General features: G+C 43.5%; 4 protein-coding genes and 1 pseudogene across 5 annotated transcripts; 2 read left to right on the top strand and 3 right to left on the bottom strand.

The window, feature by feature from the left end:
• Nucleotides 1-17301: 17301 nt before the first annotated feature.
• LOC4327265 (uncharacterized) lies at nt 17302-24981 on the bottom strand. 2 transcript variants are annotated; one of them, XM_066309163.1, is made up of 6 exons: nt 24649-24981; nt 23918-24562; nt 21014-21324; nt 20841-20903; nt 19031-19521; nt 17302-18220 (listed from the first exon to the last, which is right to left on the bottom strand). In XM_066309163.1, the coding sequence occupies exons 2-6, from the start codon at nt 24454-24456 to the stop codon at nt 17552-17554; spliced, it is 2073 nt and encodes a 690-aa protein (XP_066165260.1). In that variant the 5' UTR covers nt 24457-24562; nt 24649-24981; the 3' UTR covers nt 17302-17551. The 2 variants fall into 2 exon arrangements, with proteins under 2 accessions (XP_066165260.1, XP_015615608.1); XM_015760122.3 differs by having other exon boundaries at nt 24671-24981.
• Nucleotides 24982-26672: 1691 nt separating this feature from the next.
• On the bottom strand, nt 26673-28384 carry LOC4327264 (protein DELETION OF SUV3 SUPPRESSOR 1(I)). Its single transcript, XM_015760132.3, has 3 exons — nt 28311-28384; nt 28080-28228; nt 26673-27098 (listed from the first exon to the last, which is right to left on the bottom strand). The coding sequence occupies exons 2-3, from the start codon at nt 28174-28176 to the stop codon at nt 26968-26970; spliced, it is 228 nt and encodes a 75-aa protein (XP_015615618.1). The 5' UTR covers nt 28177-28228; nt 28311-28384; the 3' UTR covers nt 26673-26967.
• A 6064-nt stretch (nt 28385-34448) lies between these two features.
• LOC4327263 (serine/arginine-rich-splicing factor SR34-like) lies at nt 34449-40283 on the bottom strand (annotated as a pseudogene).
• A 3403-nt stretch (nt 40284-43686) lies between these two features.
• On the top strand, nt 43687-45772 carry LOC4327262 (uncharacterized). Its single transcript, XM_015768837.3, has 2 exons — nt 43687-44356; nt 45386-45772. The coding sequence occupies exons 1-2, from the start codon at nt 43732-43734 to the stop codon at nt 45499-45501; spliced, it is 741 nt and encodes a 246-aa protein (XP_015624323.2). The 5' UTR covers nt 43687-43731; the 3' UTR covers nt 45502-45772.
• A 7592-nt stretch (nt 45773-53364) lies between these two features.
• Nucleotides 53365-54936, top strand: LOC4327296 (probable sarcosine oxidase). Its single transcript, XM_015789273.3, has one exon. The coding sequence runs from the start codon at nt 53416-53418 to the stop codon at nt 54718-54720; it is 1305 nt and encodes a 434-aa protein (XP_015644759.3). The 5' UTR covers nt 53365-53415; the 3' UTR covers nt 54721-54936.
• Nucleotides 54937-72089: the final 17153 nt, after the last annotated feature.

Genomic DNA, 72089 nt, shown 5'->3' with positions numbered 1-72089 from the left:
ATATATATATATATATATATATATATATATAAACCATGCAGCAACAGGGGCATGCAAAAAAAAAAGGTCAGCTCGATCTTTAGTCCCGGTTGGTGTTACCAACCGGGACTAAAGATCGATCTTTACTCCCGGTTATTTCACCCGGGACTAAAGATAGCGATCTTTAGTCCCGGATTGGTACTCCCGGTTTGGAAACCGGGACTAAAGGGGGGTTACGAACCGGGACTACAAAGGGTTTCTCCACCAGTGAGGTAACACTACTACAACCATATATAGTTGACTATAAGGAGCATAGAATGCTACTCTCTCTATCCCCTAATATAAGGGATCTTGGGTGGATGTTCTATCTAGATTTATTGTATTAGGATGTGTCACCTCCACTCAAGATCCTCACATCACATCCACTCAAGATCCTCACATCCACCCAAGATCCCTTATATTATGGGACAGACGAAGTATGACGATGGTGCTTAGATAGACAATATCATAACTCGGTGGAAATCCTACTAATTCATTGGGTGATAGGAACTGTCGAGGGGAGACCCTCTCTAGCGGGTGATCGTGAGACCCCCTTTTGTGAGTTCGGCCGAGGGAGCGAGTGAGATTCGAGGTCCCTCGAGACAAAAGAGACACAAGGGATTTATATAGGTTCGGGCCGCTATGAAGCGTAATACCCTACTCCTATGTGTATGATGATTCTTCTATGCTTGCAAAGCCTCTGAATCTCACATGTACAAGTTAGGGTTAGAGAAGCTTTAGTTTGGGGATCCAGAGTCCGATCCCCTTTCTCGCTAGGCATGGTCCTCCTTTTATACTCTAAGGGGATCCCACATATGCTGCGAGTGCTACCTAGGGAGAAGGGAAAATATTGTCTATCTTAATTACATGTCTTGTGCCTTAGCCCAGAAGATATCTACGTGTCGACTGCCGCGTGGGGCCCATCAGATCATGCGGGGCGCCCTTGTCATTTGCCGTTTAATGGTTGAGGACTTCCGGGTTCCCGTTCACACCAGGAAACAGGTACCCGGGTCAGTTCAGAGTGGTTGGACCAGCTCTAACCGTGATAAGAGGCTGTGAAGCCCCTCATCATTATGATGGGACGGGATGGAGCACGCCGCACGCCGCACGCCGCCTGACACACTGACAAGGCGAGGGTACACAGTCGCCGTCCCATCGGTCATTCGACCGGTCACAGACCGGTCAGATGCGCAGCACGCCGCATTAAATGCAGCATGGCGCGGCTGCATAGACCGCTTTAAATGTGGTTAGGTGGGCGTTAGGCGTGCCCACCTAACCCTGTACACATGGGCTGATACGTGGAGGGGGTCGGGGTAGCTCGACCCCAAGCTGGGAGGGGGCAGCCGCCGCTTCACCTTGGGCTATACCCCCTTGGGGGGAGCCACGTGGGTTTGTGGGTGGCCTCCTCCCTCTAGCTGGGAGGGGGTAGCCGCCGCTCCACCCCGGGCTCGACCCCCCCCCCCTCGAGGGGAGCCACGTGGGTTTGAGGGCGGCCTCCTCCCTCTAGCTGGGAGGGGGCAGCCGCCGCTCCACCCCGGGCTCGACCCCCCGGGGGGAGCCACGTGGGTTTGTGGGCGGCCTCCTCCCTCTAGCTGGGAGGGGGTAGTCGCCACTCCACCCCGGGCTCGACCCCCCCCCCCCTCGGGGGGAGCCACGTGGGTTTGAGGGCGGCCTCCTCCCTCTAGCTGGGAGGGGGCAGCCGCCGCTCTATCCCGGGCTCGATCTCCCTCGGGGAGAGCCACATGGGTTTGAGGGCGGCCTCCTCCCTCTAGACGTGATACCCCCGGGCCCATATCACCGACAGGAACAAACGAAGCGAAAGGAAAGCACCGCAACCAGGGATATCGCTGTTATCAACATTTCGATCCATTTTAAATGACTAACAAGAGACAATGTGAGTTTCATATCCATATAGTAGGAAAAAAAACGGATTTCAACCTTAAAAAGTTGTAATCAGTAAAACAAGATTACACCACCAATGCCTACTAGTGTCATAGGCTGTGTTCGGGAGGAGGGGTCCCCGGCACACAAAATGAAGCTCGTATTATTGCATGATTAATTAAGTATTAACTATTTTTTCAAAAATGGATTAATATGATTTTTAAGGCAACTTTCATATAGAAAGTTTTTGCATAAATCACACCATTTAGCAGTTTGAAAATCGTGCGCGTGGAAAACGAGAGAGGTGGGTTGGTAAAATGGGGAGGAAGAACACAGCCTAAGCGTGACCTATTGTCGCCAGACCTAAAGGGGGTTGCAAACTTGCAACACCCCACCGAACACCAACTACACATAGAAGATCATTGACAAGCTCCCGATCATCCTCACATAGATGGGTTGAGGAGGGAGAGGGTGAGAGAGTGAACATCTACTCATCTCTCGTGCCAACCTGATGGTGAAAACCAAGAAATCACTGAAGACTAAGTTGAGGGCATGCGACAAAGGCGAGGAATGAACACCTCTATGATAACGTCTCCAGGGAAGTCAAGACGCCTATGACACCATAATCGTCCATCCAAGTGGACTAGGATTTCATCCCGAGAGTCATGTCAGGAAGGGGGAGGGAGGCAGCTGAGCAATGCACAGAGGGATCACGACACCCGAAGACATCATCGTTGTTGGCTTAGGTAACCCCGAGCTAGGCTTTCACCTGTAGCACCCTCTCCTGCACTCATCGTCACCACCCAAAGCTTCGCCACCCAATCAAGCTCTACTAAGCTACAGCTCTGCTTCACTAGCGCCACATTGCTGATCAACCCAGACCCACAACCACAACCTCCCTCGACCCATCAAGATGCCATCTCCCATGAAGCCGCTTAGCTAGATCGCCCTCTTCCCCAGCCACCACCACCATCGTCTCACCAAAAGAGAACCGGAAGGAGTCAGCCATAGGAGGGGAGGAGCTCCATCGAGAGGAAATAGGGGTGCGATTGGTTAGCATGGACAAACCTGCCATGCTTGCCTAGGCGAAGCCAACGGCATCATCTCAGCCGCCGCCGTCATCCGCGTCCGCTACCGGTGCACCTAACCACCACAAGGAGCCATACCTGCCATCGTCCACACCAAACGCCAACCTGTACCATGTGCATCAGTTGTCTACTATCGTAGCTGCGCCGACCTCACCCACTGCCATTCGCCGCATCGGCCTCTCCCGACACCCTCGGCCGCTTTGGCCTCTCTCGTAGCCCTCGGTTGTGCGTGCCTCTCTTGGCGACTAGGCCACACCAGCCTCTCCTGCAACCCTCAGCTACGTCGGCCTCTACCATCGCCATCGGTCGCGCCGGCCGCTTGCTACCATCACCCACGGCAACCCCAACCTCCCCAGTCGCTCGCTCCCACATCCGCTCGACCACGGCCTAGCCTGACGTGGAGGTGTTGGATCCGGTCGTGGCGGTGATGGATCCCTAGTCTCCTGCGCCAAGTACGCCGCAAGGCCCGCAACTGCCTCTGGTGCACCTAGAAGTATTGCTTGGACAGGAACGCGTTGTTCAATATTTATGACGATTGCAATACTTTTATATATTTATTCCATATTGTATTCCCTATAATCATATAAAATTTATTTGCTGCACTTCAAAACAAATAACTAAATGTGGATGTGTTCTCAATGAAGTTCTATTGTTCAAATACAATTCTACTACCTTCATTTCATATTATAAGATGTTTGGCATCTCTATCCCTTATCTAGATACACTAATTATATACATTTGAATTTGTATATATACATACATACATGAAGCACGTACATAAATCTATGAATGAATCTATTTAAGACCTAAAATATCTTATAATATGAAATAGAGGAAGTACATCTTTAGAATCTACTTATTAAGTATTTATTAAGACAAACACTCATGAGTATGAAAGTATGGTCTATATATGAGTGTTGAAGGTTGTGTATGTGCACACATTAGTTTTTTATATATTATGAGAAGTTCTAAATAGCACGAGTAGAGACCGAACACATTTAATCAATATCAAGTTTTTGCCTTTTCTACTCCAATATGCCAACCACTGAGCCTCAACGGTCACCATAAATCCCATTTTTAGCACTAGCCACAAATTCACCTCAGCATAACAAATTCACAAATAAATGTGGTGATAGAGATAAGCAACCGGCAACCACATTAGCAGTAAACCACAGCCTTGTCCGCGCGATAAGATAGTGTACTTAATTAACCCCATACAGTTAATTTACCTTGTTAGCAGTAAACCAATCATTTTAAACCCCAGACAGTGCAAAGTTTCATATTGATATGGTAGAAAAAAAAATACAAGATTACAAACTGGGATATCGTAACCAGGAAAAAAACAAAAACAACCAGCACCTTCGCATGTTGGCCACACCTCACACAACCTAGGAGAAAACACAAGCGTCAAGCCGACCGCCGCTAGAGCTAAGGGGAGTCAAACGCCCCCCACACACCAACTTCATATGGAAGATCGTCAACAAGTTCTCTGACAGAGCAGGGGACTAGGGTTCGCCCCCCGTGCCACCTGCACAGAGAGACGACATGGGGTCTGTCCGGACTAGGAATAGCTTTGCCGATCTAGCTAGGTGTAAACTAGTAGACTCCTTTATTTTTTGCAAGTATTAAGGGCTTTCTACATTTTCAAATTTTCGACCTAGTTCAAAATTTCAAAATGTTTTAGTACAGGCCAAAGTGAAAGAATGAACTCTAAAGAATATAGTCGAACAGTTCCAGAACTACAAGTCAGATCTATACAAGAAATACATCCTGAAGGGCCTGACACCTGACTTCAACAAATTCACCAAGCTAAGGAATCATTGGGATGTGTTTGTCGCATACAAGACAGAAGAGCACGGGCAAGTGCAAATAGAAAAAGAATAAAGCCAATGCCGCTAGGAAGCAGTACCATCACCAGCTAGGGTCAAGCGGCTATAACAAGGCAGTTGCCAAGTGGGAGAGAATGGAAACTGGATTGCTAGAAAGAGGTATTGTTCCAGCCACAGCTAACTGGCCTGAACGATCAAAGCATTGGTACTATGCTCACAGTGGAACGCTCAATCCCAGTGATGGGTCCTTGCTATTAAGTGATGAGATTCGCGAAGCAGCAAGCTGACTTATGGATGCAGTAGAGGCCTCTGCTCAGGGAACATTCTAGCCCGACAAAGAGAAGGACGAGCATACGCTCGCACTACAAAATCCCGAGCATCTAGAATAAACGCGAGGAAAAGACGTGGTTGTTTGGAAATATGGATTTCAAGAGGACATCCACACGTACAAAAGTCGCATGAGGAGCAAGAGAGATACCGAGACGAAATTAGTAGATCTTGAGTATAGGCTTGCGACCCATGAGCTAAGGATGCAAGAGGAGGTGTCACGACATGTGGACCAACGCCTGGCCGAACAGTAGATCCAACAGACTCAGCCGTCTGTTCCTCCCGTCATGGTGAGCCCCTCAGGCAATCGCAACAACTGCGCTTCTACAGGGCAAGTAGGAGAACAGGGTGCAGAAGCTGCAGCAGGGCCCTCTCACGACAAACCACCCTACCCGGTTGATGAAATCACGCGGAGGACACCGTGTGACATGCATATTCCCTTTAGGAACTTATCAATCAAGGTATGCGCGTAGTTTTATGATATATGACATGTACATTGCGAAAGTTGGTGTATATGTCAATTACTAATTAACCTCGATTCTCATGAAGGTGGCGTCGGGCATGGCCATACCAGTGGACCAAAATGGGACATTTCATTGCAGGTCGACTCCACCTTGGTACTCAAAGGTCGAAGTTGAACTGGTGGAAGAAGGCTTCGAGGATCTCGAGCTAGACATCCCAGAAGGAGACAGGGAGACGAAACTAGGAGACACAGCCCCACACCATTATACTATAGTGCAAGTACTACATCATGTTTCCCGGGCGAAAAGCAGCGTCCTTTCCTCCGCCTGCACCGTCTCCTCCACGAGCACCAACTCCTCCACGAGCACTGACTCCTCCGAGGTCTCCTCCGTGAGCACGGACTCATCCGATGTCTCCGCTGCGGGTATCGTCTCATCCATCTTCAAGTACCCGAAAGTCGTGCCCACTTCGTCCCATGCCGTCAAAGTCCACAAAACAAACGAAGAAGCCAACACTTAACAAGCCAAAACTCCCCGCTCTCAAGAAAATGGCGTACGACTGCACTCCCGAGGAGACTGACAAGATCATAAGAACAGAAGTGAAGGCGCACTTCAAGCCAGGGAGTCTAAAAAAGAAGACTCCTATAGACCCGTCAGCTAAGAAGTTCTTTCAGAAGATGAGCGCACCAATCACACATACCTTACTATCGGACTATGACCGATCAATAACGAAGTCTTTTAAGAAGACAAGAGGAAAGTCCAAAGATGTCCCTCAGCTCGGAAAGCAACCAAAACAAGCAGTTGAGCCATTGTTACCACCTGATGAAAAGGAGATAAGACTATTTATGGCAGAGATGGGTCTAAAGAGGGAGCAATAGGTGGGAGACACACAAATAAAAAAAGCGACAGAAGTGTAAAATATATATTTATACATATACATGTATAATATATAAACAAGCAGCAAGTAGAACAAGCAAATTAAGAAAAATGGAAAAAGATCTGGACTAAAGGTGGTTCCAAACCAGAACTAAAGATAGGTTCCTAGCAGTGGCAATTGCAATTACACATTAATTGAGTGGTCAAAATTAGGAGTTCGATCGTCACTAGGACAACGATGATAATTGTATTGTATCATATACATGTTTATCCAAAAATATTGCTACATCAGCAAAAATTGCTCACGTAGGACTTACGAGCAGTAGGGTGCATATGTCTGCTAGTCCCCTTCCTACCGTATGTTGGTCCCCATTCCCTTCCTTCCGTATAATGGTCCTGATTCCTGAGAGAATCACGAAAGCAAGTGACTGCACATCATCATCACATTCTGGGAAAGGTGGCTACGTCCCAACCACTAACCATTATATGCCTTCAACCACCCAAAAGTGTTGCCCAAAATCGGATGTGATTTGTAATGACAATTATACATGGATTTTTTCCTCATGTATTTGCAAGTTCCAAGGCGTTTAAAACTGTACAGATACCATATAGAATGTGTCAAGGGGAATGCTCAAGATTGAATCCCAAGTTAATTGTATAAACAAGCCATCTTTCAACCTCTGGATGACTTCTAGTTTTATCCTCATACTACTGTAAAAAAAAAAGGTTTTATCCTCAAACTACCGTGGAAAAAGAGTAGAAAATATAGTTTAAGTTCAGCTGAAAGATGGAGAAGTCATTTTGCCCCTTAAGAAAATGCCCCCTTATTTCTTGTATTTTATCTAAACGGTTATGAAAAATTTTCAAACAAAGTAACTAGGTTCATGCCCGATATATCACTCCACACACATGCTCTGGACGTTGTTGACCAAAAATTTGTGCTCGGCCGATGGTGCCGGATCTGTGTTGGCGCGAACTAAATTGACGAACACAACGGCCTGGGAGATCTGCTTAGCTCTAGTGCAGGTTCAAACCTTGGTGAGATGTGGGCGTGCCAGTCAATTTGATCCTGCAACTGACAAGATATATAAATTAAAGATCACCAGAGAGCCGATCGGCTGACAAGCTGATGGAGTAATTCTAGCCGATACCGATACTAGCTGATGCCGATAGGGTTTTGAGCAATCAGCTATATGTCCAATGTAGATGATTATATAAAGACAATCGGCTGATGAGAATAAAACAACAATATAATCCAATAGAAACCAATCGGTGAACAATGATATGATAGAATAAGTGATCCGATGGTTAAAGCATATATCGGTTAGAGGTCCGATATCATTAAATCAAAAGATTAGATAATAAATGAAACTTTTGTTGCGATCAGTTAAAACCAACTTGTATACGATCCTTGTAAGCCGATGCAACGTCCAAATAACTTATCGGCTAAAACCCCGATGAAACCCTTATTATAATAAAAACATGTTAGCCTTTATAACTCTAAGCACGACTAGAAATGATGCATCGCAAAGTATGCGAAGAAGTCATAAACATAATGTGCATAAGAGCATACATACTGATCCATTGCAAACCAAATTCTAAATTCGTATGGTTGACGGAAAGAACCGATCAAAACAGAAGGGACAACCTTGCTAATAATCGATGGTACTATTAACATAACGATCAATCACATAAACATAAAAAAAAGAATATAAAATGCAGTGATGAATTTTTTTCTAATACCTGCAAAGCATATAATTGGAATAGTACTCATGATCAGATATTACACACTAATACAAGTTTTTGAATTTTCTTTTATATTAATGAAGACTTGCGTGCATAAACACCACTGTGCAAGTACACATCCATAACTGCGTAATCTTAACACTTGCTCAAAAACATGGAGATCAGCGGCACTGAAATTTAGTTAAAAGGGCACACACACGTGTGCAGTATGGAAAAATGGGAATAAAAACTTAGAAGTTAGAACTCTACTAGACTGTGTTTAGTTTCTAAAATTAGAGAGAAGTTTAGGAAAAGTTAGGAGTTTGGAAAAAAAGTTAGGAGTTTATATGAGTAAGAAAGTTTTAGATGTGATGTGATGTGATGGAAAGTTGGGAGTTTGGTGTGAACTAAACAGGTCCTAGATAAAATCATACACTTATTACTCCAACACATTTCTAATGTTGAATGTTCAAATACTCACGTGCCTGACCAAGCCATTAAATGGACCATCACATTTATGAGTGATATATGGCTGCTATGAACTCTGAAGTATCGACATTACTGTATTTTAGAAGGCAAATTAACAAGATAAATAACTTTTTAATGGTAAAGAACAGAATCCCGTCCATCATTATCCATGTGGTATCCTCGCTTGCTTCTCGCACACACACCACACGTCGGCGTGTGACGATGCTCTCAGGTGATCTACGCATGTGTGTATGGAGTATGGACACTCACACATGCGGGCTTTAGGGACTTGGCTTGTGATACATGTGGGTCGTGCTAAGCCACACTGTGTCCCTTTTCTACTTTTTTTATTTTATCTATTTTTAAGTTAAACTCAATTACATACAAATCTAAAGTTTCCAATCAAACATTTAAAGGTTACATGAATTGATAGTAGCATGCTATATTAGAATGGTACCCACATGTACCAACACCTGGGTACATCAAACTTGGTATCAACATATACCATGTCTGGCACTAAGTATTATGATACCTATAGGTATAAGTAATGATACGTGTAAGTATTTTATCGCGAGCGCTAAACGAGCCAAGGAAAGCAGTGGGCTAGCAACCCAACACCATCTCTAACACTAAGAACTCTAACCGTGCGTGTGTGTGTTATACTCATCCGTGGCATGCAGCCTTCTCTCGATTCTCAATTTAACTCATCCCCTTCATCTACTCGTCACCTCATGCCGCTCCACTCAGTCAATAATCTCAACATTTAGAATGCTCTAGCTATGTGTTTGGTTGATTGTATGGAAGCATGGAACCAATTTGCAGTTACAATGTGATAAACACATAATGGAACTAGTGATACATTTACTTTTATGTACGCAGGTTTGATACTCAGATTGTATGCAAACATTTTCAAACTTGAACTAATATTGCTTTGAATGTGTTGGGCTGTTAGCTCACAAGTTTAACAAGCCAACAAATGGGTCAAGCCAAGTTAGGCTTCCAGCTTGTTAGGATAATGAGCCGAGCTAGGTTGGCTCGATATACGAACATATCTCTAGTGATGAATGTAAATATGTGTGCCAAGTACCAGTAATGATATGTATAAGTACCAACAATGATACTTAATAGGTATCGATGATGATAACTAGCAGTGATGATACTTGATCATATATATTAGGATACCAGGATGATATGGAGGTTTGTCGAGATGTGGGCAAGCAATATGCGCAGCTAGCTAGCCCACATCATGCTCACGCTTTTGTACTCACACAAGCATTTTCTTCATTTGTTCATACCGACGCTGGCCACAACTACCTAGCTAGCCGCGGAGTACATAGGTAGGCTCATGTACCGTGGCGTATGCGTGTTGGGCAACTCGTCGAGCATATGCAAAGAGCCAAAGATACCTCGTGACTATGTGAGAACTATTCCATAATAGCATCTCCAAAAATCTGACTCCCTAAATAAACATTTAGCCAGCCTACCAACCAAATAGATTTTTCACTCCAACAAACTTTCTATTTACACTCTCCAATTTAACTATGGGTCCCACCCGTCATTCTGTGTATACTTCTTCCTCCTCCCTCCAGTCTTCCTCCACGAGTAGTACTAGTACAACATCGTTTTTTCCCCGTCCCTGCCTCCTCTGCCCAAGCCGCCGGCGCAGCCATCTGTCCTGCTTCGAGATGTAGCTGGTGACGGAGATTGGCTGATGTTTTAGCTGAATATTTTAGCTACGTCACTAGCCCAATTACCGAATCATTGGTTATAATCATTCTTGCCAATCTCGTTGAACATCAGCTACAGCTCCGGGAATGGAGACAGTGGCGCCGGATGTGGCTGGTGACGGAGGCGGTGGACGATGCAGCAGCGTCGGACTTGGTCGGGGACGGAGGCGGCGCTGCCGGTTGTGGCTGGGGACGGATGCGACGGTGGATGCAGTAGCGCTGGACTTGGTCAGGGACGGAGGCGACGACGCCAGTTGGTGTTGGGGACGGAGGAGGTGGTGGATGCGGCGGCGCCGGATGTGGACGGGGACGGAGGCGGTGGCAACGGTTGTAGCTGGGGACGAAGGCGGTAGTGGACGCTGCAACGCCAGACTTGGTTAGGGACGGAGGTGGCCGCGCCGGCTGTGGTTGGGCACCGAGGCGGTGGTGGACGCGGCGGCACCGGATGTGGCCGGTGGTGGACACGGCGGTGCTGGATGTGGACACGGACGAAGGCGGCAGCGACGGGCTGTGCGGGAGTCGAGAGCGAAGGAAGAGCCGAAGAGGGGAGCGAGACGTGTGGGAGAGGGATAGTGCGTGGGGCCCGCAGTTGGCTAGCGGGTGTGGCTGGCTAGATTTGGCCAGTTCCGTGGGATGTTTAGCCAGCCAGATGGCTTGGCCAATCAGTTAGTTAGAGAGTCTGTTGCAGAGCTTTTTTTTTTTCTCCTATATTAGCTATAATTTGGCTCAGAGAGCTATTTGGCCATTCTGTGTTGGATATGCTCTAAGAGAAAAATAAATATCTTTCTATGGTATGTGACGTACCTATCGACAACAATACATCTATGTGTTGTCTTCAATTTCAAAATATGTCGGTCTAATATCTCAGATATGCTTACAGAGGTATGGTGTGTTTATTTTTATATGGTAAATATATACGTGTGTATATGAGAGTCCGTGTTTGCAGTTGTACTGTGTTTTGGGGAAAAATATACGTAAATTATTAGAATTTTTTAGAGTATACCTTACACTTTCTCTATTTTTATTATTAGAATTTTTTAGAGTATACCTTACTGTTTCTCTATTTTTTTAGTGTGTTTACACTAGTACTGAATCTTCCATCCGTGACGGCCTCCAATATGCATGAAATTAGTGGGCCGTCACAAGGAAGTCATCTCAATCGAGCCGAAAAAGCACCCGATTGAGATATAGTCGCACAAACATGTTAGATGGGCATAAAACTCAGGCCCGTCATGGATGACACCTATCCGTGACGGGCCGTAGTTTAGGCCTGATTGAGATACCATTCTATATCTCAATCAGGCCTCAAGTTGGCGCCCGTCACGGATGAGGGTCATCCTTGACGGGCACCATCTTGGGACCCGATTGAGATATGAAATACTATCTCAGTTGGGTCTAAAATATGGCCCGTCACTGATAGGTGTCATTCGTGACGGGCCTGAGTTTTATGCCCATCTAATATGTCTGTGCGACCATATATCAATCGGTAACAACTAGGCCCGTCACAGATGACTCATTCGTGATGGGCTCTATATTGATGCCCGATTGAGATAACTTAGTATTTTTTTTTTCATTTTTCATATGAAATATTTATATTTGTGAGTTGACCAATAGCAAAATAATTAACTGCAGTATAACAATTCAATTTATTAGTCAAAATAATTTTTTGGGTAGTAAATGATTTCAAATGGAAAAATCGTCAACAACAAAGTTGTATAACTTATCAATATTTACAACTTTTATTTTGGTCATTTTTCTATATAACTTTTTTGAACAGTTTGAATTTGAATTTGAAAATATGACAACTTCAAATAATATTTTCAAATACTAAATGATTTCAAATGGAAAAATTATCAACAACAAAGTTGTATAACTTATCAAGATTTACAACTTTTATTTTGGTTATTTTTTATATAACTTTTTTTTGAACAGTTTGAATTTCAATTTGAAAATATGACAAGTTCAAACAATATTTTCAAATACTAAATGATTTTAACTAAAAAAGTCATGAACAGCAAAGTTGTATAACTCATCAAGATCTATAACTTTTATTTTTATCATTTCTTCATCCGATAAAGTGTTAGTAACATTGTTAACAAAATTCACATATCTGAATAATGTTACTATCACTTTATCGGATAAAGAAATGACCAAAATAAAAGTTATAGAACTTGATGAGTATACAACTTTGTTGTTGATAACTTTTTCAGTTGAAATCATTTAGTATTTGAAAATATTGTTTGAAGTTGTCATATTTTCAAATTCAAATTCAAACTGTTCAAAAAAATGTTATATAGAAAAATGACCAAAATAAAAGTTATAGATGTTGATGAGTTATACAACTTTGTTCTTGATGATACTTTCAGTTGAAATCATTTAGTATTTGAAAATGTTGTTTGAATTTGTCATATTTTCAAATTCAAATTCAAATTGTTCAAAAAATGTTATATAGAAAAAATATCCAAAATAAAAGTTATAGATCTTGATAAGTTATACAACTTTGTTGTTGATGACTTTTTTAGTTGAAATCATCTATTATTTGAAAATATTGTTTGAAGTTGTCATATTTTCAAAATTCAAATTCAAACTATTCAAAAAATATTATATAGAAAAATGACAAAAATAAAAGTTATAGATCTTGATGAGTTATACAACTTTGTTGTTGACAATTTTTCCATTTGAAATCATTTACTACCCGAAAAATTATTTGAATTTCTTATATTTTAAAATTCAAATTTTATATAGTTCGATCAAACATGGATGGAAAAATGACCAAAATAAAATTGGTAGATCTCAATGAGTTCTAGAAGATTGTTTTTGACAGTTTTTTCATATGAGTTCATTTAGTATCATAAAATTTAATTCGAAATCTATTTTTGCCTAGAAATCTGATTTGCTTCCTCTTCTTGTTAATACTTGCTAAATATATATTTGATCCATTTAACTCGGTTTTGCGGTGAAATATGTAAAATATGTGATCAAAATGGATGTTATGTGAATGTGGTTGTGTTAAATATATTAATGGTTGTGTATGTGAATGAATGTATATGAATGGGGGATGTTGGGGTGTGATATCCTAGCCCAGGGCTTAATAGGATTAATAGAATACTAATACCAACAACTTACAATTTCTTTTCCGGAAGCCGATCTCCATAGAATTTTAAGGTTTAGCGTACTTGGCTTGGAGCAATTTCGGGATGGGTGACCGACCGGGGAGTGGACACGAGTAAGGACAAAGTGTGCAAAGGTCTGAGTCTAGCCAAAAAGCAAAAAAAAAAATTATTATACTCTCTGTGATGGGCTATAATTTGGCATGCCCTAAAATTTAGGTCCGATTGAGCTGAGAGTCATCCGTGACGGGTTTTTGTGTTGGCCCGGTTGAGATGTGTGTCATCCGAGACGGGCGGATGTCCGATTAAGATATTTTCTCATATCAGTGACCTTTGCTTAGTGACGGGGCTCTACCCGAAAGAGATAAGGCTTTAAGCCCATCAGAGATAACCGATCCCGTTTTAGTGTTAGACGAGTGTATTTCACACAAGATGCACTTTGTCCTTCTCTGTGTTGATGTTATAAATGTGTTTCACCCTTTTGTCCAATTTCATTTCTCTCCTCTCCTATCAGAAGAAAACCACACAGTTGAGTCACGTATTCCCTTCGTCTAAAATAAAAATAAATCTGGATAATCACTTCTACAGATTCATATGTAAGATTAAATTCTTTTTCTTTTGTACAGAGATAGCAGGCCGTTATGCGTCTTATCAACGGCAATGGAAGGCCGTTATGCGTCTTATCAACGGCAATGGACCAGTAGAATGCTTGTTTTTCCTTCCATCGAGCAACACTCTTAACTGCAGCGATGCCACCATGTTTGGCTAAGTGTTAGTGTACACCCACCGTATTTGACCATTTATACACACAGCACACACCCACAGGACTAAGTTTTAGCCACTTTCACTAAACAGTAGTATCTCTGGTTTCGTATTTTCACAACCTGTCAGCTATAACTGAGATGATAGCGGCACGTAAAACGGGTGACCCATTAACACATACTCTCTTCATATTTATAAAGAAAGTCATTTAGGATAATATTTAAGTCAAACCTTGAAAATATAAATTATAAATAATTCTTAAGTTATTGAGTTTGAAAAGGTAAAAATTATATGAATATTGAAAAATACTTTCATAATAGTATACATATATCATTTTTAAATAAATATTTTTATAGAAACAAGAAGTCAAAGTTGTATTTTGGAGACCGTGTCGCTGTCCTAAACGACTTCTTTTACGAGTACGGAGGGAGTAATTAATTAAGTATTAGCTATAAAAATTTTAAAAATAAATTTATTTAACTTTTTAAAGAAACTTATATATTGGAATTTTTTTTAAAAAAAATAGACAATTTAATAACTTGAGAAACGTGTAAACAGAAAATGACTCTTCGGATAGTCCTGCTCGAACTATCTCCGGCAAAGGTTTAGTGTAAAACGCATGAATTTATCAGAGAATATCATACGAGATCTTTATAGGAATTTATCAGAGAATTCCCATGTTCCAAACCATGCCCAATGTTCAGTCTGTGTGCGAGATTGAGATGACCATGCAACGTGCTGCCTGCAGTCCTCTCCTGCAATTGCATTCAAGTGTTCTCCTCCGCTAAAATGCAAGAACTAGTTGTTTCTCTCGGTACTAGCTACCACATGGTTTCAGAAGCCATTCTCGCTCAGCTGTTCTATGTACAAGAATTGAATGGAGACATGTAGGCAATTAATGGGATTATGTATCATTAGCACGGCCTAGATGACCTCAATCTTTGCATGGTCCACGCCTACGATAGCAACAGTAATAGTATCTGGCATCGCCCTTCTTTTCAGCCAACTTAGCCCAGGAATGTACATCATGAGTTATCTTTACCATTAAGTTCAGCGCGTATTCATTTCTTGCTTGCAACTGCAGCCCCGTATCCGTGTGGGGCATAACTGCAAGCGCTGTTCTCAAATGCCCATGGCCCAGATAAATGCTTGGCAAGCTCAGAATTCACATGCATCCAACTATTCAAAGTTCCTGTATGGGTTCAATGGACGCAAATGCTCATGAAGAGAAGGTTACTTGGTGGTAGTACGGACTGTGTTACATCAAATTTAGTTACGAGAAATTCTACTATATTTTACCAACACAATCTCTTTCGTGCCATTCCGGAAAGCATATCTTGCCCACTAAAATGCATCTTCAAATACTAGAATCACAACGATAGATGTCTTAAGGACAATGTGTACACTATGGTGGAGCTTGTGCAGGGATCGTGCTGTTCGGGAGTGACCAATACTCAAAAATAAGCTAGAGTCACCCCACCTAAGGCAGCCGCGATCTAGATTGGTCGCTAATTAAATTGCATAGTTCAGCAGCTGCTGGAGATTGGAGTAGGGGTTCTGCCACCTGAGTCATCCACCCCTTGAGCAAGGCCACAATATGAGAGTTGAGGGATGGTATTTGGGCACGTGTAAAAAAAATATCCACGCCAAACATTGGATAGCAAACAATAAGTTAACATGGATGACATGAGGAAGAAAATGACCTATACAATGACACATTCTAGAAATTGGAATTGAGTAGAATTCTCTTGAATATTTTAACTTGACTCCTAATCAGAGTTTACAAAACCATTTGAAGGTTGGATTGTGAAACACAGTGGACTAACGAAATTCACATATTGATATTTGGATCTTGATGATCCGTTTCGAGTGAATCGATAACGAATTTTGATCGTTTGTAACGAAAATGATCGATTTGAAGCAAAAATTGTACATATTTTTTGGGGAACGGAAAAAAGCCATACATAATATTTTTGTTAAACTGTTTGGTTGACAACCAAAAGGTTCTATGGAAAAATGAAAATTAAAAAAATAAAAGTAAACAAATTTGAAAAAATGACGGAGAAGAGAGAAACATTTGGCATGGCATTATAATTTTGGCATACCAGATTATAGACAATAAAGTTGACATTGATGTGATTATGCACGTATACAATTAGAAACATTAGAAGAGCAATTAGAAAGTTTAATATCCATGCCATGATCAACACTATTATAATGTCAATCACACAACGTTATATGAAAACAAAATATTATAATGTCCATGACATAAATAGCATAATAGTAACGGGTGTTCACAGTTAAAAGCATAGCTATGATTGAAAAGTTAATTTAAGTCCGTGAGCTCATCAATACTTAAAACATTTAAAGTCCATGACATCATCAGCACTGTTATAATGTCAATGAAATAACATAATATTATAATATCCATGACATCAACTATATAATAGTGGAATGTACATAGTTAAAAGCATTATAACTAGAAACAATATTACAATAATCCAATACATAATTAGAAACATTATAACAGTAATCCAAAATTTTAAAGTGCCAGCACCAACATTATTACTATGTCATCAAACAACATAATATGACTGAAGAATATTATAGTATCCATGAGACCATGACATCAATAACATAATAGTTTGAATTTCAACAAAATATAACAAAGTGTTGTTCCTTAATTATTGTTGAAGTATCAAAATTCACATTTTTAACAGATTTTGATGTCATGTAGCATTACCATGATTGTTTTTTTTTCAAATCTTCTCCATATTTTTCAGCTTGAATTTGAATTTTTGCGAATTCTACCGAGTTCCCTTCTTTTTCAGGATTCAAACCAGCTCACATCGATCAAAAACTGCAAAAAGAAATGTGGTGTTCGTTGAATTTGCGAGCCCTGCGGCCAACTCTGATCCAAATAGCTAGCAGCCAGCCAGGGGGTCATACCTAAATGCTGTCACTAAAAAGACCAGATATCGAAATAGTGCCATCTTGGCTGCAGCCATCTTTGCAGTACAAGCACAACATGAACAGTATCAAACACGACATTTCCTTTAGACAGCACAAGATAACTGTACTATTTAGTCTGGCAGCCCAAAAGAAAAAGGTATGGCTAAACCATTACGAACCCTCTTTATCTAGACAAGCTGATATATACACTAACTTACATGGCGAGCACATAATAACGTATAGAAATAAATTTCAGCAGCACGGAAAACATAAAAAGACGCGTCTGTGATACATACACAATCCTGAAATTGGAGAGACTGCTTTGTTTCAGTAAATTTTCGGCTTCCGGACCCTCTGACTTCTCCGGCTATTCACCGCCACCAAGACTGCCTTTTCAATCCTCGGTTTGGAGGGGGTGCTTTCGCTTATATCCTTCCTTGCAGCACAGGATGAATTCTCAGCTTCCTGATTCTTGGTAGATGAGCATGACTTTCCAGCTTTTCGCTTCTTTCCAGTTGAGTGAGTCTTCACAGCTTTCTTCCCTTCATCTGGGGCTGTGGTCTCCTCAATTTTCAGCTTTTTTGCAGCTGGGGATGTGCTCTCAGTTTTCTTCTTTGTAGCAGGTGTTTTAGAGGCCTCTTTACTCTGGGTCAATCCAGATACAGGACCACTACCCTCCTTCATTTTAAGTTTTCGCCTCCTCTTTCCAGAGTAGACATGCTTCAAAGCTGGTGGTTTTTCAAAAACCGGTTCTTGCTTCACCACTTGACCAGGCGTACTCCTGGCTTCCAGGGAAACAGAAGCGTTCTCAACTCTGAATGGAGCTGAAGTGCTTGTGACTTCAACAGGGGAAGAGTTACTTCCAACTCTCAAATTAGCAGTTTCACAGACCTTCTCTGTTAGTTCTAATGATTTATCCATCGGCTGCTTGGCGTTCTCAAATGGCTGGTATCCTTCATTGGCTGCTTGATTGTCTATGAGGACGTCATCATTGTCCTGTGAAGAGTAAGCTAACATTGAAAAACTTGACAGCCCAACCAAATAATTCTTGATCACAAACAGTTGTAGGATGAAGAAATAAAGAATATGAGATAATCAAAACTATCTGGGCACTGGAATTCCATTGTTCCAAAGAAATACAACATACTAGAACTGCATAGCGTAACCAAAGAGTGAATTCCTTTAGCACATCGAACTGATTTCCTTCAATTCTGCAAGAATCCTACTCCCTCCATTCCAAAATATAGCAACCTAGTACACGATTAGACACCACCTAATACTACGAATCTGGACAGATTGCTAGATTTTGGGACGGAGGGAGTAACAAATACTGCACTAGTCCAAGGCAACTCATGTCATGCATTACCATGCTGCACATCTGACATGGGTCCCAATCCCATGTTTTTAGACTTACAATCAGCGACTCCACTAGGTTGGGTGAGGGGAACAACAAAGTCAATAACCCTACTTTACCACTAACGTAAGAACCATATGCAGAACGTAGAACCAATAATCAACTATAATTGTATCCGTGAGTGGCCCACATGCACACCTAACTCCAATTCTTGTTCCACTGGAGAATAACACTTTTTGACACGCATTATTTATTGGAATTCGATCCAAGAAATCCACACTATTTTAATAAATGCAAAAAAAGAAGTGCTATTCTCTCTACTGTTAATGGGAAAATTGAGGATTGTCATCCCCAATATTGTCAATTGAACATTCGTTCAGTCTAGTCAAAACATTTGTATGGAAGTTAAGTAATCAAATAAAAACATCATAAGGAAAGGATCAAGGACTTACTTTGCACAAATCTCCCATATGACCATTTGGAAGGAGTAAATCCACAGTGATGGCTTTCTTATGTGACTGGCACCTCTCTCCACTTTTTTCTTCGCTACTGTACATTGTAACTTCTGTTTGGCAATCTGGTGCCCTCTTAGACAAAGTAGATATTACTGCATGAGCTGGTTTATCCTCTTCCTTCGATAAAATGTTTAGATTCTTCTTTTTCTTTGATTTACTATATCTATCTTTCTTATATGAGAATGACCGTTTTTGAGTCCTTAGCCTCTTCTCAGACACCTTGATATGGGCATGGTCCACCAAGGAAACCATGTTTTCTTGTTTTGAACGAACCTTACTGAGACGATCTTGTAGCCGAAGAACTTGGGACCGAATACCATCAATTGTCAAAAGAAATTTCTGCAGTGTGAGTTGCTCCGCAACCATATCATATTCCTTGGGCTCAAGCAACCCAACAGTATGGATCCCACCTTTAACATCATTGCCAACTGTAGGAATCGATCGTATAAAGAGTTAGCGTTGGCAATGAGAAATCATGTAAAATTCAGACATTAGGTAATGAAGATAGATTTCATTTTGCAATGCCAACATAACCAATGTCTGAATAGCTCAAGTATGCTGCCCTTCATTAGTTCAATCCAAAATTATAATGGATAACACTAAAAATAAAAGTACGAAGATACCAAAATGTTTACATCGCGGTAAGGAAAGATGTGGGTAACACACTGACAATGAGATGTATACTACTTTTAATCATTAACAAGACACATACATTTTACCAAGGATACCAGCAAGGTGTCATTTATAGCCAAGCTTTTCTCCGTGACTGTGAACTTACCATTGGGGCTTGTGGGCGTTCCAGCCCCACCTAAATTGGAACTCCCCAGGTACCCAGTCCATAGACACTAGCAAGCTAATTCAAATAACTGGCAAGGGGCAGCAAGTACGCTTGGTCTTAGACATGGCTGGCAGCTGGGACTGGGAAGAATAAGATGCCACACTGGGCTGCCTTGGTCTTAGATTAACTGGTCAGGCTTAGAAGTTGGGTGGGTCATCAAACTTCTACCTTATGTTTACCACCTAATTTGGGCTAGAGTTGCATTGTTCTGTTGATTACCTGGGTAATGGATAGTCAGGAAATGGGAGTGATCTCAATTGGGACCTGGGAAAGACTTAAAGCATAGCATGCGGACAGGCAATGAATGATTGGGCGATAGGGCGTGGGTTGCCCGCACGGTTTCTAGGCAAGGACGTCAACACGCATTGGTGGACACCAGGCTGGGTCCTGGTCAACTGTGCTGGCAATCGTGGCGAGGACACACATGCCATTCTGATTACTATAGGCTGCGCAGATGAATCATTCAACACCTAGTTATTAGTGCATTGTACCTGATCATCAGTACAGTGTTGCTATGGTCTATTTCAATGTTGTGTTTTTAAGTATTTAGAAATTAAAAATGCAGCAAAATGTTTTACATTTTTCATCTCCATTTGGTTGATAAGTTCTTACACATTCAAGGCCATACCATCCATTAATACAACAAAGAGGAGATGAAAACAAGCAGCTCAATCGGGAGAGGAACCTGTGAAGTGTAGGGGAGAACTTGCGACACGCAAGCACTTAGCTAATGATAGATTTAACAGTCCTTAAGCTCCTAAAGACTCTATTATCAATTAACCACTAGAAATGTGACACACATAATTAGGTAAATTGCAGATTGGTTTAATGCAAATTTTTGCTAACTACAATGCTTCCTGTGTAAACTCCAGCACAACTATACAAGTGGACACACTACCATATACATACCTGGGCCACTGCTATCGTCATCAATTAAGATGCCATCTGTTTCAGCACCCTTATTCTGTTTATCTGTTAAAGAATGCAAGAACTTCATTACCAACAAATAGGAACCTGGTGCAAGATTAGACAATGCAAGAAACTGTTATCCTATTCCTAGAAAAATGAAATGAATGCCCTACCAAAGAAGTATGACAATATCTCGTGCTTCTTGATGTACAATGAGGTATTCACAGTTTCTTCAAGTCTTCTCCTCTTTCGCCTCTCCATACAACTATTTTCACGGCTTTTGGAAGACTGTGCTGATTCTGACCTAGAACCATTTGTCATGTTTACTGCCTGCTGCAATTCTTTTCCTTTGTTGATTAGAGCAAGCTCTCGGTCATACTTCGACACTTGAGATAAAAGGTCCTTCATGCGCAACTCTAACCACTGACATCTCCACATCATTGGGCGGACAGCACTCCTCCACTCAGCAGTTACCTTTTTCTTTCTGAAAGATAGTTTGTACATGTTAAACACTGACACAATATGAAAGCATATTAAAATTAATAGAATTTTTTTCATATGAAGTTACAGTGGGACTCAACTCTGGTATACTGATATGTATGTTACATTCACGACTTGGAAGTATAATGTTCTTTTTTAAAAAAAATGAAAACGTGTGTATTTATAGCAAAGCTAACACATATAATGCATTTAGATTGTGGGAGTAACTTATGTTACATACACAAATTTAAAGCAAAATGTATGAATTTTGATTGTGTTACATACACAAATTTGAAGAAAAATGTATGAATATATGACAAAGATCAACATGGCATGATATGTCTTCAGGTTGCACGAGGAACTTATGTTACATGCGCAAAACAGAAGCATGGCATATGAATATGTGACAAATGCTAGCAAGAAGGTATGCATATGAATGTGACAAAGCAAGAAGGATGGCTATGATCTTTGAGATCGAGCCATCAAGGTACGCAATGAACAAACTGGCTGCTGGTTCATGTTCCTGGCCATGCTAGCTCTATGCATCCATGAGTTGTCAGTTCGGAGGATATCTGTAGACATCAAGTAGCTGCCCAGGCTCAGCGCCGACCCTGTTCTGATTAGACCTGCCAATGGGGAGGGTATATGAGTATTACCCGGCCATACCCATCCCCAATTCCGCATACCCATAAAACAGAATCCCCAATCTTACCCTCCCCAATTTCCCCATTAATCAAATTACCCATATACAGTGGGTATTTGGGTAATTGGGTAGAACGATCTAACCAGGAAGCAAAGCAAAGAACTAGCAACAATGGAGCCAAGATCTTGGAAAATGCAGAGATGATGAATTTGGCCATGGTTTTGTCAGGCCGTTCTCCAAGAAGCCAACGTATCTGGCCATTCACCACCGTGCCGCCAAGGCACCACCCAAACCTGAGGAGGATCCAGGAGGAGCCACACAGCTGGCAGCAGCAGAAGAACGGAATGGGAATGTACACGACATCACTCTGCGGCGTGCACCGTGCTGCACAGGTTCCGCAAGGCCGTGGACGAGCGCATGGACACTTCGCTCCGGCAGGAGAACCAATCGTTGCTCGCCACACGGGGCTGTGTCTTCTCCCTCCTGCTGCTCCTCGTCAGGGATCACCTCGTCAGCGTCGCCAAAGAGGTCCGGCAGCTGCACGAGACTGGTGAGCTGACACGTCCTGCACTCCCGCAAGGTGTTCATCGAGGAAGAGGGATACGCCATGGTGTCAGCTTCTCTCAGGATTTGGGGAAGAAGCAACCGGAGAGAAAGATAAGATTGGTCAAACAGGTATACGGGCACCCCACCCCCCCCCCCCCCACCCTATTATAAATGGGTATATCCAGACCCAACCCATTTCTAATGGGTAAAGCAAATTTTACCCATACACTACCTGTTTACCAAGGGTATGGGCATGGATAAAGGTTATGGTTATCCCTCGGCAAGACTAGTTCCAAAGCCTCCATCTGGTACCCACCCCGATGCCGCTAGCGCTGAAGCTAACAATATGTGGGAGGAGAGGCGAGGAGTTAGCCAGTGTGCCATGTTTGCTCAGGAAGACTTAGGAAGAAGAGCAGCCCAAAGTACAAAAGCTTGGCAACAAAACATAGTCCAATGTGAAAAGGAGTGTTAAAGCCTAGTCCAACATGAAATTTAGGTAATAAAATATAGTCCAAAGTGCAATTCACTCTTTCTTTATTTTTTCTGTATGTATGCAATTACACAAGTTCACTTCTAAATATTCCTGTTTTTAATTGTCACCAATCTAAACATCTATGTTCCAATGAAATTCATGGATTCCCCAATCCTATGTTCTGCATTGTATTCATTTCCTATTCTTGTGTTTTCTTCTATTCTTAAGCTTTAATTTCTCGTGTTCTAATTGAGCCCTTAATTGGTTCACTGGTTATGACTGCTCCATATTCCAATTTGAGTAATTTCCATCAATTTTCATTACTCACAATTATTTATATTCTTTAACATAGTGTGAGAGAAGTCTGACAGTAATTTAAAAGGTCCCAATGTTCACTGTATTCAGAGTCTGCTATTATTACTGTTATACTTTCACATAAGCGCCATTCGAGGAAATAGGTACTACCACATTTTTGCATAAACTACATCTGTAAGACCAACAAGACTAAATCTGACACACTTATATCCATCCATACACAATAGATAAAATATATGGCCAACAAATAAAAAACATATGCAGCTGAAACAAATATTGAGAATGAGACTAACTGTACAAGTGAACAGGGCACCTTGTTAGTAAATAAATAACATCTGAAGTTTCACTTGGACATGATATACGAAGACATCTAATATTATCGAACTTTATATGCTCTAGTCATACAACTTTTAGATATACGAATCCTAGTTACGATATGGTTTGGCAGTTGAAACTTTAATACAACCTTCCTTTTTAAGATCCCCAAAAGCGCGGGAAACCTAACTGAGTAGTAAATTAGTCTCCAGTTGCCGTCTTATACTTGTTAATTTCCTCCAACAACAATAAAATCAATCTATCATTTAGTGCATACAAGGCATTGGAATCAATAAACAAGCTCACCTAGGCCGAATCAATGCTTGAACACCATCAGCATTCTCCGAAAATGGAGAATCCACTTCCGAACCACCATGGTCAGCCTCATCATCGGTCTCGCAGCAAGAGTTCCCAAATGAACTCGAGCATTCCGTGGTGTCCCCGTCTTCCTCGTCGTTTGCGGGATCAGCACTCGCCGCATCGATGTCATGCGAGGAGGATGCTACCGCCAAAGGGTCCGCGCCAGTAGGCTTGTTGGCAGGGGCGAGAAGGGCACCGTCACCCACGGGGTCATCCGCCGCGCACGCGTGCTCGGATTTCACCACCAGGCTCTCCCCGGCGCTGCTCCTGCCCTGAACATCCGTGGCTCGTCCCTCGCCGTCGGAGGAGTCCAACCTCTCGCCGGAGCCACCCCCGCCCTGAACATCAGCGGCTGGACCATGGCTATCCGAGGAGTCCAGGGTGGTAGAGGCTGCAGCTACACGAACACCGTCGGGCTTGAGGGTGTTGTGGCTCTTCCCCCCGCCACACTCCCCCTCCGCATCCACGGCCGGCGCCGGCGCCATGGCTGGTAGATGCACCTCGCAACAGCCCGGAAATCAGAATTCCGCTAAGAAATCCGGAATTCCTCTAAGCAAAACCGCGCCAGAATCGAGGAAACCCCCCCGGCACCTGCAGAGAGGAAAAGGAACACAGAGATTACGCCAGAGAAACCGCAACAGAATCCACGAACAGAAACAGCGCAGAATCGGACGCACGACGCGAGTAGAATTCGCAAACCTCGCGGCACCGAAACGAAAAATCCGATCCCCCCCCCCCCCAACCAAGCGGGATATATAAAATCCCAATCGAACAAAAAACCTAGGGCTAAAGGCCACCCGCTTATAACGAGCAGAGCACCGAGAGAACGGGGTTAGGGGTGGGGGGGATTCAATCGGCTGGAATCCGCGGGCGCGAGGGCCTCGAGCTCGAGGCGAGATCGATTTGGGGCATGGCCCTGGCGCTCGCCTTTCCTTCGGCGCCGCTTGGTTTTATTTCTTTCGGGAAGAGGAGAGAGAGAGAGAGGAGAGGAGAGGAGAGGAAAAGTTCCCAACAAGATGCAGCAGCGTCACGCTGATCAAAAAGCAAGGTGAGGTCGGAAACTTTGCTTGGTTCTCAGGAGGTGGCAGCAACTAGGTGGTGGATATTGTTTGTTTCGGGGCGGTGCTGTAGTTGTACAGGGTTTATAATGTCGAGATGACCTTCCGTTTTGGATTACGGCGGAATAACATTTTTTTACGAAATCCGGTATAAAGCCGATAGATTCCGAATAAATTTTATAAACCAAAATTTAAATACAAATTCCCTAAGCTTACCGATAAGCTCGCGAAAACCGGTCAGCTTTGGCGAAATCATCGAAATTTCAATCGGTAATCAGAAAAAGAGGTAAACTGATTTTTTTTTCTTTTTTTAATTCGTTATTCTTTTCTTTTCTACTGTAAATTTCAGTAAATACACGGAATACATCATTTTTTTTTGAAAATTTATATCCCAACAGGTTTTGTAAATATCATACTATTTATAAGATTTTATTTGATTATTTTTCTTTTTTTATCAATTCAAATTTAAATTTGGATGAAACTCACCAAAATGTCAGATGACTTCTACTTTCAAACCTCGTCGAAACCTCGAAATTTCATCCGATACGGCGACGATGCAATACTAGTACTAGTAGAGCCGTCCTCGTAGACGCCGAAGAAGTGGAGGCGCGCCGCGTCCGGACCCAACCCAACTACCCCGTGCTGCATTGGCCAGGGGATCAGCAGAATTCGTGAAAGACTCAAGGGTCAAGACTACGTCTTGGATTGCAGATTGACAGAGAGCCAGCGGCGTCGTCAAGCCCAAACAACTAATAATGTTTCTCGCTGATAGATTAAATTTTATAGGTGTCGACGACTATCGACGGTGCAGATGGCAGGAACGGAGCCCGGACGGTCGCTCGACCTACCCGGGAGGTAACTCCGCCACTATAGTTTGAGATCTTACATAATTTTTAAGTTACTGACATGTAAACCCTCTTTGTTATGAATCTATCTGTCCTATCTGTCAATGACCTAAAGTCGGGGCAAGTAAAGGATCCTCCTCCCTTGGATTGCAGGATGTGGCTAAGGATTTTCCCTTGATTTTGATTTAGGTTGAGGACATATGATCAGTTACGTGGATGGTTGTTGGGCTTGATGTCCCTTTTTTATTATTAAGTTAAAGATTTTATTTTGATTTTCGTCAGCATACTTTTTAACCAATATTTTTCGTGTGAAAACGTTTTATATAAAAGTAATTGCATGAAAATTTTCTATATAAAAGTAACTGTATGGTATGCTTTTTCAGTTAAAACTGTAACGTCTGCGTGAACCCCACAATCCCCAAGCTATTCGATACATGCTGATCAGCTCACCGAACAATGTCTTTTAGACGTGTTTGGTTTGTGGTCTAAATTGATCTTTCCAACTTTTATCAAGACTAATTTTTATCAATGTTAAATTTCGACATGGCTAATCTTGACAAGACAAAATTGTGTTGGGTTGAAACCAAAATAGCCTAAGCTAACTATTGAAATGACTTATTTTTTTAGGCATACCAAAATTTAACTTCAAAGTCACTAAACACTATTGAAATTGCCAAATATTGGTAAGGCCAATTTAGGCTACAAACCAAACCAGCCGTTAATCACACCTTTCATGTCCATGTCTTCCATTTTCATCATGTTTCATCGTATTCCAGAGTTACACTACCGAAGCACAAGTAACAAACATATTATCTTCACATTAATTAGATAAAAAAAACACTAAGCAATGGCCTTTCTGCATTCACGGAACAAAAAGGTTCAGCCAGTTGATGGATTACGGTTCTACAACCGATACCACTTTCTAGACATAGGCAATATAGTTTTATGAACCGTATTTGGTAATAAAATGTATAACGGAAAGGCATACCACAGAACAAGCAAAATGCTCGAGTTGGTAAATATAACAGTAAACATGCCAAATCCAGCAGATACCACTTCCTATCTGAAAGTACTGAATACAAGACCACAAGTTCTAGTTCTTCGATGGGATGCTCTCCAGCTCTTTCCTGAGCTGCAGAGAGAAGTCGTCATTGACATCATCGTCATCCCAGTCATCCTCCCATTGCTGAACTGCCTCGTTGCCTTCTTCCTTGTCATCCCATTCTGAAGTTCCAAAATGTATACGAGATGTCGTTAGAAATACAGTAACAAGTGTATGTCATGTGTATTATTTGAACAATAAATATACCAGTATATTGTTCGGGATGTTGCAAGGAACAGATTGAGATAAAAAAAATTGCATACTTATTGAAATAAACCCTGAAATGTTTTTGTGGCTGAACTACAGAGTATCATCTACCTATCATCTATATTGAGCATCATTTGACCATCAGAACTAAATGAAGCGTAATCGGACGGCCCAAAAAGAGTCACTTGTATGTCAAGAACTCGGGGCTGAAGGCAAATCACATCATCATAGGATGGAAATAAAGAAAATTGTTGCTGAACTTCTATGACAAACCATTCTTCATATGCTAGAGGAAAAAAATTGAAGCATGGGCAAGTGATAATTATGTACGAGCTTTGCGCTTATAGATACAGGAACCAATAAACATAAACATCATGAAAAAACACTGGTTCATACTACAAACGAGCCGACGTGATATACCGCTCGGACAGCACATTGGAATTCCCTAAGTTGCGGCATTGACACAAGAACAGATCCATAATCCTGATTTTTGGAGGGCGTAGACAGGAATTCTCTGACTAGTGGCGAAGTGCGACTATAATAATTGTACTGACACAAGAACGGATCCTTAATAGTACTGAATTTTAAAAGAACATAGACAGACAGAATTATGGTGAGCTAGTTTTATTCTTTTTTTTTTCGGGTAGTTTTGTTCTTGTTATTTACCAACAGATTAAAGCTACTAAGCTAGGTGAGTAATTTGACAGGGATGACAAGACACTAATCACCAGATCACTGAACAGACAAGTAGACCACACGATTGCGTTGCGGCGAGACCTCTTGCAAGAAGAGCAAATCTAGTAGGACGCGCTAGATCTGAAGTAGACCCATACATCACCAGCAGTATCATCATCAACAAAAAAGAATAGAGGACAAGGAAACGGATCGGTGCATGCCTTGGTCGATCTCAAACTCCTCGAACTCGTCGTCGTCCTCGAGCAGGTCCATCTTGGCCGCCTCCGCCGCCGCATCGGCCTTCGCCGTATCCGCCATCGGGGATCCTACAACCGCAAGAAATTAACCCCCGCCGGACGCAACGGATCCCCTGGATAGGATAGGCAAGGATCGGTGAGGCCAGCGAAAATTAGGGTTTGGATCCAGGAGGGAATCGGATGAACTGAACGCACCTTGGCGCTGGAGCTCGCGCGACCGCCGATAGGAGTCGATGTGCTTTGCTTGGGGTCGGGGAAAGGAGAAATACGGTAGTAGACGGGAGACGCCAGCCACGGCACGAGCACGATGGCAAATGGGCCGTCGTAGCACCACCTAGGCATTATGGGCCGGTAAGGCATGGCGAGCACAGCACGGCGCGGAGGCCGTCCGCCCAAGTCATATTTCCTCTTAGGAATAAGTTAACTTTGGCTCCCCTAACTAATGATCGAATCTAATTCGTATCCCTGATCCGCAATACCGGATGACCCCTCAATTGTCAAAACCGGTGTAATTTGACTCCCACGGTGGTTTTGGATGACGGTTTCACTGACGTGGCAGCGTTGACTTGGTTTTCGTACTTCGTGGCGTTTAGATGGCATTAGAATTAAAAAAATAATAGATGATTCCCCGCGCTTTGCTGCGTAAATTACTAATCAATTCTCAATATATATTTTTTTGACAATCAAACTAGAAGTAAAAAGGAAAAAAATAATGAAACATTAGGGTTTATCAGTACTTATCATGAAATAAACAAATGATACACGCGCTTTAATGTGAAACATATTGATAATTTTATGTTAAATATTATAAAAAAAATAATAGATAGATTTGTTAAAATATTGTGCAAATGATGTGAGGGGTGATAATTGGATATGCTTGTATGTTGATTGCATAATTAAATAAATTTGTAGATGATGTTGTATGCTCGCATGAGGTTAAATATGTAATTATTGCTAGTGGGTGATGATGTAACATGGTTGTGTGTTGAGCTTTAAACTTAGTGGGCTATAACTTTATAGAAAGTATAGATATGTGAGACCCATTTATCATTCACGAAAAATATTGTGGACCCACTGCCATGTGGGACCCACATGTTAGCCTACCTCTTTAACCCCCCCTTCCCCCTCCCTCTCTTCCCCTTGAGCCGTGGCGATGGCGGAGTGGCACCAGCGGTCGTTGGAGCGGCGGTGGTAGGCGGGTGAGGGGATTGCAGCGGCGAGTGGCGGACTTTGCGAGCGCGAATGGGCGCACCATCTTCACCTAGCAGCTTGTCTAAGGAAAGGTTCCACACCTTGTCCCTGGCGAGAGTGGCGACACGGCGGACGATGAGCTCGGAGGAGTTCCCGAGGCTCTCGGCGACGCCGCCGCCGTCACCACCACCACCACCACCTCGCCCCCCCCCCACAACCACCCCCTCCCGTAGCGACGGGAGGGCACTGCTGCCGCATGCTCGTCGTCGCGCCACTGGATCGGGAGGGGCCCACCCACGCCCATCGACCTCCTATCTCATCCGTTGCTACCGCCGGCTTTCGTCCCCACGCCCATCATCAAGGCCCTCGTGACCTCAATGAAAAGAAGAAGAAGCCCTCTCCCGGTGCCGCAATCGGCCGGTTCGCTCCATCGACCATCGGCTGGCCCCTTCGCTCCCTCTACCATTGCTGCTCGCCACCACAATCCTAGCCCCAATCTAGCCACAATCCCCTTAGTTCACCCATCGCCGCTCGCCCGCTGCAATCTCCCTCAATCTGCCTCACCGTCCGGTTGCCCCTCCTCCGTCGCGCTCATCTACGACGCTCCGCCGGCTGGGGAAAGATCAGGAGCGAAAGGATGGCGCGGCTCCACCTCAACTACCCCCTCAACATGAGCGCCAGCGCCGAGTCTGCCGCTGCCTTCACCACCCACGACTACGGCATGGCGGCGCGTCCTTGCCCGAGTTGCCGTGAAGAGAAAGGGGGAGAGAAAGAGAGAGAAGGGAGAGAGAAAGGGAGGAGGAAGGGAAGGACATAGGATGACATGTGGGACCCACCTGTCAGTGGGCCCTATAATTTTTTTTTGTAAATGACAAATGGGTACCACACTTTTTTTAATTCTAATATCACATAAGCGCCACATCAACACCACGTGGAATAAAGACCAAATCAAAACCGCTACATAGGCGCCACGTCAGCAAAACTATCCTTCAAAACCGCCTAGGGAGTCAAATTGTACCCGTTTTAATAGTTGGAGGTTCAAGATATCCAGTATTGTAGTTTAAGGATATGAATCAGATTCGGCCGCTAATTAAGGGAGTCAAGTAAACTTATTCCTTCCTCTTATTTCCCAAGTGAACCAATCGGCCAGTCCACTCGACGTAGGTCGAGTGTAAAAGCGGAACACCTTCATCGCCTCTCTCGGGTGAATGCCTTTGGCCGTCACGGTAGGCGCGATTTTCGCGGTCGCAATAATGTTGATTGAGCGCGTGCCTCATATCGCTAGGAGTGTGGGCGCAGTGTCCGTCGTAGTAGGAGTCACCATGATGGTCACTGTCGTGCTGCCGGTCGCGAGAGTCGACCGACTGATCCAGTCATCGTCTTTCATGATGGTGTAGATTAGATCTGGTGTGCCCTCTGCTGCGCTCGGGAGCATGCACGACAATCTCTGGTGGGAGATCTGGTCAAAAAAAAATCTCTAGTGGGAGACGGGTCTGGGACGGTGTCTCAATCGTAGATTCCTCAGGCCGATAGCTGCCTCCAACTTCCGGGGGGCACTATTGCAGCGATCATAGTCTTGACTTTGTTCAGGATAGGCCTGAAGTTAGCCGGAGCCGCGTCAATAATGGTGCAAGGTGACTACCGCTACCTTGTTTTGTTGAGGTGTAACGAAGACATTAGTGTTGTCGACTCGAGTCTGAAGCATTCTATTGTGAGAGGCACGTCCAGCATGAGCTAGATCTCGCCTCATGCGTTCTTCCTCTTCCCTGCGCTTGCGCTCCTCTTCAAGTCTAGCGTGTTCCTCTTCAGCTTCTCTGGCTAGCCGGGCAACTTCCTCTTGGTTCAGCGAATCTGCCATGAACACACCAAAAAGGAATTGGGTGTAGTCGTCGTTGAACTATGAGCTTCCTAGACTTTCGGTGGTGCGGTCGTCATAGACGTCAAAAGAGCTGAGAAAGTTGGCAATCTCCGTGTCCGAACAAGATCCGAGTGGTTGGAGCGTGACGCCCATCTCCCTGAAGCCCAATCTAGGCGAAGCCGAAGCTTGCTCAGATCGGGACCTAAGGGGATAGACAGATCCAGATTCGAACGTGGCAGAGGGGGAAGTTGCATGATGACCTGAGGATATGCACTGGTGATGGTGGAAAGATTGCGAGGGCGCACTGATGTAGATGAATCCCCCGAGTGGTTTGAAGCCAGCCTAGAAGATAAAGTGTTGGAGTACATCTCGGCGGAATTTGGTAAGCCAAACGGTGCCGAGTGGTCACGACCTCTTCCCCGACTAGTTCGAATCCGAGTCAAGAAGAGAGATGTTGCCGAAGTTGTCAGTGATGAAGTCGAGACTGCCAAAGCGGTAGGCCTGCCCTGGAGGGAAGGAGAAGGAGTTGACTCCTGGAGTAGAACCCATCGTACTTGTCGACGGAAAACTCGACGCAACCCCTACCTGGCGCGCCAATTGTCGATACTAGGAATCGACAATATGAAAAGGGGGTAGTGCACGAGAGCTAAAGTAGATGGGTGGAAAGACAAGGGTTTAGGCAGGTTCAGGCCCTCTTGACGAAAAGTAATACTGACTCTTGTTTAGGGATTTGACTCCACCGAATATTGTATTGATCTGACGACCTTTAGTGTGGTTATGCCCTCAAGAGGCCTCTTGCCCACCTTATATAGATCGGGAGCGGATTACAGATACAAACCTAACCGAATAGAGAATATATTTTACGATATTCCCGATTAAGACTTTAAACCGTTTCCTTAATACTCAAGGAAACGTAATACCCAAGTCATAATCCGTTACATATTTTAGAGATATAACATATCCCCTATAATCAGTCGAATAAACTAGCCGTACGTGTAGGTATATGGTACTCATAATCTCCACAACAAGTTTGCTCGGTTCGCTCTACATGGATGCAGACCGCAGTGAGTTCACATTGTCGATGGTGGATATCCGTAGACCGGATAAATAGGGTATTTGGATACATTGGTACGAGGATCTACACGATACGACATCAAGCAAACAAGAAGACAAGGATTATACTGGTTTAAGTCCCTTGTAAGGTAATAGCCCTAATCCAATTTATATGAGATTGATATGGAAAGACCACATATTACAATAGAGAATTGATGATCTCGAGATTAACGGCGAGATCCCTATCGAGATGGGTTCGATGAGATCTCCCGACGAGTATGTTTCGCGTCATCCGGATTGTAGGCTATGGTGGTTGTATTGGTGCTATGATTCAATGATCCAGACCCTTAGGGGTGTGTCTTTTTTATATCGTAAGTCACCTTAGTCTGTAAGTAGAACTCGAAGACAACTGACCCTCCACAATATAGTATAAACCCAATCCTTTCTGAGTAGGACTCGAAGACAACGGACCCTCCACAATATAGTATAAACCCAATCCTTTTTAAGTAGGACTCTGACATTTCTCTTCTCGTGAGGATAGTTTCTATATCACCTCGTAAATTTTGTTATTGTACACGAAAATATCTCGTATATGCAAAGATATGTTATATCCGTATATTCTATAAGTCGTAGGATATGAGGTATGTCTTATTTGTAACCATGGCACACATACCCTCCTGGCGACAAGGTACATTTCTAAAAACCAATGAAAAGGTATATTTCCAATTTCTTTTCATAGTACTAATTATATTATTACTTAATTGAAGAGGAGTACGGTCAAAACAAGAAAAATAGATATATATTTTTCTATGATTTAACTGGAATATACACGTTTAGAAGGGAATGACAGAAATACCGTTATCGCAAAATGGAAGTGCGAGGCCGGGAGGTGAGTGAACGATACCTCGCGCGAGTCTCGCGCGGCTAGTCCGCGAGACCGCACAAACTCACGCGATTAATTAATTAATTAGAGTCGTTAGCAATTAATTATTATTTCTTTAATTAAGATCATCAGTAATTAATTACTCGCTAATTAGTATGATTAATTGCGTCATTAGCTGCCAGTGCGGCCCACAAGTGAGACCAAGGCTCAACGGCCATCTCGCTCGGCCAACTAGTGACACCGAGGCTGGTCTCGCATTTTAACCTTGCCAGACCGCCCCTGCCATCGCGCTTTCGTCACTATTGTGTGTTCGTCTTGTGATTTAGTCGCGATTTTGCGCTGCCGAACCGTGGCGACGGTCTATTTGTGATTCCGTCGTGATTTCACACTGCCGAACCACGACGATGGTATGTTTGTGTAAATTTGTTCGCATCTAGTATATTTCTAAAAACTTCAACAGTATGATTTCAAAATTTTGTCGTCAAAAAAAAAAAGGGGAAAATGGATCTCAAGGAAGAGGAAGCCCACTTAGGAGGCACCCAAAAAAGGTAAATCAGATCCGTTCTACTCCCTCCATTTCAGGTTACAAGATGTTTTAACTTTGTTTAAAGTTATACTGCTTATATAAGTTTGACATTACCAAATTAGTTGTATTAAATTAATAATTACATATTTTTTATAATAAATTTATCTTAGGTTGAAAATATTACTATTGCAGTTTGACTTTAACCAAAGTCAAAACATCTTATAACCTCAATCGGGTTATAATCGGAGGGAGGGAGTATTATAATTATAAATGTCTATTTAAACAAATGTTATTACGATTCATCTCGCCTTCGCGTTGCGTTACCAATGCACGATTTCATGCTCGCTTCCCACCGTGCGAACTTGCTACTTCGCATCACCGCGCTGCAGTACCATGCAAATATTTCGAGTACGCATTTGTGAGAAAAAAACAATAAACAGTCTACTTTCAAATTTTAATCTATATGTGCCGACCTCGTCATACACCTATGTCAAGCTTGGGTAAAAAGTATTGAGAGCCACATAGACACCAATCATTCCTGCTGTCATTGCAGTTAACGTAGTGAACTGAAACAACTAAATGGAGTACAGATCTAATGCCGAGTTTAGTTCCAAAATTATTCTTCAAACTTCCAACTTTTCTATCACATCAAAATTTTTCTACACATAAACTTTCAACTTTTCCGTCACATCGTTTCGATTTCGACCAAACTTCCAATTTTGACGTGAACTAAACACACCCTAAGTTTACATAATATAAATCAGCAACACAGAACATCTAGTACGTCAGCACATCAACCACGGTTCAAAGGACAACCAAAGGTGGTACATCAACATATATATGGCATCAGATATTTAAAATACAGTCGACAACAATGTGCAGATAGTTTCTTCCACTTACTAGATGTAAAATAAGTACTGGGACTATGACTACAGAACACATGATCTCTGTTTCGCAAATATAATGCAATATGAATAATATTAAACAGAAGTCGACCTACTAAACAAAGGGCGAAGCCTGTAGCGCAGTGAAGCCATAACCAGGATGATTTGATCTAATCCATGCTATCCTCGAGTTCCAGGTTCCTGGATCCTTAAGTAGCCGTCACAGTCTGGAGGGTTTTCATGTTCAATCAGACTTCACCTGCAACAACGTAGGCAGCAAATGATCATAAAGTGTTTCACCAGTGTAATGAGTTCTCTCTATTTTTTTTTTTCCTTTGTTCAGGGCGGGAGGGGCATTGTAAATGTGGGAGGAATTATTTGGTATTTACCGGAGAGGGAGAGCGGGATAAGCTCCTGCTTGGGCTTTTACTAACAGATCTTCCACGAGAAGGCTGCCAAAAAAAGGCAAATTGCAATAAACAAAATGATTGAAAATAGGACTTAATTCACTTTTTAATAATAGATGACTTGCTGCAAGACTTACTGAAGAAACAGGAGTCCGTGATCTTGATATTGATCTGCAAAATTTCACAGGCAAAACCAATCACTCAGTGTGATTTCATCCAAAAACTACTAACAGAAATATCAAAACAAATTACAGAAGAACCACACTGATAAGTAAGCATTTTTGTATTCATGCTAAATGGCTAATATGTGCCAATGAACAAAACAAAATCTCTATTTCAACAGAATCCGCATAAAAACTAAGCAGGATCAATTTCTTTTGTTGTGAAAAAAGCACGTACATATTCCAGAAAAATGCTTACCAAGTACCATAATCTTGTTTTATCAGGATGCAAGAATAATTAAAAGAAAACTTTGAGATCTCATGTAAGTTAGGTCCATGTCATGCAGTATATGAAATTGAAGTGCCTACGGTCAACAAATTCTCAATAATAACACAAATCCACTCCACATATCCTTACTGTCAGGCCTAGCTCGCTCCTAGGACTGGTTGTTGCCCATTTGCCATACATGCATCACAATCCAGCTCTACTATCCAAAGTTCCAAACCATCCTTTCGATTCTCAACATATCCAAAATCTATGAAAGCAGTCCCCAGATTGCCGCATGGCCAGATCTAGGAAAAACAAAAGCAAACCTTGAACATTGCAAGTTAGCCACCAGCACTGTGTTTTAGTCATTGGGCCATAGAGGAAATTTAAGTCATATCAATTTAAAAGGAGACATACATTAGTCGGTCAAAAAAAAGGAAATACATTACAAGCTTTTCAATCATATGTTTTATGAACCACAGTGGAAGTTCCAAAGTATATAAAAACCCAAATTCCAACACATACTCCTGTTTCTCTTTAACGACAAAAAAGGCATGCCAGTAAAAAGCTGATGTTATAAAAGGATATACCTTTCATCCACAGGTGACGGTGACCGAGAAACAGATCTGTGGAACAATGCAGTCAACAATTAGTGCTGCCATAGTGCTCCTGCTGTAACTACGACTTCTTGAGTAAGAGCGGCTTCTGCTTCTTGATCTATCATCATACTCCCTCACCTATCATAGAAATAAGAACACGTTGACGAAAGATCACAATCAAATGCATCTAGAAGACATATTATCTATTATCATAGCAAAAACAGGAAAAACCCTCATGGTCAAAAAACAAATAAATCCATACCCTGATATATGCCCGTGAAAATGCATTTCTGAACTCTGAGTCATCAAGCTTCCTAATCTGCAAGATCATCAAAAGATCATAAGAGATACATACCAAATACTCCCTCTAATCATAAATATTTGATTTTTATGTCAAACTTATGAAACTTCAATCATTAATAATTTTTCAAATGCTTTGTTGAAAAAAAAAGATGGTAGGCTAGATTTACCTTGAAAAGTACTATCATAATGTCATAAATTTATTAGATTTTATAAACTTATTCTAATATAAAATTGATAGTCAACATTTCAAAAATTTGACCAAATCTTGCCATAAATGTCAACGTATATGACCAAAGTGTATAACAGGAATAACACATCTGAAAATGTTCCCTCATCAATTACCAAAAAGTATAATATTTTCAGAATGCACTTTATACAGAAGATATCAAACATACCGCATACTTCATGTCTTCATAGGTTGTATAATCCACAATTCCAACGGTTGCTGCAACACAAACAGAAAGACAAATATTACTGACATAGCCCGCAAACTATATAGAAAGGCCTCTGCAGGCTCAGAGGTTGCTTCTGAGTATAGGACATTGTCGTTTCTTTCATTTTCAGTTTTAGCATTTTAGGACTTCTTTTATAATTATTTTTCCCTGACCTGAGGGGGTTTGACGGGCCTGATGACCAGCTGACAGACGTCATCCAGTCTCTGTCTTAATGAAATAATACACAGCTTTTGTATTCTCAGAAAAAATATTAAAGCATGAATCTTGATTTCGGAGGACAATGAATTAAAACTAAGATCAACACATAAGCAATTGATTCTCATCCCAGGGCCCATGGTACGATGACATAACAAGAAGAGAACATTTATTACTAACCTCCAGCCTCACGGTATACATCAGAGAAGCAGACATCACCAGCCCGCCGCATATGGTCCTGAATGTAGGTAATAATTAGGTCATTAGAGAAAAATCTATAAATAGAAGTTATGTACAACACCAATACCTTAAGATCCTGCCATGATGCCGATGAAGGTAAGCCAGTGACCATAACTGCATGGTCCAACAAATAGAAACATCACATTCTTTGTTGGGATACACCGACTAACACATTCAAGAGAAAGAATTACAAACCGCGATATTCAGAACGCCTAGAAACACCTCCACGTCGTCCACTGCTATAGCTTCTTGGGCGATCGTATGAGTAAGATTGACCTCTTCCACCATGAGCTAATTCCACCTACGTACAGAAAATATAAAGCCACAGGCACAGAAAACCAAAGCAGACCAGAAGACCGGAAGAAAAACATTTTGATATCCATACCCGCAACCTGTAGCCATCAAAGTTATACCCATCACGGCCGCAAATTGCATCATCAGCATCACGGGGATCCTCAAACTACAAAAGCACATATTTTCTATTAGCTATTTAGCATCCAATACTTAGCTATACATCTTAAAAGATGCACTTACATCTTAAGAAAACTTAGCTATACCTAAACTAAAACTTAGTCTTGAAAAAAATCTAGAAGTAAATTTTATTGAAAACAACCATCCTTTAAAGAAGAAATGATATTAATATCAGGGTAATAATAGGGACTATATTATAAATTTCAATAAAATTTTCAATACAAGTACCCTTACAGAAGACATGGCTGTTGCAAAAGGACACTCACCTAAACAAAAGCATAACCAGGAGGTCTTGGAGGAATCTTCAAGTCAATGTCCAAAATGCGACCGTACTGCATTAGAATAAATTTATGAGAAAAAAAAGCATGCATGTTATCAAGATTAAGGTTCTTATTGCAATTGTAAGGGATAAAAACACTGGAATAACATATATACATAAACTTAATTGGACTTATTAGTGAAACTTTTCACAACTGCACCTCCACATTAGCTTAGAAAATAAGTACAAATACAACACCCTTAATCTGAATATGACTCATGAAATATATCATTTGTCAACACGTTCCCATCTGCAATATATGACTACTTTTTCGCAATGGCACACAGGTTATCAGTTGTCATCTAGGATAAATCACACCCAACTGTTTACGCTGATGGATGCTCAAGAGCATCAATGGTTGTGCTATTAAGAAAATGATTATTCACTACCAAAACAGCAGGAGAAGACATCGCAAGTTGAAACAGCCAACAGATATTTAATACAGACAAGACAACTTCCTAAATAGCGCTTCTTTGGCGACACAAGGCCAGATGGTTCCTTTCTTCCCGCAATTGCTTTACCCTTAGACTCATCCACGAATTACAGAACAATAATCCTTTATAACTCTTATAATACTATAATAATAATTATTTAAATCCTTCAACCACTAGCATAATAGTGATTTAAATCCTTCAACCGCTAGCTATTTCTCACATTAATAAGCTAAGGCAACTTAACAGGTAGGAAAATAAGCAATGTATTATGCCTATACAGCTACGACCAGATTGAAATGGTAGTTGCTTATGAGAAGAACTGAGGTAGATTGTAAAGCAGTAAAGCTCACCTTGTAAAAGAGATCCTCAACCTCCCTCTCACGAATGTCCCCAGGGAGATTGCCTACATAGATGGTGCGGCTGTTGCGTCTGCTCATTGTTTCTGCATATATAGGAGTTAAAGCAGGTCAACTAAAATTATAGATGCAAATATGCAAGATAAAATGACCTTGTAAATTCAAGATTCTGTTAATAAATAATATGGGGAAACATTTCAAGCACAAAGGAGCGTAGCACTGTACTAATTTTGTGTAGGCGCATATTGTCAAACAACAGCAAAGATTGGGGAAAGGGCAAATTTCGACAGTATAACACTAAACTACAGAATTTGGAGATTTACATAATACCAAGGCTGCACAAAAGAGATTTCACCATAAACTTTAAATTTTTCAAAACAAAAACAAGATATTTCCCAAACAAAAAAAATGATATTTGTGCAGTGATTTCCTTAGAAATATTTAACTGTCACCCAAAGCACCAATACCATGTTCAATCATCATTATCTACCTGCCAAATAGGTATAAATACCAGCTGTACAAGCATTCTGGGTCCGCGCCTACAGCAGGAGGGACCATATCCGGCTGAAAGATATGCAGTCATCTATTTCCTAGTTTGGCGTTTGTTATCTACTTTCCACTTTATCTCTATTTTTCCTGATTATTAGCTAGGCCCTCGTCGATAAAGATTGCTCAGATTTGTAACAGGGAGTAATCAACCAGTGTATAGAACTCAAAAGGGCCTCTGTCCAAACCTTGGCCAAGGCAAGCAGAGCTTCAAGCCGTGCAGGACAAGCCTACCTTCCTCTGTTTCCTCTCTTCAATGCGCCATAATAATCATGGATTTGTATCAATACAATCTTTTAGTGTTATTAACGTAGTCTGGATTGCAACTTGTATTGAAACTAGATACAGACACTTGTACTAAAAACTAAAGAATTTATCAGCACAAGTCCTTTTACATGCTAATTAATAGACTTTTGGATTCTTGCACATTAAAAAAAAAAACTGAATAGCCGCATATATCTAAGATGTTTCGTAACTAATCTCAAATACCCATACCTGTGATTAGGGTAAAGAAACAATAAACAAATCTAGCGGCTGTTTCCCATCGCCACCGCGTACTCTAGACGAGACAAACTTAAAAATAAAAGCATACATACATACATACATAGGCTCCGTGCATAGAGCCGACGAAGCCATGGCATATGCAAAGGTAACGAAATCTCTACCATAACTAGCGCCAAAACGGGAGAACCCCTGGTTTCTAATCTGAGAACTCCCTACCCTGTAGACAGACGGATAAAAATGGCGGCGCGCGCCGCAGAATTTCCGGGAAGGGAACCGCAGCCAATCGGCCACCACACGCGATGATGATCGGAGAGATCGAGGAGAACACGCGCGCGGAGAAGAAGGGAAAAAAAAAAGGGAAAGCTGGGAGAGGATTTCGGGGTTTTTCCCGATGATTTCCGACGAACGCACCTGACGGGGAGAGGGAGAGCGGTGGTGGTGGGTCGAGAAGCTTCTGGGGGCTCCGGAGGCGACGCCGCGTGGAGCGGAGAGCGGAAACGAAACCGACCTGCGACAAAAATCTGGCCGCCCACGAGAAACCGATACATGTGGTGGGGTTGGACCTGGAGGGACGTGTTGTGGAGACGCGTGTGTGGCTTTGAGATGCGTGCGTGGTGCCCATTTCGAAAGCGACGGATAAATCAATAATATTACTCCCTCCATCCATGATATAAGGCGTTTCAAAATTCAACTTTTTGACTAATATTTAATGTAACTAGTAATATGTCCGTGCTAAATGCTACGGTGCAATTCTATTTAACTGTATCTTTAAAAAAATTTCATGTTACCAAAAAATATTTTTATATGATCTGTGCATTTAAACTTTAATTAAATTCATATAGTACATTAAATATATTTCATGTAAGTACAGTACTATGATATTACGTGGGCACAGTAAAACTTTACCAGACTTAATTATATATAATATACCCTATGTACACAATATAAAAGGCAATATACGTATAAAAATATGTAAGAGAAGTATAGAGTTATTCCATTATTTGTTGCGGGCAGAAAAATATGTTAGAGAAGTATAGAGTTATTCTATTATTTAAATAAAGCATTTGTAATGTATAGAATACACCCCATAGGTAAAGAATGACTATTCTAATGTTTTGCATTTGCGATACAGTGAAGAAAATCTCGTGCGCCGCTAGGAACGTTGCTTGCGCACTCATTTTGCTCGTACATCAATATATATAGCAAAAATTTGTTTCCTTAGCTCGTCAACATCCTGCAAATGTATATGTTTATAAAATAAATAATTGTATTATAAAATAAAATATAATATTCTAAATGTCAATGCTAGTCAGAATGACCTTAAAAGACGGCAAATGAAGTGCTCCATCTTTCCAGGATCGCATGAACAGATGTACGAGACAACCCGACAAATTCCTATGAAATTTGAATAGTTAGGTACCATGCGTTAGACAAAAATAATTTATTGGATCAAACAAGATTTTACAAGAAAACTTACGAGTTAGCCACCGGATTTGTGACATATATATGGCGCCACAAGTCGATATCCTCAGTCCACCTAGAGCCAAGACATGCCACACGCATGGCTCTGTTGAAATAGTTGGTAACGTTTAACAATTTTTTGATATATCTCATAGATACATTGGATTTAGTGGATTAGGGTCTAGAAGATAAAGTGTTTTGCTTTCTTGGTCCAGTATGACCAAGATATAGCTTCCAACAGCACATACTGGTATAAGAATCTGGAAAAAGTCAACCGTCAAGATAATATAAAAAACACATTCAAATAAGAACAAAGGATAGTTAGCTTACCGATTTGCATTTTGCAACTTCATAATGGATTTTCGACCAGCTACCAACCGACCCTGCAAGATCTATATCCTTATGGAACATCGGACTTATACCAAATCCAGTAGCAGTCTATATGATGTACAATAATTGTTTAAAATATGAGCAAAAGAATCAATATTGGGTAGATTATAAAAACTTACCAAAAATGGTAAGTCCAGGCAATGCTTCGTTATTGCTTCGCTGGTTTTGTGAAGCGACTGGATGTTTTCATACATGAACTTGCGTATGGCCATGTTGAAGCAATCACGGTCAAGTGGTCCATCCTTTAGTACTGTTTGAAGTGTTTTGAGACTTAATTTTATGGTGTGCGGACGTGAACTTTGCACCCATATATTCCTGTCAATCAATAAAAAAAATAAGTTAGTGCATCTTTGAACTATGGGGTAGATATATTATATAGAAGTGGCTTACTCCAAGGTTTCGGCACAATTTATTTATATGTACTGGAAAAGGCCGCCTATCAACTCCTATAAACTCATAGCAGAAACCACCGAGAGAAGGGAACTATATTTGTGATCGTTGGTTGCCGAGCGTACTTTAGATTCCTTCATGTCCCATCTTTCTCTTTGACGACTGCCCACTATCACAACATCATTTTCATTGTCTGTATCTTCGACTTGTTCAACATTGGAAGCCTCAGCCGCCATATTTGTTTTCCAACACAGTAATATACCGGCTAAGTTGTACCTAAAAAGTTCAATATCTTTCTGCATAGTAAACATAACTTCGTTTAATAGGAAAACATTTGACTAATATTTAATGTAATATGAAATTAATTTTATTTGTTAAAAATTATATAATTAAATTGACATTTAAATTTACTTTCATATGATTATAATTTTGTTGCTACAAACCTTATATATATGAGAAATTATAAGTTAAATATTAGTTTTGGAGATCGTGTAACTTTTACCATACCTTATATTATGTGATGGAGGGAGTAATTGTGTTTTAATTATTTCAAACTTAAAATATATATTCACCTGATGTTTTAAAATAACTTTTATATAATAAAATATTTTCACACGAAATACATCATTTAACTGTTTAAATACATATTAACGAAAACCAAGATAACCTTTTATGTTAATTAGAAAATGAAGAGAAAAATGCTCGGATTGACACGTGATCCATATCTATTTAGGATATTTAGAGTTGCGTATTCCTAGGTTTAAAAAACGTTTGGATGCATCATTTTGTTCAGATTAAAACATAAGATCTTACAACATTGTTCTTGCAAACTCTAAATCCAGTAATATCTACGGTCTGAAGTTGAGCCACAAACAACTGAAATAAAAATAGCAAAACTAAATGTTAAATGCGAGAAGAATTAATTACCAATCCCAATTATGTCGAGAATTCGTTGCTATAAACAACATTGTCACAATATTTCCCATACAAATTGACTACTAATTTCTCTAGTGGTGTATATTTATTAATTGTAAGCTCGAAGAATTGTGACATTATCAAATTATATTTCATGATGAATCTACGTATACACTCCATCTTCCTGTTGTAAACAGAAATATGGATGACGTGTGAGGATGGTTAATATGAGTTGAGAAAGCAAGATCGCAACGGAAAAAAAAACAAAGCAACTATGAAAGGAGTCAAGGACATACGGTCGTCTCTTGCGTGAAGTTTTCTTTAACTTAAATACTCCCTCTGTTTCACAATATAAATCATTTTATTATTTCGCTTATTCATACTGAGATTAATGAATCTAGATATATAAATCATTCTATTATTTCCCTCATTCATACTGAGATTAATGAATCTAGATATATAGTTTCACAATGTAAGTCATTCTAGCATTTTCCATATTTATATTGATCTCATTCTAGATTCATTAATGTAAATATAAATATAAAAAATGATAGAATGACTTATATTGTAAAACGAAGGGAGTACCTTTTCGAAAAATGCAGAATAAGCAAAGGAGTCACGACGAATTTAGCACTGTTTAATCAAAACATTAGCGTCCTACAACTCGAATATAATGATTAATTTTTCTTTACAAAAAAAAAATTCCTCTTCCTTCCTCCTCCCAACAAAATGAGATCGACGCCGCGGTGTGCCCCCTTCCCCAACCCAAACCCTAACCCCGATGCTTCCCCTCCCCCGTCGTCGCCGATGACCCCTCGCGCGCCGTCGATGCGCCACCACCCGCCGCACCTCTACCTCGCCGAGGTCGTCGCCTCCTGGCACCCCTTCCACAAGAAGCCCTGCCTCTCCGACCGATCCACCGCTCCCCCCTCCGCCCACTTCGCCGACGCCCCGGAGACCCAGACCCAGACCCCGACACCTCCCCTCTCCGCCAGCGGCGGCGGCGGCGGCGGGTCGTTCCGGTGGCTCGGGCCACGCAAGCGCCGCCGCCGCGGCGCGGGGTCGCGGTCGGTGTCCGGCCGCAGCAGCGACCGCCGTAGATCCGGCACCTGCTCCGACTTCCACGTCACGTGCGGCGCCGGTGGCGGCGGCGCCACCGACTCCAGCGGCGAGATGTGGGCCTCGGACGTCGGGGAGGTGCGGATGAGGGACGTCCCCATGGCGACGGAGTTCGGCCCCGCCGCGCCCGTTGGTGGGGCTGGATCGGGGTCTGGTGGGACGGGCGCCGCAGCGGAGGTGGCTGCGGCGGATTCCGGCTATGGTAGCGAGCCGGGATACCGGGGAGATGTGGAGCTTGGGTACGGGGATGAGATCGACGAGGAGGAAGAGGACGGAAGGCAGCAGCTGTTCTTCTGGGGCGAGGAAATCGGAGGTGATTGGCGTCCCTGAGCCCAATTCTTGGGACAATCTCTGATTTAGCTCACGCTTTCCTTTTCATGTATAGAGATTGACATCGTTTTCATCGTTACTGTGTGCATTTATTTGATATGATTCCGTAGATATAATATGCTTAGTTTGTAAAATCCATGGGTTGGGATCCTAGCTTGTTGGCTAGAGTTCTTGGTTTGGATTGAACAATTTGTTGATTTTTTACATAACTATGTTCTAGGATATCGGATGCTTGATCAATGTATATTCTACCTGTGGATTCTGATCAAAGGGATGTACTCATTTTCTAGTTTCTCCTTTTTTTTGGGCTGTGGGATGGGAAGATGATGGAAATGCACTTGCCTGCTGCATGTTTTGAGTAATGGAATGACTGGTGGAAAGCACACGTATTCATTTAGTGCTCTATCCAGTATTGATTTAATGGAATTGATAATAAGCTTAATAAATGATTATGTGCTCGAAATTCTGACGAAATTTTATTTTAGCCACCATGCATTTTAGTTATATTTGTCTCGTCCAAAACTAAATGATTGCTTAAAGCATTGACTATGTCAATGTGTTCAGGAAGGTAATATTTCGATTAAATTCTAGATAAATTTAACTTGACCTTGTTTGAAACATGTGTGCTGACCAAATGTCTGTTCTACTGTAATCCTGTACCCCTGTCATTTGTGCTACACTGCTATCATGATGAGTGAAACAATAAGAACTGATGGCAGAAGCTTTTATTTTTATGATGTCCTTTTGAAGTTATGTTATTAGTAATTGTTAGCCATGCCTGTCAATTTCTGAAGCTGTCAGATCTGACTGTTGTAACTTATAAATACTAGCCACAGTTTCTTTATTTTATAGAAATGTTTTGTTATGTTTGACATTGGAATTGTCTTTTGCCCTTGTCTTGGATTTGGTACAATTGTTTGTTCCTGCAACAGAGAGGCGATGTAATTTGCAAAGTACCTTTTGGTATCCACCTAACAAACGCTCTAATTACTGCCGAATTTTTACAATGCAGATTGTATAGCAGATATGAATAAGATGGGGATTGTTGGTGACAATAATTTTGGGGAGCAGAAGAGCCATCACCGTTGTAGGCGCAAGAAGCATGATGTGAGGATGCTGGATCCTTGAGGCAAAAACTTGAAACTTTTTGGTAAAATATGAAATATCTACATGACCTATATATACCACCGCAGTTCTGAGGAATCAATTTCCTTGCTTCTTTTGTGCAGCTTGTGCTGATGTGTGGTCAAACTAATTACTGATGTATCAATGTATGTATAGTTGATTTGTTGTTCCGGGGCAATCAGTAGTTGTGTGAGCATGTTTTCGAGAATTCTGTATGTGCATGTATGATCTATGCTGTGCCAGCAGTTGAATTTCCTGGTATCACTTGCTGCTATTTGACTGCTGAACTACTGATTCGTTCGTTAGGGCGTTCGATTGGGCACAAGTTATGCTTAAAATTGATAATGGTGTATTTTGGCATGTACTTGCTTGTGCCGCATGATAAACTTTGTTTTGCTCCTGATACATGCGTAAGCAGTGAGCTAAGCATGCAAAAGTGAACTTGGAGTTAGGAGTGGCTGCATACATATGCACCATGCGATGATGTATTCGGTATGACTTGGGGTATTCTGGTAGAACCTTGTCACATTCTAGTGCATTTCTTAACTAAATTATTTATCGAGTCATAATCTATTACATCTTACGAGCTAATGGACAAATCTTTATTAATTTTCCCTCCAGTACATACACATATTGTCACTTGTAATCTAGTTCAGATGCTAGATGCTTATTCGATTCATACTAGGACACATGTACATGTTACTCATCTTATATTGATCTACATGAATTGTGGCTCCACATGTTAACATAAGATTGCTACAATATCATTTGATTTAGGCATTTAGCTAGTAGTAGTAGCCTATATAACAATGCAAACAAACCAGGAAAAACTGAAAGAGTGAAACTTAGAACATCTGTAGCAGCTCCTCTATATAACACATGCCACTTGCACAAGGAGAGAGAAAAAGGGCTCCAATAGATACACCATCATCCCCTTCAAATTTAGCGCATCCGCTATGCCGGAAACAAAAACGTCAAATTTGGCGTTTCTCTCTCCTCACGCCATCTAGCAACTGGTCATCTCCGGATCGAACTCGCGCCACCATTTGGATCACGTCGTTGTGCCAGGGGTAGATGTGGAGTAATGGAGGTACAGAGGAGAGACACGCCTACTGGATCTAGCGGCGGAGGCTCGGAGTAGAAGCGGAGAGCTAACGGATCACTAGAGAGGTTACCGGAGTAGAAGCGGCATTGTCCCTCTGGTGCTATGCTGATCACCAAAGCGCGCCACTTCACCGCCCCGAGCCACGTCACCCCTCTGCTGCTCCTCCACGCCCCTCCCCTCCTCTGCTGCTCCTCCACCTCCACTCGCAACCATGCCGCTCCTCTACTACACCTTCAGCCGACGGCTTTTCTGCTAGTGCTGACCATGTTCGAGGAACACTGCTCCCCCACCCCCATGCGCTGCTGCCCAAAGCTACAAAGCAACGAATGCATCACATGGCGCATTGTGCGTGTAGGGGTGGGGGGGATGAGTTATCTGTTCCCCTTTGGGAGTGATGACTTATCTGTTCGATTATGTTTTTTTCTCTTCACAACATACTATCACCGGATGTATGTGAAGCATGGAGATCTGCATCAAGTAACAATGATGGAAATATAGATGTTAAAAAATAAATATTACAAAGTAATACAAATGGATAGGTAGCTGTAAGATATTACTAAAATATAGGATTGTATAATATAGATAATGTAATATGAATGATCTATTGAAGTGCAAAGTGATATAGAGTAGAAATCTTTTTTGAATGGAGGATCAAATTTGTATGAGCTGCTGACAATGCTGTTAAGGCTGATAATCTACCCACAAAAGCACCAAAACAATTGTTAGAGTTTGTGTCGAATATGTGTACGTAGTCAGTTACAGTTTAGGACTTGGAGTTATAATAGGTATTAGGACTAGAGTATGAGACGGACTCTATCCTAGGTTCTCTCATAAATAGAGGGGCGTGCCTGTTGTAACCACATGGCGACTTAGCATAGCGAGAGGGAGCGGCTGCCGGCGTCGACCGGCCGTGAGTCGTTGTAACTCTGATACGCTGTATATGCTAGATCGGGGAGGAGCGCCCGTAATCAGTGCCCCGGAGATGTAGGCTACGGCTGAACTCCGTTACCAAATATCGTGTCTCGGTGTCGTCATCGTTTTGGATTTCCTATGGCGTTTTCTTCCGCGTTTAGCTACTGATGTCGATTTCGGGGCTGGTTTTATAACAAGTGGTATCAGAGCCTGTAGAAGGTCTATGGTAGAGGCGCGACCGAGGTGCTCCACACCGCGTAGCCTGCTGTAATGCCCAGGGAGGGGCATTGGCACAAGGTGGAGCACGGCGGCGATCAACGGAGTCTTGATCGGTGGATCGAACACTTCTGGCGGCGGCCGAAACCGTCGATGGCTGCTTTCAACAGGGAGATGACTAGACGTGGTGCTCGGGTTGATGGTGGCGGAAGCGATTGGCGATCCAATCGGCGGGTCGGACACTTCGGGCAGGTGGCCCGGACTTTCCGGTGAGCTACTCTCGACAGGGAGACGTGCGGCCGCATGCTCGGGTTGATTGAAGTTGGAGGCGATCGGCGTTCTCGATCGGTGGATTCGAACACTTTGGGCGGGGTGGCCCGGGCCTTTCGATGAGTTGCGTTCGACAGGGAGATGGCTAGACATAGCACTCGGGTCGTTCGGCGGCTGAGAAGACGGCATGCGACTTGTCGGCTTCGGCTCGCGACTAGATCGATGGCGATCAATCGGAAGTCGGAGCGGGTGGATCCCATAGGCTGTTTGGAGGTGTTGACGAGGTATTTGCACGATGGAATTGTTTCAAAGGCGGCGTATTTTGTGGCATATGGCTGAACAAAGCCTAGGGCGAATAGACCGGCATCCAGTAGCGGTTCAACCCTGGAGAGGCTTTGGTTCAACCTGTTTTTCCCTCTAGCAGACAAGAAGAAAACCACACGGGCTGTAGATCAATGACAACAGTTGTTGGTGGAGTCGTCAGTGGTGCTTGGCGTTGGTGCTAGATGTTGTCAGAGATACGAAGAAGCCCAGGAGGTCAGGGTCGTGACGGTGTGCGCGTCCTGCGTCGAAGCCGAGCCGGTGACGGAGATCAGGGCGATGCCGAGAAGGAGCTGGCTAGGGTTTAGCTATGTCGTGCAGGGTTCGGTCTTGAGGGTTTGTGGTGTGGAAGACACGGACATGGAGTCGTCTCCGGTTCGGTCATGGCACGGACACAATCGAAGACAAACAGTGGATACCAAGTTTCAACACGAAAGGGAATCGGACGAGGACTTCGATTCGTTCAGGAATCGGACTCAATTTTTCCCAGATAAAAGCAACAGAGGACCACGGGATTGCAACAACGCAATCGAAACAAATCACCTAGCAGAGGGCGAGATTCGTACCTGATTTTCACAGAGGCGGAGGTGGTTTGGGTGGCGAGGTCACGGGCGGCTGGAGGCGCATCCTTGTAGGCGGTGTGCGGCGGCGTGGAGCTCGGCACGGCATTCGTCGGGGTTCGCAGGAGCTTGCGGCGGCGGATGCGATAGTTCCCGGCGAGGAACCGACGCCTGACTTCGGCGGCGGCGGCTCCCAGTGCGTAAGGCGGCGTTTCCCTGCTGGGCCGGCGGCGCAAGGCAGCGGCGGTGCAGGCGCGATACGGCGGCGAGAGGCGGCGACGCATCTGGAGGACGCGGGTGCAGAGAGGAGGGAAGGAAGCCGAAGGAAAAAGGGGATCGGCTCGATCTGAGCCGGTCTTTGACCGCTGTTGACTGGCTTTTTGACTAGAAAAGAAAACCGATCGGGTTGGTTTTGTCCGGCTAGTGACTGTAGTCGGTGGGTCAATTAATCAGGGCAGATCAATTTAACAGGGCAACCGCTGTTGAGTTGATTATCGTCGATGGCGGCGACGGTGGTTTCCAAATTTGAGGTGGTGAAGTTCGATGGCACCGGGAATTTCGTTCTCTGGCAGATGAGGCTGAAGGATCTGTTGGCTCAGCAGGGGATATCCAAGGTTCTTGATGAGACGATGCCGGAAATGATGGATGCTGATAAGTGGGATGAGATGAAGGCGCAGGTAGCTGCAACAATACGCTTGAGTCTCTCAGATTCCGTCATGTACCAGGTCATGGATGAAAAATCACCGAAGGAAATTTGGGACAAGTTGGCAAGCCTGTATATGTCCAAGTCGCTGACGAGTAAGTTGTATCTCAAACAACAACTGTATGGTTTGCAGATGCAAGAGGAGTCAGATCTTAGGAAGCATGTGGATGTCTTCAATCAGTTTGTTGTGGATCTAAGTAAGTTAGATGTGAAATTGGATGATGAAGACAAGGCCATAATTCTTCTGTGCTCGCTTCCACCGTCTTATGAACATGTGGTGACTACCCTGACGCACGGCAAGGATACTGTCAAAACTGAGGAGATAATTTCGTCGTTGCTTGCACGAGACTTGAGAAGATCAAAGAAAAACGAGGCAACAGAGGCTTCTCAGGGTGAGAGTTTGCTGGTCAAAGCGAAGCATGATCATGAAACAGGGGTGTCGAAGAGCAAGGAGAAGGGGGCACGGTGCTATAAGTGTCATGAGTTTGGACATATAAGGAGGAATTGCCCGTTACTGAAGAAGAGGAAAGGTGGCATTGCAAGTTTAGCAGCTCGTGGTGATGATTCAGATAGCAGCAGTCATGAGATTCTCACAGTGTCTGACGAGAAGTCTGGAGAAGCGTGGATGTTGGACTCAGCTAGTTCCTATCATGTGACATCGAAGCGGGAGTGGTTCTCTTCATATAAATCTGGTGATTTTGGTGTTGTTTACTTGGGCGATGACACGAGTTATTGTGTTGTTGGAGTGGGCGATGTCAAGTTCAAGATGTATGATGGAAACGAGATGCTACTTTCAGATGTGAGACACGTGCCGGGACTAAGGAAGAGTTTGATTTCGCTTGGGAGCCTACATGAGACGGGTTGGTTGTATCAGGTGGATTCTGATAGGAAGACCATGAATATCATGAAGGACGGCAAGACTGTTATGACTGGTGAGAGGACAAGCTCATGTTTGTACAAGTTACAAGGGAGTGCTGTTGCAGGTGGAGTCATGGAAAATGGGTATGCTGGTGTTGCTGTGCACGATCCTGAAGGCGGCGAGCCTGGCATAGGCTCATCGGGCGGCTCGGCGTGAGCTGCGGCAGAATCAACTCAAGTCCTGGTACACGGAGGTTCGAGCAAGTAACAGATTCAAGTTGGCGTGGCATATTCGCCAAGGTGGAGTTTGTTAGAGTTTGTGTCGAATATGTGTATGTAGTCAGTTACAGTTTAGGACTTGGAGTTATAATAGGTATTAGGACTAGAGTATGAGTTGGACTCTATCCTAGGTTCTCTCATAAATAGAGGGGCGTGCTTGTTGTAACCGTATGGCGACTTAGCATAGCGAGAGGGAGCGGCTGCCGGCGTCGACCGGCTGTGAGTCGTTGTAACTCTGATACGCTGTATATGCTGGATCGGGGAGGAGCGCCCGTAATCAGTGCCCCGGAGATGTAGGCTACGGCTGAACTCCGTTACCAAATATCGTGTCTCGGTGTCGTCATCGTTTTGGATCTCCTATGACGTTTTCTTCCGCGTTTAGCTACCGATGTCGATTTCGGGGCTAGTTTTTATAACAACAACCTTGGTAGCGCACTACCTTCTGACATGGTGCTCTTGCCGATTTCCTTTTTCCTTCTTGGCACAAGAGAAAACATCTTGCAATTTGTGGATGGTCAGGTATGCAAAGTATGGGAGTTTGTTTTTTGAACTCACTAGTCACTACTCCAAGGTTCCATAATTCTTATTCCCCCCGTTTCAGATTGTAATACTTTTTAGCATTGCTCATATTCATTTAGAAGTTAATGAATCTAGACACATATATATACCTAGATTTATTAACATCTATATGAATGTGGGCAATGTTAGAAAGTCTTACATTGTGAAACGGAGGAAGTAGCATTTTGGACAATTACAAGGTCTCCAAAAAACTATAATTGAGTAAATATTTATTATTATTAAATTACCTTTCAAGACTAATCTGTACCTCGTGTTATGTTCTAGTGTCTTCAGAGTAAATAGTCTAAGTTCAAATAATAATCTTATATAAAACGGTAAGAATTTTAGAATGGGAGGAAGAAGATTTCATTCTCCATTAGTATTCGCTAACCGGTGCATGGCCTGATCTGATAGCCGCCGACGGGTTAAAGAAATAGCCGGCTTCATTTGTTTTCCATATATATGAAAGCTGCTTGAAGTTTCGCCTATATGCTTGCTTACACCAACCTAGGGGTGAAAACGGTACGGAAATTTCCGAGAATTCCGGCTACCGTTTTCGGTTTGCACCGACCGTTTCAATCGGTATCGGTAATTGTCGGTATCGGAAATGGAAACGGTAATCTTTTTCGGAAATGGTAGCGGAAATGATATGGGGTTTTTTCCGACCGTTTTGTCGGTAACCGTTTTTTATCGGTAATTTCCGTCAAATTTCCGACAAAATTCCGAAGAAGGAAGTCGGCTGGGCCTGGCTAGCAGGAGGAGGAGCCCATTAGGCATTAAGGAGCAGCCCATTCCGAATAAAGAAGCCAACTAGGCCTGACCGCATCGTCGTCTTCATCGGCGCTGGGGCACCGCCGCGCCGTGTTGGGCGCCGCCACCAGGTCGCCGACGCCGGCCGCAACCTCCTTCGCCCCGACGGCCTCCGTCGCAGCCGGCCACCTTTCCCTCCCCCATGCTCCACCGCCGGCTTCCGTGCCACCGAGCCAAGCGCCGAGCGCCGCCGCACCGCCCCAGCCTCCTCCTCCCCACCGATGCCGCCCCTTTCTCCTCTCTCCTTCCCCCACCGCCGCCCTGCGCCAGGCCGCCATCTCCGGCGCCTCTCTCCTCTCGGGCGCGCGTGAAGGAGCCAAAGGCAGAGAAGAGAACAAGAGAGAAAACAGAGAAGAAATCGAGAGAGCAGGAAAAGGAACCGAGAGAAGGGAAGGATAAGAGAGAGAGAAAATAAAAGAAAGAGAGGAAAAGAAAGGCTGTGGGATCCACCGGCGGGCCCCACCATCTTGACTCCTCTCTGTGATCGACCTGGAAATACCAAAAAGTCTAGTTTAGCATGAAACTTAATTACAACGGTAGTTATACAGTGTCAACATAAAAGTTCTTATGCAATGTGGCACTGTAGGACGACGATATAGCTATGTCAATTGATGATGAAATAATGAATGATATTTGACAAGGAGCTGATCAGCTGAAGCCATGCCAGCTTGTAAGCTTGGTGTTCTCGAAGACTTCAAATCTATATCCTAAAAAAAGTCGGACAATATTAGTTATGCTATAATCCTATCATGTAAGCCACATTGTATGCTTTAGCCACATTGATGTTGAAGTATCATTGAACTTTATTTATATTATTTGTCAATCTTATTGTCAACTTATTAATCATCATATAACGGTGTTGTGTGGCAGCATAATGATGCAAAGGTGAAATTATAAGGTTATCTTCATACATAGTTAAATGCGGGATGATACCACAGTTCGCTGTTTCCGACATGAATTTTCGACTTCCGTCCGATATCGGTATATTCTCGTTCCGACGGTTCCGTTTCCGAGATACCGATATAACCGATATCCTTACCGTTTCCGAGTATACGTTCCGATTCCATTTTCGAGAAAATAAAATGAAAATGGAAATGGTAGAGGGTTTTTCCGACCGTTTCCGACCGTTTTCATCCCTACACCAACCCAATCCTTTGCGTTTTCGAATTTTTACGATTTTCTGCGATGACTTGGCACGAGTTTAAAAAATAAAATTAAAGTGAATTCCAATGAAACAATTTTATAAGAGCACAAGTTGCAAATTACTACTACTAGTTCGCCAGTCACAAGCTCGCCTCTATAATAGACTGTGCTGGTGTGATGTGATGTTCACTGTGGCTGGCTACTCACTCCATCCTGCACATCGAGTAGTGTTCGACCGCGCCATGGCCGCAGCCGCAGCCGCAGCGTCCGATGATGCCGCCGCCGCCGGCGGCCGGTTCGACTTCGACGTCATCGTGGTGGGCGCGGGCATCATGGGCAGCTGCGCGGCGCACGCGGCGGCGTCCCGCGGCGCGCGCGCCCTGCTCCTGGAGCGCTTCGACCTGCTCCACCACCTCGGCTCCTCGCACGGCGCGTCGCGCACCATCCGCGACGCCTACGCCAAGGCGCACTACCCGCCCATGGTGCGCCTCGCCCGCCGCCTCTGGGCCGACGCCGAGGCCGAGTCCGGCTACCGCGTGCTCACCCCGGCGCCGCAGCTCACCGTGGGCCCGCCCGGCGATGCCTCGCTGCTCGCCGCCGTCGGGAACTCCGGCGCGCGCCGGGTGGACGAGGACGACCTCGCCGGGAGGTGGGGCGGCGCGTTCCGCGGCGTCCCGGACGGGTGGGTGGCTGCCGTCAGCGAGCTCGGCGGCGGCGTGCTGAACGCGACCAAGGCGGTGGCCATGTTCCAGGCGCTCGCCGTCAAGGGGGGCGCCGTCGTCAGGGACAACGCGGAGGTCGTCGGCGTCGTCAAGAAGGACGGTGAGGCCGGAGTCTTCGTGAGGACGAGCGGCGGCGAGGAGTTCCACGGCGCCAAGTGCGTCGTGACGGTGGGCGCCTGGACGAGCAAGCTGGTCAAGTCCGTCGCCGGCGTGGACCTCCCCATCCAGCCGCTGCACGCGCTCGTCCTGTACTGGAAGGTCAAGCCCGGCCGCGAGCGCGAGCTCGCGGCGGAGGCCGGCTTCCCGACGTTCTCCAGCCACGGCGACCCGCACGTGTACGGCACGCCGTCGCTGGAGCTCCCGGGCCTGATCAAGATCAACTACGACGGCGGCCCGCCGTGCGACCCGGACGGCCGGGACTGGGCCGGCGGCGGCGGCGACGCGGCCTCCCGCGTCGCCCGGTGGATCGAGGAGTTCATGCCGGACCACGTCGAGGCCGCCGGCGGGCCGGTCGTCCGGCAGCCGTGCATGTACTCCATGACGCCGGACAAGGACTTCGTGATCGACTTCCTCGGCGGCGAGTTCGGCGACGACGTGGTGGTCGGGGCCGGGTTCTCCGGCCACGGGTTCAAGATGGGGCCGGCGGTGGGGAGGATCTTGGCCGAGATGGCCATGGACGGGGAGGCGAGGACGGCGGCGGAGGCCGGGGTGGAGCTCCGGCACTTCAGGATCAGCCGGTTTGAGGGCAACGCCATGGGAAACTAGCTTCAATTCAATGATTGTTGCGATGAAATATGATGTATTATTGTATCATGCATGTGATTATTGTTGGAGTAGTTGTTGGATTATCCTTTGTAATCTTCTTCAAGCTGATCAAGACTTCCTCTTCAAGCTGATCAAATCTTCTTCAAGTTGCTACTAGCTTGTGCTTTCAACTGTAACAATTTTTAGTTTGTAAAACTAAACTTTATATATTTGCTATGGATATGGTTGATTTGACATCTGACCTGTCTAAGGCGATCCCCTCAATCTGATGTTGTATTGGAATTTAATCCACTTAATTAATTTGAATCTTAGTCTAAACATGATCACCTCTGCTTAATTATGCGTGTTGGAGGTATACCACGAGGACCTTCGACCGTGCCTACCGAAACCAGGAATCTAGGCGAGGACTCAGGCCGGAGGCACGCTCGAAGGCTGAGAAGGCGTGACTACATCCCATGAAGAGACAACATGGGTGGAAACCGTATGGCGAAAGCCGTGGTATGAAGCACGTGGGCTTCGCCAAGGATGGACCTTGTCGGAGGGCTATACGGGCAAGGACTGCAGGGTGGAAGCCGTGCCGCGAAGGACACGGGTTTCGCCAAGAGCCGGACCTCACTTGAAAAGGGCCCAACGGGCCATCATGCCCTCTGGGGGCTTCACCAATAACTGGGCCGAGTCACCCAGCCCATTAGGGGCCCATGCAAGTAAAGGACGCAATATACCCCCAATAATGTCCCTATTATAAGGGTAACCATGCAAATTCTCTTGTAAAACCTAAACCCTAAAGGAGTCCGTAATAGGGCTATAAATAGCCCCATAGGGCCATGTAACATGGGATCCCTGAAATTTTTTACTAAGCAATACAATTGTTATCGTTTCCAACCATTGTTGAGAGAACCATGTCTTTCGACGTGACGCAGTTGTCGTTCGACAACAATGTGGAATTGATCTAACTGACCTGAGATGAAGCCATCAAAGCTGATATTTGGTTTTCGCTTTTCCTTCTTCTCTTCTCCATTTCTTCTATTGTGAGATACCTCATGAACCCCTTCCAGTGCCTAAATTGATCGAGCGATTTTCTTAGAGTTTTAGGGTTAGAAAGAGAGTTCGGCATAGCATCTGCCTCTTCTCCTTTTTCTCATATATAGTGACACTTGTGGGGCTCGGGGGCTTATCTTCAATTAAAATTCGAATCTATTTTGTACCGATCACACAAAATATATTTTATCTCTTCTTTGGTTTCTAGTTAGGATAGGAAAAACGGTGGGATTTTATTCTTGTCCTAACTAACCGGCATTAGACAATAAAATCAACCAACAATGTTGTTCATCTTGGTCATGAAGGGTCAATGCCCTCATTGGTAGGACTAGTGAGCTCGGCATCTTCCGCTTGACGTGAGTGCTGTCAAACACAGAGCTTCGTTCTATGCGATGACCTCGCCCTCTTCCTTTCACCGATGGCCCAGGATTTGGAGGTGATCAAGGAGATTCTCTCCTGCTTTGGGGTAGTTCCGAGGCTGCTTACTAACCTCGACAAGTGCTCCATCACTCCAATCAGGTGATCAGAGGATGATATGGCAGTACTCTCTCACATCATGCTATGTGTGGTCACGGAGCTCCCATGCAAATACCTAGGTATCCCCCCCTCTCTGTCACGCAGCCTCTGAAGAGTAGCCTACAACAACTTGTGGACTCAGTACATAATCAGTTGCCTGCCTGGAAGGGGAGGCTCTTGGCTATGTCGGGAAGGCTAACCTTGGTGCAATCCGTCCCCTCCACCCCGGCACACATCTCCCTTGCCATTGGGTTGCTAGATTGGGTCTTGAAAGTCGTTGACAAATAGTGGCCAACCTTCCTTTGGAAGGAGTCAGACTCGGTCCATGGCGGGAGTTGCCTTGTCGCTTGGCCCAACGTGTGTCGGCCCAAAGAGCTGGGGAGGGGGGGGTGTTAGGAATCACAGACCTCTGGATCATTGGCTGGACCCTACGGATGCGATGGCCCTAGCTCCAACACATTAGCGACCCCTACTAGGCCGGCTTCAAACTACCGTAAGAGTAGTGTATGTCGGAGATGCTACGTGTGTCTGCCATGGTCGTCATTGGAGATGGATGCCGCTCATTGTTCTAGTTGGACAACTGGCTCGATGGGCGATCGGTTCAACTAATCGCCCTATAGTTGTTCCTTGTTGTCCCAACTCGTCACCGAAATTCCACTTCGGTGGTTGTTGGCCTGGCTAGCAGTACTTGGATATCTAACATCATTGGTGCACTGACTGTGCATGTACTCTCCCTATTCCTCACACTCTGGGATAGAGTATAGAATTTCTCACTACAAGAGTTTGTCCAAGATGATTTCATTTGGCGCTGGATGGGTGGTAGGTATAGCGCCGCCTTGAACTACAATGCGTTCTTTAAGGGCTCGATCTTCTTTTCTTGCTCTGAGTTACTTTGACGCAGCATTGGTCCCGTGAAGGGCAAACTTTTCCTCTGGCTTACACTTCAACGGTTGTGTTAGACGACTAACCAAATACGCATCTGCAAGATGGATAGTCATACCATGTGCCCTATGTGTAAATGCGTAGGAGCTGGAAGCGGATCACCATATCTTGGTGGAGTGCGTATTCGCTTGAACAAGTTGGGCACAAGTTGCTATCCAAGATTGGGTTGGCCTTCCTCTCACCATGCCACTCATTGACCAAAACGGTACATACTAAGCTAAGCTGCTGCATCAAAATACTAGGTTGACGGTTTATTCTACTAGGACGTACCCACTTATCAAATTGTTATCCTTAGACGTCCAATTCTCAAATTCTTGTATTAATTTGCAACCACATGCCAAGTTATGATACTTTGAATGCAATTTACTCATCTTTTATTTTGAGTTGAAAGTTTTAAATTTTAGATTTTTTTTTAATTTTTGGTTGAAAGCTTTAAATTTGAGTTAAAAGTTTTAAAAATTAAATTGACAGCTTTGAAATTGAGCTGAAAGTTTTGAAATTAATTTGGAAGTTCTAGAATTTGATTGTTTTTTTAATTTTTAGTTCAAAATTATGAAATTTTGACTCGTTATATATTTGTCAATAAATTTTCTGCTAAAAATTTGGCAGATGTAACTAAAGTACATACAATCATAGTGTAATTATGCTGTAACTTGCCTACAATGTAACTTTGTATGTAACTTTTAAATAATTTTTATTCGTTAGATCTGTTTCAAGTTTTGTGCAAGTGAAGAAGAAAACAGCTACAGCGCGGACACATGTGAGATGCTTCATTCCCATGACCTTCATTTCACAGAAATAGCATGTTACGGAGAGATTTTTGAAAGTTATATACAAGTTACATGTAAGTTACAGCGTAATTACATTACAATTATACTATAATTACATCTGTCAATTTTTTTTTAAAAAATTTATTGACAAATATTTTTTTTTAAAAAATTTAGTGACAAATATATAGGTGATCCCACTGAAAGTTTACTTTTAAAAGAAAAAACGATTGACACTTAGGACCAATGCTAGCGAAGAAAAAACCACAAGGAAAATCTGTGAGCTGCCGATGGAACGTCCCGCGGCGGGATTCCCAAATTAGCGCAGGAAGACACATGTCGTGGGCCTTGGCGGGCTGAAAACATGCGTCTGTGAATGAAATTGCTCCAAATAGCCATACAATGTATTATACTAGGGAAATTTGCAAAACCATCCCATAAGTCACTTAAAATTTGACATTTCACCTCATAAGTCATTTTGTTGCAAATACCCACCCACCTAATTAGTTTTATTGCACAAATCACTCTTGTGCGCACATGCTTAACCATATTAACATGTTCTCATAAATTATAAGGTATCAGTGTGGTCCTTACCAAAATAACAAAATTAAATACATATAGAGAATGGCCTTAACACTTCTTTGAAGATAATTTCTAATGAGAGCTTAAACATTATCGTACTGAGTTTCTCTATATCACAAAAAAGTTCAATGAAACATGAAAAATAAGTATAATATAAGAACTTGGACAAGATTATATTGACTTAGCTAGCTTATCCTGTGATGGCTATACATCAACGATAATAGACTGATTCGGTTAAGCACGTGCGCCCTAGGATGGTTGTCTCATCAAAACCGAGTATGAGGTAGGCATTTGCAACAAAATGACTTATGGGATGAAATATCAAGCTTCAAGTGACTCATGGGATAGTTTTTGCAATTTTCCCATCAAATTAAGGTGAATTAGGAGGTGGGGATTTTCAACAAATCTTTTTATAGGGAGGACTCTCAAACTTAGGGTGACATTTAGGAGGGTTTACAACTTTTCCTTTATACTAATACTATTTGATTACGAAAAGAAGGAAAGTGATAATGTTTTTCTTATCTTCGGCCTAGGCTCATTTAGCGTTTTCTTGTTAGGCTTTTCACAGCCCGACCAAAAACCTAGCTGGGCCATATCATCTAACTGGGTGTGTTTAGTTTGTACTTGTCCAGCATAGATCTTTTAATCTTTTTTTTAATTATGGATTAAGAATGCGGCCCCTACATGTAGGGGTCCTAATGCGCGACTGGTCACACGGGGGTGTGGGCGTGCGACCAGTTCGTCTCTCCTACTACTAGTACTAGTACTACTAGTCTACTACTGTTATTACAAGCGCTGCTAATACTACTACTAGCGCTGCTGGCCTGCTGCTGCTGCTACTAGTGGGCCCCGTGCGCAGCTAGTACTACTAGTATTGCTGCTGCTGCTAGGTGGTGGTAGTAGTACTACTCTATATACTAATGGTACTACTACTAAGGCTCTGTTTCTTTTAGCTTGGGATTATTATAATCTAGATTATTTAGTCAGATTACTATAGATTGTTATAATCTACAGTAGAATAAGCGGTTAGTTGTTTCTTTCCTAGATTATTAGAGCCTAGATTATTAGGTTTGCAAGTCTAAAGAAGAGGTGGGGTGGCATGGTGGGTAATTTTTCATCCAATAATCTGGAAAAAGCTCACCTAAATGAGCTTATCAGATTATAATAAGCTGGGCTCCAGATTATAATAAGCTACTTCAATAAGTTGTCTGTTTCTTTCAGCTTACTTCTAATAATCTGGATTATAATAATCCCAAGCTGAAAGAAACAGAGCCTAATACTACTTACTAGTACTATTGTTATACTACAACACTACTTTTATATATATATGTATATATATATATGTATATATATATGTATATATATATATGTATGTATATATGTATATATATATGTATATATATGTATATATATATATATACGGTGACGCTACGTAGCGCCCGTACGCGCCACCGAGTTTCGTAATGCGAGTAACTGAAGCATCTAAGCCCTCGTTGTTAATTTTGGTAATTAATGACAAGCACTAATTGTGGACTAACTATTATCTTTGAGCTATATATTTTAAGTTAGGACCAAGTCATATGTGCGCATGGATGATTATCGATGGATTAAAATTGACGGCGCAAAGCAAAGAGAAAGAAGACGGTAAAACTAGTGCTTTAATTTAGAATTGATCAAGGTGTAGGGTGATCAAATTTGCTAATTTATTTATTAGTTTCGCCGTACTATCAAGGGGGGTAATGACCTAGCAAAGAGATGATTAAATTGCCACATTAGGTCATTGCATTTTCACTTGTGCTCACATTTTCATCACACACACAAAAATCACCTTGCAATTCACTAGGTTCGGCCTGACCAGGGGCGATCAGACCGGCCGGTCAGACCGGCGCATAAGGCCGGTCTGACCGGCGGCACATGCGCGGTCAGACCGGCCCCCTGGAGGCCGGGATGGTGCTGCTCGGGGTGGCCGATACAGAGCCGACGGAGCCATATTCGGTCAGACCGAGCCGAGGCCGGTCTGACTGCCCACTCAACGCCGTTCTGACCGGCCGGGCCGATAAGGCCCTCTGACAGCACTACAACGGCTAGTTTTCTAGCAGTTGCAGAGTAGCACGGTCTGACCGGCCACATACCTCCGATCAGATCGGCAGAGCACAAAGTTGGGGGATTTCGCCTCCAACGGCTAGTTTTGGTTGGTGGGAGTATAAATACTCCCCCTCCAGCAGCAAGGGGGCTCTCTTGGCACCCAATTCAATTGCATACACCCCTTGCACATCTCTCACACCCACTTGAGCTTTGTGTTCATCCATCTAGTGTGTTAGAGGGTTAATTAGCCAAGAGTCAAGTGCATTGCTTCCATTTGTAGAGCTAGTGTGGCACTTGATTGATCATCTCCATGCCGGGTCATTGCTCGTTACTCTTGGAGGTTGCCGCCTCCTAGACGGCTTGTGGAGGAGTTGCCCAGTGACCTCTCCGAGAAGATTATGGAAGAGGCCCGGCGCCGGTTTGTGAGTGGTTTGGAGTTCACCACCTTCGGAGTGAAGGAAGAACTACGCTAGTGATCGAGGCTTGGGTAGTCCTCTCTGTGGGCCGGCTCTCGCCTTGCCCACCCCTTGACGAAGGGGGCGTGCGGTGGCTTCGTGGTTGAGCGGTGGAGTTGGGCTCGCCTCAACGGGGAGTAGGAAACCGGCGAGTTTCCGAACCTCGGTGAAAAATCTCTTATCTTCTTGTCTCATTTGATTGTCGCATTTACATTTGTGCAATTTACATTTCTAGAGACATACTTGAGATCATATCACCCTAGGATTGCTAAACATTGACATAGGAGTGTGATTTACTTTCCTAGAGATATAATTGAGCCACTATCACCCTAGGTTTGCAAAACATAATTTAGTTGCTTAGTTAGAGTTCACCCTCACCAAGCCTAGCAACTTAGGTTAGTTTTGATTAGGTGTCATTTAGTTTTAAATCGCCTATTCACCCCCCTCTAGTCGACATCTCGATCCTACAAGTGGTATCAGAGCTTGGTCTCTCTTGATTGGGCTTCACCGCCTAGAGAGAAGATGTCGAACAAGGTGAACCATGTAGGGAAGGCTCCCATGTTCAATGGCACAAACTACTCCACTTGGAAAATTAAAATGTCTACTCACCTCAAAGCTATGAGCTTCCATATTTGGAGTATTGTGGATATAGGCTTTACTATCACCGGCACGCCCTTGACGGAGATTGATCACCGCAACCTCCAACTCTATGCCCAAGCCATGAATGCTTTGTTCAACTCTTTGAGCCAAGAGGAGTTCGATAGAGTGAGCAACCTTGAGACCGCATATGAGATTTGGAACAAGTTGGCCGAGATCCATGAGGGCACAAGCGAGTACAAGGATGCCAAGCTTCATTTCCTCAAGATCCAATATGAGACATTCTCCATGTTGCCTCATGAGAGTGTGAATGACATGTATGGGAGGCTCAATGTCATTGTGAATGATCTCAAGGGGCTTGGGGTAAACTACACCGATCTTGAGATTGCCCAAAAGATGCTTAGGGCTCTACCGGAGAAGTATGAGACACTTGTCACCATGCTCATCAACTCCGACATGTCAAGGATGAAACCCGCAAGCCTCTTGGGGAAGATCAACACCAATGACATGTACAAGTTGAAGAAGAAGGAGATGGATGAAGCCTCACCTTCCAAGAAGTGCATTGCTCTCCAAGCCGAAGTTGAAGATAAGGGCAAGGGCAAAGTGAATGAAGTCAATGAGGACTTGGAGGAAGAGATTGCTCTTCTTGCTAGAAGGTTCAATGATCTCTTGGGAAGGAGAAAGGAGAGATGAATGGGCTCTAACTCAAATAGGAGAAGAAATAGAAGACCCAACAAGACTCTCTCCAACTTGAGGTGCTTGAGTGTGGTGAGAAGGGACACTTTGCTTTAAGAATACCAATATCGAGGACTATTGTGATGATCTTGGTATTAAACATAAACTTTCCGCTACCTACTCACCTCAACAAAATGGTATAGTGGAGAGGAAAAATCGTACATTGATTGAGATGGCAAGGACTATGCTTGATGAATATGGTGTTTTCGATTCCTTTTGGGCGGAAGCCATAAACACCGCTTGCCATACAACCAATAGGTTTTATTTGCATCGTCTCTTTAAAAAGACTTCCTATGAGCTAATTGTTGGGAGGAAGCCTAATGTTGCCTATTTTCGAGTTTTTGGTTGCAAGTGTTATATTTACCGAAATGGTGTTAGACTAACCAAATTTGAAAGTCGGTGTGATGAAGGGTTTCTTCTAGGTTATGCCTCAAATAGCAAGGTATACCGGGTCTACAACAAGAACAAAGGTATTGTGGAAGAAACCGCCGATGTTCAATTTGATGAGACTAATGGCTCCCAAGAGGGGCACGAGAATTTGGATGATGTAGGTGATGAAGGCTTGATGAGAGCTATGAAGAACATGTCTATTGGAGATGTCAAGCCTATTGAAGTGGAAGACAAGCCATCCACCTCCACTCAAGATGAGCCATCTACTTCCGCTATGCCAAGTCAAGCTCAAGTTGAAGTGGAAGAGGAGAAGGCACAAGATCCACCTATGCCACCAAGGATACACACCGCTCTTTCCAAGGATCACCCAATTGACCAAGTGTTGGGTGACATTAGTAAGGGTGTTCAAACTCGATCTCGTGTCGCTTCGATTTGTGAACATTACTCGTTTGTTTCTTGTCTTGAGCCAAAACATGTAGATGAATCTCATTGTGATCCGGATTGGATGAATGCTATGCATGAAGAGCTCAACAATTTTGCAAGAAACAAGGTGTGGACTTTGGTTGAAAGACCTAGAGACCACAATGTCATAGGGACAAAGTGGGTCTTTAGGAACAAACAAGATGAGAACGGGTTGGTGGTAAGAAACAAGGCAAGGTTGGTGGCACAAGGTTTCACACAAGTTGAAGGTTTGGATTTTGTTGAAACTTTTGCCCCCGTGGCAAGACTTGAGGCTATTCGCATCCTTCTTGCATTTGCATCATGCTTTGATATAAAACTATTTCAAATGGATGTGAAAAGTGCTTTTTTAAATGGTGAAATTGCCGAACTTATCTTTGTTGAACAACCTTCCGGTTTTGAAGATCCTAAAAATCCTAACCATGTTTAAAACAAGCTCCTAGGGTTTGGTATGAAAGATTGAGAGATTTTATTTTGTCAAAGGATTTCAAAATTGGAAAAGTTGACACCACCCTTTTCACAAAAATCATTGGTGATGATTTCTTTGTGTGTCAAATTTATGTTGATGACATCATATTCGGTTCTACTAATGAGGTATTTTGCAAGGAATTTGGTGATATGATGTCTAGGGAATTTGAGATGTCCATGATCGGAGAATTGAGCTTCTTACTTGGACTTCAAATCAAGCAACTCAAGGATGGGACGTTCGTAAGCCAAACCAAGTACATCAAGGATCTACTCAAGAGGTTTGGCTTGGAGGATGCAAAGCCCATCAAGACACCTATGGCAACCAACGGGCATCTCGACCTTGATGAGGGAGGTAAACCGGTAGATTTAAAGCTTTATCGTTCTATGATTGGTATCTTGCTTTACCTTACCGCATCTAGGCCGGATATCATGTTTAGTGTTTGCATGTGTGCACGATTTTAAGCCGCTCCTAAGGAGTGTCACTTAGTGGCCGTGAAAAGGATTCTAAGATATTTAAAGCATTCCTCTACTATTGGCTTGTGGTACCCAAAAGGTGCTAAGTTTAAGCTTGTTGGCTATTCCGATTCGGATTATGCCGGTTGCAAAGTGGATAGAAAGAGCACATCCAGTAGTTGCCAAATGCTTGGTAGATCCCTTGTGTCATGGTCATCCAAGAAACAAAACTCTGTAGCCCTCTCTACCACCGAGGCGGAATATATTTCGGCGGGTAGTTGTTGTGCCCAATTGCTTTGGCTGAAACAAACATTGTTGGACTATGGCATATCCTTCACCAAAACCCCACTCCTATGTGACAATGATAGTGCCATAAAGATAGCCAATAACCCGGTCCAACATTCTAGAACCAAGCATATTGACATACGCCACCACTTCCTAAGAGACCATGTTGCCAAGAGTGACATAGTCATTAGCCACATAAGAACCGAGGATCAACTAGCCGACATCTTTACCAAGCCTCTTGATGAAACCCGCTTTTGCAAATTGAGGAATGAGTTAAATGTCATAGATTTCTCTAATGTGGCTTGAGATGGTGCACCATGGTTGCTTCTTTTTGCATTTTGTATATTTGCTCCTATTTGCTCTTATTCTTTGGATTTATTGCCATTTGGTTCTTCATTGCGAAAATGGAGCATGTCACATTAAGGGGGAGTTTTGCACTCTTACATGTGCTCTACTTCGTTTTATATGTGAGCAAATCAACTAGTGGTGCTAGTAGTATTTTCAAAACGGCCAAGCCAACATAATTTGAAAACTATCTCTTGGAAAATGTTTAAAAAGGTTCCCTTTATGTTTTCCAAGCCTCACATTGCAAGAAAAATGATTTTTGAATGAAAATGCCATTTTGGCAATTTTTTGAAGAATCTAGATTCTTAGTTTTGGCCAAAATGAGATTGAGAAGGAATTTGAGAAAAATTTCAAAACAAATTTGGTAGAGAAGAAGATTTGAAAAGTTTTTGGTATTCAAACCTATTTCACAAACCAAATCATTCAAAAGTTATTTGAAAATCAAATTCGCCCAAAAACCCCTTGACGGAGCGTGGGGCTCCTTACCGGGAGACCGCGCAGGCCCCCCTTTGCCGGTTCGGCCGGGGGCGCTAAGTGAGGTTCTTCGCCCTCGATCTGAGGAACGTCAGCGGGAGAGGAAGTGCACAAGACACGGGCGACGTAGACAGGTTCGGGCCGCTGAGAAGCGTAACACCCTACTCCTGTGTTCTGGTGGATCTGTGCGTGAAGGAATACAGAGAGCCGGAGAGCGAGAGAGAGTTCAGGCTCTAGAACCCATTCCCCAGAGTCCCAACCCCCCTCCTTCCTTTTTTCCTCCTAGGCCTGGGCCTCCTTTTTATCTGGTCAGGGGTCACCACATGGGCCTCTAGCTGCCTAAGAAGGGAAACATGCTTTTTACAATGAGGGCTAGTCTACAGCCAGAAGTGACCTCTGACAAGCAGAGCACACGCCTCCTGCCCCGCTCGCCCGCTTTCCCGGTGGACGCCCATTTCAACCTTCATTTAATGGCCAGCGACTTCCTTGCCATACTTGCGCTGAAGCCTGGAATGGATCTGACCGGGACTGACATACCAACTCCAGGAGTTAGCACGCCGGCTCCGGCTAGGGACGAGAGCCAGGAAGCTCTCATCATTCCGACGGGACGGGGCGAGGCGTGCGACAGGCCGCCTGTTGCCACCTAACCCGCGATCTGACCGGTCTGTGACCGGTCACACACCGCGACCGGTCACGGACCGGATAAGCGTGCGCTGCGCCGCATTAAATGCGGCGTGGCGCGCTCATCCAACCTGCTATAAATGCAGTTAGGTGAGCGCCGCTGTGCTCACCTAACCCACACACGTGGCGCCAAAACCACAGGGGGTCGGGGCGCCCCAGCCCTCGGGGCCGAAACGGGAGCGGCCCGACCCCTCGAGGAGACAGAGGGAGGGGTGGCCACGTCACCCTCGGGCCCGACCCCCCCCCCCCCCCCGAGGGGGTCAGGCCACGTGGGTGACCGCGGCTACCCAAGCCTCTAGTCACGATACCCCCGGCCCCATGTCACCGACACCCCTATAGACCATAAAAGGTCACCTCCTATCACTTAAGTGAGTTTTGTTGCAAATCATCATAATCTCCAAATATTATGGGTGGTTAGCAATACTGAAACTCACACATTTCAAAAATTGCTCCAAAAATCTTTTTTTATTGAATTTTATTGTGTGGGGGTTGCCGGGTTGTGCAAGGGCTGTGCACAGCCGGCAGGGGGCCTGGCGGTCTGACCGGCGCTATATGCGCGGTCTGACCGGCCAGGTGCGGCGGTCTGACCGGCCACATAGGGACGATCTGACCGGCCGGCAGGTGGGCCCAGGACTTTTGTCCTTTTTCTTCTTCCTTCTTCTCCTACCCGTCCCAACTTCTCCCATTCAGCCATCTTCTTCCCCAACTCGAAAAAACTCCTCCTCTCTCCTCTCCCAAACCCTAGCCACCTCTCTCCACCAAATCCCCTCGGTTTGACCGCGGATTTCTCTCCGGTTACACCGTAAGTGATTCTCCTCCGCTTCCTCTCTCTATTCCATGGATTTGTTTGTGTTTTTGTTGAGTTTTTGATCCATGGCATGGAACCCTAGGTGAAGCACGAGGTGTTCTTCGATTTGCACCAATAGATGGTAGTTTCTTGGTGTGATTCATCCCCTCCAACCGGTAAATCTCTCTCCCTCTTGTGCATTGCTCTCAAATCGGTCTATTTCAATCTCTAGGGTTTAAGGGTAGTTTCCCCCATTGTTCCAATCTTGATGAAATAGGCCATCCCCTTTGATGATCATATTCCAATCTTGTGCAACATTGTCCTAGCAATTTTTAGAATCATTTGTGTGGATTGTGGAAGGATTTGGGTGTGCTCCTGTCAGTGGCGGTCTGACCGGCCCCAAAGTGTCGGTCTGACCGAATTGAGGCCGGCGGTCTGACCGGCCATGGGTCGTCAGTCTAACCGACTTGAGGCCGGCGGTCTGACCGGCCTTGGCCCTTGGTCTGACCGCCCCTGACAGGTAGCAACCCCCTTTCCTCTCACTTCACTATGTGGTCCCTAAAATCATTGCTCATATATCCTTTGCTCCTTTTTTTTCAGTGATGCCTCCCCGCACTCATCATGGTCGTCGTGAGCCCACGGCCGATCCCGTGAGTGAGGAGTCAAGCGGAGATGAGTACGCTCAAAGTGATGAAGAGGTTGAGGCCAATGTTGAGGGGGCTAGTGAGGAGGAAAGTGGAGATGATGTCAGTGGAAGTGGAGAGGATGAGGATGAAGGAAGTGATGATATGCACATTGATCCCTCCATCCAGTTTGTTGTGAACATGAGTAATCCATCGCAATATACCATCTTGAGGCACCATGATCAGTTTTTGAGGCCTCGGGACACCCCGGATCCCCGTTTTCACATTGCTTTCCAGAAGAGTGTGTATGAGCAAGTTTATGCAGGGAAAGCTTTTGCAGAGTATAAGTGGATTTCTTGGAGAGACATCAATGAGACTCCAGAGTTTGAGGGCTTGCAGGATCTCTTCAAGACTGTTGGCATTGACCGAATTGTGACTCTCAAGCAAGACTACAATGAAGATTTGATCCGGCAGTTTTATGCTACAGTGTGGGTCGCTGGAGACTATAGTGAGATGAAGTGGATGTCCGACACCCTCCAGTGTTCTATCTCTAGGTGGCAATTCCGATGGCTCCTCAATATGAGGAGCACACCCACAATCCGCTCTTCATAGACTATCTCTCTCAGTTTTATGAAGATGGAGTGCGGTACACATATGGGAAGGTTGCCAGCTTGAGGACTATCCCCAGTGTGGTTAACAGGATTGTGAGAGCTACCATCCTCCGTCGCCTTGGCAACAATGATGACATTAGGGGGGGTGGCTTGGCACGTCATCGATGGAATTATTTAGGGCCGTCAGTTCGACATTGTGTCTCTCATGATGCAAGAGATTGCCATCTCCAAGAGGACCTTCACTCAGGGAATCTATTATGCCCCTTACATCATGAGGTTGATTCAAGACAAGCTTTGAAGAAGCACAAGCAGTACAAGCCCCGCCTTCAGCTTGGAGCTCCCCGTGCTCCTAGGGTGGCGCCCTCCTCTCATCCTGGAGCTAGCTCAAGCTCAGCACCTCCTCCTCCTCCTGGGTATGATCCAAATGCTTTCTTCCATCCACAGTATGCTTATTTTGGAATGCAACCCAACGAGTACTTCAACCCGGTACTTGGGGCTATTAATCCCCTAAGTGAAAGCATTCAACGCTTGTCTACCGGGCATGAAGCTTTGCATGAGGATGTTCGTGGCTTGCGCACGGATGTTGGAGACTTGAATGCTTCCATGGGGAGATTGCACACTAGAGTGGGTGCATTGGATTCTCGAGTCCAAATGTTGAAGAGCTCCCAAGCATTTGTGTATGATCGTCGTCGTGATGCTACTCATCCTTCCACTTCGGCGCGTCCTCCTTCTCCTCCACAAGAGTAAAGACCTTTTTGGTGCTTGATACCAAAAGGGGGAGAAAAGTGTGCTTTATGTTTTGTGGGTTAGGACTAGTAGTAGTGAGGATAGTGCCCTCATATCTAATAGGTTAAGGTGGTTTGGGCTATATTTTGTATGGGTATGGGCTATTACTTTATATTGTGTGTTATTTGTCGTTTTGTTAAACTCTATGTCATTTGGACCCTTCGTGGTCTTGTAATAGCCTATGTTTATTTGTGAGCCCTTTTAGGATGATTTGTGACTTTTGTGAGTTAAATGGTTAAGTGATGTGAACTTATGCAATGATGAATGGTGTATGTGATATTGATATATATGTGACCATGTTATGCTCATGGATGAATATTTCTTGAAGTTCACATTGAAATATTGCTAATGTGTTTGTGCTTGTTGAAATGTGAAATTGAAATGTGCATTGGCTCCATATTTGTTGTCTATGATTGATATGCACATGTTTAGAGGGAGCTTTTGATTTACATTGCAATATATGTCCATGTATTCTATGTTTGATTATATATATATTTGTGGTGTTTGTCATCAATTACCAAAAAGGGGGAGATTGAAGCATCTAGGCCCCCGTTGTTAATTTTGGTAATTAATGACAAGCACTAATTGTGGACTAACTATTGTCTTTGAGCTATATATTTTAAGTTAGGACCAAGTCATATGTGCGCATGGATGATTATCGATGGATTAAAATTGACGGCGCAAAGCAAAGAGAAAGAAGACGGTAAAACTAGTGCTTTAATTTAGAATTGATCGAGGTGTAGGGCGCTCAAATTTGCTAGTTTATTTGTTAGTTTCGCCGTACTATCAAGGGGGGTAATGACCTAGCAAAGAGATGATTAAATTGCCACATTAGTTCATTGCATTTTCACTTGTGCTCACATTTTCATCACACACACAAAAATCACCTTGCAATTCACTGGGTTCGGCCTGACCAGGGGCGGCCGGTCTGACCGGCGGCACTTGCGCGGTCAGACCGGCCTCCTAGAGGCCGGGATGGTGCTGCTCGGGGTGGCCGATATAGAGCCGACGGAGCCGTATTCGGTCAGACCGAGCCGATGGCGGTCTGAACAAGCCGAGGCCGGTCTGACCGCCCACTCAACGCTGGTTTGACCGGCCGGGCCGATGGGGCCCTCTGACAGCACTACAACGGCTAGTTTTCTAGGCGTTGCAGAGTAGCACGGTCTGACTGGCCACATATCTCCGGTCAAACCGACAGAGCACAAAGTTGGGGGATTTCGCCCCCAACGGCTAGTTTTGGTTGGTGGGAGTATAAATACTCCCCCTCCAGCAGCAAGGGGGCTCTCTTGGCACCCAATTCAATTGCATACACCCCTTGCACCTCTCTCACACCCACTTGAGCTTTGTGTCCATCCATCTAATGTGTTAGAGGGTTAATTAGCCAAGAGTCAAGTGCATTGCTTCCATTTGAAGAGCTAGTGTGGCACTTGATTGATCATCTGCACGCCGGGTCATTGCTTGTTACTCTTGGAGGTTGCCGCCTCCTAGACGGCTTGTGGAGGAGTTGCCCGGTGACCTCTCCGAGAAGATTGTGGAGGAGGCCTGGCGCCGGTTTGTGAGTGGTTTGGAGTTCACCACCTTCGGAGTGAAGGAAGAACTACCCTAGTGATCGAGGCTTGGGTAGTCCTCTCCGTGGGCCGGCTCCCGCCTTGCCCACCCCTTGACGAAGGGGGCGTGCGGTGGCTTTGTGGTTGAGCGGTGGAGTTGGGCTCGCCTCAACAGGGAGTAGGAAACCAGCGAGTTTCCGAACCTCGGTGAAAAATCTCTTGTCTCCTTGTCTCATTTGATTGTCGCATTTACATTTGTGCAATTTACATTTTTAGAGACATACTTGAGATCATATCACCCTAGGATTGCTAAACATTGACATAGGAGTGTGATTTACTTTCCTAGAGATATAATTGAGCCACTATCACCCTAGGTTTGCAAAATATAACTTAGTTGCTTAGTTAGAGTTCACCCTCACCAACCCTAGCAACTTAAGTTAGTTTTGATTAGGTGTCATTTAGTTTTAAATCGCATATTCACCCCCTCTAGTCGACATCTCGAGTAACACTCGCCCCCCTCCCCCTCCTGCCTCCGCTTTTCCCGGTTTTAACTCCCTTAGTACCGCTATTCTTTTCTTTTTTTTTTCCTCCCACCTCCTCCCGACTTATTCGTTCCGCATGCAGCACTCCCGACGCCAGCCTGTGTTAAGTAAAATATTTACTGCAGTTGGTCCATTCTCACTAATAAAATTATTTTGTTAATCTTTTTCCCACTTACATCCGGTAGTATTAATTCCAGTAAAAAATTCCATAGCAAAATCAGACCTTTATATCTACGTAGTTAAAATTTTACTCCCCTCTATTTAAACTTAGTTAAAATTTTACTCCCCACAAGTTAGTTTAAATTTTATTAAAACTTTACTCCCCACAAATTAGGGGCTCGATATTACTCCCCGTATATTTTTCACACCAGTTTCTTTGTGTTAACGATACTATTTTTATTACATCTTTTTTGCATTATCTATTATATACTAAAAGTCCATAAAACTTCCTACAAACGCTCCCAAACTGCCAAGTGGCACCCTATAAACGCTCTCAAGTCGCCAATTGGCACTCTAATAAATAAGAGAAATCCGACAATCTAGTTTCACTTAAATTGGTGGACCCATTATTTTGGATGGTTAGATCTATTTTGCAAAAAAAAAACATCTGGAACCAACGTACCTAATATTTTTGGCATCATATTGCCGAACTTACGTGCGTGAGTTTCCCTTTCAGTTCCTTCCTTTTATTTTCTATTTAATGAGAAACTAAAATCAAAATTACTTTTACAGTCAAAAATCACAAAATAGACCAACTACTAAGTCTAGCAGCTCTCCCTCCGTCACATTAAAGATCTTACAGAAGCTTTTAAATCACTACGTGGTGCTATTGAATTAGAAAAAGTACTAGAAAATTTTAAAAAATTCCAAGCAACCGATCATCGATTTCTACTTAAATTGATGGATTTAGGTCGTTAGATTTTTTAATAAAAAATCCTAGACCTCTCTCCATCCCTCCCCACCCCCGTGTAGTGTTAAAATCCGTTAAACATTTTATAAACACCTCTAAGCTACTATATGACATTATTAAATCAAAAAAATCTTAAAAATTTCAGAAAAATAATATTATATACTAAAACTCCATTAAACATCCTGTAAGTACTCCTAATCCACCAAGCGATACCTTACAAATGCTCCTAGGTCATCAAGTGGCTCCGACCATCGATTTTCATTTAAATCGGTGAATCCGTTATTTTATTTT

This window comes from Oryza sativa, chromosome 1 (assembly GCF_034140825.1).
Source record: "Oryza sativa Japonica Group chromosome 1, ASM3414082v1".
Lineage (NCBI taxonomy): Eukaryota > Viridiplantae > Streptophyta > Magnoliopsida > Poales > Poaceae > Oryza > Oryza sativa.
Note: the sequence above shows the minus strand (reverse complement) of the source record. Positions and strands in the feature narration are given on the sequence as shown.

What these genes read in the sequence shown, in the direction of transcription:
- LOC4327265 (XM_066309163.1), bottom strand. Translation starts at nt 24,456, where the DNA reads ATGGCGCCGGCGCCGGCCGTGGATGCGGAGGGGGAGTGTGGCGGGGGG. An exon ending in CAAGCATTGATTCGGCCTAG is followed by an intron (nt 21,325 to 23,917) that starts GTGAGCTTGTTT and finishes ACTATCTTTCAG; the next exon opens with AAAGAAAAAGGTAACTGCTG. An exon ending in ATATGGGAGATTTGTGCAAA is followed by an intron (nt 18,221 to 19,030) that starts GTAAGTCCTTGA and finishes TACTCTTCACAG; the next exon opens with GACAATGATGACGTCCTCAT.
- LOC4327264 (XM_015760132.3), bottom strand. Translation starts at nt 28,176, where the DNA reads ATGGCGGATACGGCGAAGGCCGATGCGGCGGCGGAGGCGGCCAAGATG. An exon ending in GGAGTTTGAGATCGACCAAG is followed by an intron (nt 27,099 to 28,079) that starts GCATGCACCGAT and finishes TTGGAACTTCAG; the next exon opens with AATGGGATGACAAGGAAGAA.
- LOC4327262 (XM_015768837.3), top strand. Translation starts at nt 43,732, where the DNA reads ATGACCCCTCGCGCGCCGTCGATGCGCCACCACCCGCCGCACCTCTAC. An exon ending in CTGGGGCGAGGAAATCGGAG is followed by an intron (nt 44,357 to 45,385) that starts GTGATTGGCGTC and finishes TTTACAATGCAG; the next exon opens with ATTGTATAGCAGATATGAAT.
- LOC4327296 (XM_015789273.3), top strand. Translation starts at nt 53,416, where the DNA reads ATGTTCACTGTGGCTGGCTACTCACTCCATCCTGCACATCGAGTAGTG.